The sequence below is a fragment of the Rattus rattus genome, chromosome 6 (assembly GCF_011064425.1).
Source record: "Rattus rattus isolate New Zealand chromosome 6, Rrattus_CSIRO_v1, whole genome shotgun sequence".
In the NCBI taxonomy this organism is placed as follows: Eukaryota; Metazoa; Chordata; class Mammalia; order Rodentia; family Muridae; genus Rattus; species Rattus rattus.
This window is the reverse complement of record NC_046159.1, coordinates 41776203-41838169: the sequence shown is the minus strand read 5'-3', so window position 1 is coordinate 41838169 and position 61967 is coordinate 41776203. Positions and strand designations below refer to the sequence as shown.

The window sequence follows — 61967 nt, the reverse complement described above, 5'->3', positions numbered from 1 at the left end:
AGTGCACGTCCCCTTCCGTGACAGAATGCTGCTTTTTCCATTCTTCAATCTAAAACTCGATTACACTTTACCTTTCCAATGATTCACATACCCATTCTTGCTCTTGTTTCCTAATGGAATATTATTTTAATCTGACCTATCTTTCTCTCAGCCACACCTCAAATACCAACTTACATGATGCACTAATTCAAATATAAGCTGAAAATAAATGAAATCAGTTTGCCTAAAATAAACATGTTCAACCAGAAGACTGGAACCACAGTTCCAGAGATATTACTGCTGTTCAAAGCCCAGAAATAGAAGGCACTACACTGCGGTTTTTCATGAACTCTCTCCAACAATCACCAACGCACAGATCTCTGATAGAAGTGTGGGAAGGAGAAGCCCCTATGATAATTCCTATAATTAGATGGATATGACATGGCCATGAGAGAAAACCTAGCAGCACCTGAACAGAGACACCTTGTATACCTGGAACAATTTTGAAAAGGAAATGTATACCTTAGTGATAAGATGGTGTATGCATTCCATCTCAGTCACCTCAGGATGCTGTGATGAAAAGGTTGGAAACAGAAAAGACTCTACAGCACACACTGCAATCTCATAGTCCTAGAGGCACTAGAAGTTCTGGGGAAGAATAGTTTTCTTAGTTATGTAATATACTCTCAAGTTGTGTATCATGTCCATCAGCTACCTCTGATGTCTTCTTTCTTTGTAAATAAGCTGATAACCAACATAAGAACACAAGCTCTCAAGTTCATTTAAAACTGGATTTCCAGCCAAGGCTCCATTTTGTAGAGTCATCTAGCCTAGTGTTAAGAATTCAGTATATAAATCTCAAGGAAACATAGCTATATTGTCTATAAGAAATATATCAGGAAAAGGGAGAAGAAGGTCTGTAGACCTCATGTCTCAATGTTTGTATCTCATAATTTATGTCATTTGAAGAAAGATGCTTTGACTTCTTAATAATGCACTATACTGCACCTTAGGTGAACCCAAGGGTCATTAGCCTTACATTCAAGACTTTAATATTTAATCACAGCAAACCTTTTTAGTCTTGTTTCTGAAGTTTTTTTCTGAAAAGCTTTGTTTTATTTTTTAAATTATTAATCAAAGTAACAAGCTTCCTTATGTCATCTGCCCATCTCCCTGCCCCAAGCTTCCCCCTTAAACACTTCTTTATCTTTCCTTTCTAATTTATATATAGTCTACCCTACCTTAAAGATGCTTTCTGATATACTTTTCATTTGATTTATTGATTCTTTCATTTCCAGAGTTTTGATTTTTTTTGGTTCTTTTTTAAGGTTTAGATTTTTGCAGAATGTTTCCATCATGTTTTAAATTTTCCCTCCAAGTTTCTATCCTCTGGCCATTAATCATTTTCAGAAGTAAAACTCTGATTCTTTTAGCATTTCAACTATCTCATCAACTTTATTTTCCAATATTGAGAACTCAACAGTTTGTGACACTGTCATTCTTCAATTCTGCCTCACAAAGTCTTTCTTAAATTTTAGACATCCCTCAGAGTATATGTTTACTCCAGTTTGCATTTTACCACCTTATCCCTTTATTTTTTACTTTTTTTATTTCATGTGAGTTATCTGCACTTGGATTTATGTTCAAGAAAAGCTAACTATAGAAATTGCAGTAGTTAGATAGCAATCCCAATGCCAGCCTCAAGAAAAAATAGTTGAAAAATTCACTCATTGTGAATTCAAAAGTTTGGACACTGGGACACTAAAGTGAACTTTAGAGAAAAATATTGTTTATAGATTTTTGTTTTATTATGATTGTTGGTTTTGATTTTTGCCATTGTTAGAATAATGTCCAAAGGTATTAATATTTAAATATGGAGTTGAATGGGAAATGTAATAAGAGAATGTGAGAAAGAAAGTATGTGTTAGAAATTGGAAAAGCACTAGATAAAATATTATATATTACATTTCAAAAATAGAACATACTTAAAAGCCTTTTCAATAAGATATGTTACAACATATCAAGTGATTAAGCATTTAAAATTCAAATACACGGAGCTAGAGAGATGACTTAAAGGCTAAGACTCTGGCTGTTGTTCCAGAGGTCCTAAGGTCAATTCCCAGCAACCACATGGTGCCTCACAACCATCTGTAATGGGATATGATTACTTCTTCTGGATGTAAGTGAAGACAGATCATTCATATACATATAAATAAATGTTTTAAAAATACAAATACACATACATTATAAACAAATAAATGATAGGTGATAAATATTTATATGTATAACAAAAAGGAAAGTTAATATTAAAATAATACAAATATAAATGAATGATAAATTAAAGACAGGGAATTGTGTGGACAGTTAATGCTTCTTCCTTTGGGGAGCTGTGGATTACATTATTTCTATCTGTCAAATTATTACCTCAAGTTTGATAAACTTCTTAGTTGATTCAAGTCCTTCATATAGAATAGGGGTAATATTTACAACCATTTAGATACAACTTCCCAGAAAACCTCATGTCAGCTCTGGATATTTTCATAGTGAGTAAATAAGTCTATAAAATTTTTACATTTTTTTATTTGGGGTTTCATATTACTTATTTTACTCAATATCCTAAATATGCTAATGGGTACTGCTTCTCATATTTCAGGTTTAGGTCAGTGAGTTATCAATAACCATAAATCATTACTCTATTGGATATTATTCTTGTATTTCAAAAAAAATCTTTCCTTTTTCTCTATCTGATATTAATTCATTTAACTAAATATAAATTGCTGGCCATTTATATCTTGGGTGTCCATACTCATTGAATGAACCAATTTGCTGAAAGTCTGTGGGGGATTGGGTCTGTTTTATAAACATGCAGACTTATCTCTCTTATCATTAGTCCTAAATAGTACATTTATTCACTTGCTCAAGAAATGCTTATCAAGAGCTGATGGTGTTCTTTTTTTCTGACAAATGCACACAAAATAACAGTGAAAAAGAAACAGAAAAAGCCTCATGCTAAGCATACACATGCTGCGTGGTACATAACAAAGTTAAAGGAACTAGATGCTGATCAACTCAAATAGTATAAGAAGAAACTACATTGATAAAGACATGGATGGCTGTGAAAACCTTTGTTTTTTATGTGATCAGATAAAATATCCACCCAATGACACTGTAGTTTAATACAAAAAATGCAAGGGGGAAAGTTGGAGATTCCCTGAAATATAGTTGCTAAAAATAAACCTCTTGCTTGTTCATGAGACAGTAAGATCTAGACAAGCATGAAAGCTATGTAGAAATTTTGAGAAAAATACAAAGATGGAATAGGGCAACAGTATAAGTGAAGTTTCTTAGGGAATCCTGCCCTGGGAGTGAGAATAGCTAGAAGCTTAGTACCATAAGAGGAATTGCCAAGAAGGGACACTCTACCAAAGAAAAATGGAGTTTGCAGCTCTAAACCATCTGAGCTAAATCTATTCATGCTTACCCAGTGGCTTCTGTTACTTACATCTTTTCTGTAGTTGTAGCACAGCAGAAGCAAGGAGAACCTGGAAAATTCCCTTTGCCTAGTACTGGACAAAACTGAAAATCAACGCATATTCTCCCAGCAATTCTTCTCTCCCAGCTATTCTGTGAAGAATCAAGCAGTGGGCTGCTGTTTCTGGTTATAGGAAAGTAATCAGAACATTGCCTGTTCCAGCATTTGATCTACCAGATGCTCAAGAATATTGAAAGTGTGGAGAAGCCTTGTAATAAGGAATTGAGTCTATTTAATGATGATCCTGAAATTATAGAGGGAAGCATCTTTCATATGGAAAGACCCAAGAAGTGAAGTATGCTATTTAAATACAGTTAATCTCTTTGGCAATAGTTTAAAATCTTTGTTAAGATTGAGATACTCTGCACAGGTTTAAACCAAAAATAATCCCCAAACTAAGAGAGGGCATAGACAAAATTACCATTCCTAATCAAGAAGGTGTCTCTAAATGGCATTTGCTTGTAAAGCAAAAAAACAAACAAATGAACAAACAAAAAACAACTAGGTCTTATAGGATAATTGAATTTTAATGATATATTTCTTTAGGGGGTATGCAAAAGTATATTAAGTCAGAAGATACAGATTTCAATAATTTAAAGAAGAGCTCGCTTTAGCACAGAAAGCATGTTTTACTTAAGAATTTAAGAAAAACTTTTAATTATGTCAAAATTTAGATGTACGAAGTTATAAAACTTACGTATATGCATATATGTTTTATATTTAATATATCTTCATGTATACTACAAAATAATATATATTTAATATAATAACCCAATTCTCATAATTTTAATACACCCAAATAATATATAATCTTTGTCTCTGATCAAAGTCCTGCAGTTTAATGTACAGGTGAAACACAACATAAACAACCAATATACTCTATTGAGCAAAACACAAAGCTAAATTATCATCAATTATTTCCCATTATTCTAAGAACAAATTGAGCCAACACAGTTATCTTACATGTACATAAGAAAAGTATCAGAAGAAAGCCTAAAAACTCATTTTCTTTTCTTTAATTCCTCATTCAAGTTAGAAGTTTGTTCCCCTTCTCCTGAAAATAGTAACTATCCTCAGGCTTGCAATGATCAAAAGAAAGTGTCAAAAAGACAGACTGTTTTTAATATAACATAGAATTCTCTTAAAAAAGGAACCAAATTTTAAATAAAAACAAAAAAAAAAAGGTCAAAAATTCCACCTCAAGTTATTTAGCCTGATTCTTTGTCCGTTAGAATTAAATTATATAAGAGATTAAAATCCTGTATATAAATATATTTATACTTACCTGATCTTGCATCATATACTGCCAGTCCTAAAGATCTGCTAAGAAGCCATCTGTTATCAAATGTAGCACAGGTATTAGCCAGATGGTGATACAAAGGAAAAAGATAATTAACTGCCCTTTAAGCTACAGTGAGACTTCTTCATTCTGTAAATTCTTTTTGGTTTGGTCTTTTGTTTCTTCTGTTATCACTGCCACCATGAGTTTAATTAGTTACTCTTTTGTCTATGTATGGATCAGAGAAATTATCAATGATGTGGTCACAGTTGGTAACCTTATAAACATTTCCTGATATAACTTAAGAGAAGAAAAGGGTACTTGGGCTCTGCTTCAAGGTGATTTGGTCTGAAATTACTTGCATTCATAAAATTGAATGGCAGGAACTTGTGACAAAGGAGATTCACCACTTTATGAAGAATGTGTATTTTTACTCTCTTCCTCTACCTCTTCTCCTACTTAATGAAGAACACCAACTGAGGATCGCCTCAACAAACAACACTATGGAGATTTATTTCATAGTAAAGACAAAACTCTCCAAACCCAACACTCCAAAGCTCATGGCCACCATATAATGCGAAAGGTATTGTCCAAGAATACTGCAGATCTTATATATGCCAATATCACTGTGAAACATAAAGGCAAAAACTCTGTAAAGGACAGTAAGGCGTATACTTGTCATAGTTAGGATTTCTATTGCTGCGAAGAGACATCAAGATCATGGTAACTCTTATAAATGAAATAATTTAATTGGGGCTGACTTAATGTTTCGGGTGTTTAGTCCATTATTGTCATTTATGGTGAAGCATTGTAGTGTGCAGGCAGATGTGGTGCTTGAGAAGGAGCTGAGAGTTTTGCATCTAAGTCTACAGGAAATAGGAAAAGAACTGTGACACACTTCTCACAAAGCCATAACTACTCAAATGAGGCCATACCTCCTAATAGTGCCACTCCCCGTGAACATATGGAAGGCATTTCTTTCAAACTACCACACATGTAATCTTAATGCATAGGTAGACAAGCCAATCTCTCAAAGGATTCCTGTAGGTATTAGGAACTTTGTAGGGAGCAGCACATATAGATAAAAATGGCGCTGACATCTGGTGGTCGTTTGTGGTTAACACCCACAAAGCACATGTCCTGGCATTTCTCCAGCAGCTATCAGGCTGGAGTGATATTCCTGCTAATGAGGTATTTCCTGCTCCACCAATCCCTAGAGGACAATATATAGCCATAGCCTGTTTTGTATATAAGGTTGGTGCCTTTGTTGCTCGGGGTCCCCGTATCAACAATGAGGTGTTCCTGCAATAAAGGCTGTTGAGAAGAATCCAACAGTGTTGCGTCTTCCTTGCTGGACGAGGTGGGCATTGCAGAACTTGTTTGGTTACTGGGATTCACAGGTTTTTCTTTTAAACCAGAGTATGAGTATCCATGGCATTGTCTCACTTTCACTCGGCATGTTTGTAAAACCACCATCAAATAAATGACCTCAAATTTTGCCTAAGTTTTAGCTGTTCTAGGATCAAGTAGATAACCTACAGTTTCTGGGAATCTGAATAGTTAAATATGATAAGAAAAGGCCCATTAATATCTAAAATTTTCCAGATGGATGTGATTCAGCCATATGCCTAGAAGCACCCTTTACCCAAAGGACATTTAGATTACCTTATACTTCCTGTCCTTGAACTTTTGATGGGTAACATATGGTCAATTCCCAAGACATACTACAGACATATTTTTTATTGTCTCATATAAATCACAAGGCTTCATTTGTCACATCTAACATTTGCTGGAGCCTGAACTTTCAAATTTTTCACAGACTTTCACAACTAAACTGTGAATGTCCAGTGCTTTCCACTTTGATATTCTCTTTTGACTTTAATTGAAAACCTGGCAAAAATTTGGCCTAATATTCCTGTCAAGGATTCAATTCTGGACTACTTCTATACCTTTTCATATTATAGAGATTATTTCTTGTGAATCCAGCTAGACACAAAGAATCAGGACATATGCCATTATCAAATGTGCTTTGCAGAGTAGAGGAAGCATGGCCTTTATTCCTTCTATAGACAAAGGGCTCATTATACTTTATAAGCCAAGCCTTCACTGTCCTTATTCCTATAGACAAAATGGATTTTCTGTGTGGTCAAATAATTTGTCCATTAATGAACCTTATAACATTCTACAGCTGCTATTGCTATCTTTTCTAAAATCTTTCAGAATCTTCCTGATGAGGTTTAATAACCACAGAAGCAGGTTTATCAAAACAAACCAATTTTGGAGCTTGAAATTTCTTTTATGTGAATGAAAATGGAGACATAGCAACAGGCACTGAAAAAAATCCAAAGAATTATTAGATCTCACTTCAAAAGCCTGTACTCTACAACACTAGAAAATCTAAATGAAATGGACAATTTTCCAGACAGATTCCACTTACCAAAGTCAAATCAAGGTCAGGTAAACAATTTAAATAGCCCTGTAACTCCTAAAAAGATATAACCGGTCATTAAAAGTTTCCCAACCAAAAATCCAACAACGATTCATGTTAAAAGTCTAGGAGAAATCAGGAATTCATGGCACATACCTAAATATAATAAAAGCAATGTACAGCAAACCAACAACCAACAGCCAACATCAAATTAAATGGAAAGAAACTTGAAGCAATCCCATCAGGGACAAAACAAGGCTGCCTACTCTTTCCCATCTTATTCAATATAGTTCTTGAAGTTCTAGGTAGAGCAATAAGACACCAAAAGGAGATCAAGGGACACAACTTGGAAAGGAAGATGTAAATGTATCATTCTTCGCAGATATATGATGTAATAAATAAGGGACACCCCCCCAAATTCTACTCCTACAGCTGATAAACAACTTCAGCAAAGTGGCTGGATATAAAATTAACACAAACAAATTTGTAGCCTTCCTTAATACAAATGATAAAGAAGCTGAGAAAGAAATTAGGGAAGCAACACCCTTCAAAATAGCCATAAATAATATAAAACATCTTGGTATAACTGCAACCAAGCAAGTAAAAGGCCTGTGTGATAAGAACTTCAAGTCCCAAAGAAAGAAATCAAAGACCTCAGAAGATGGAAAGATCTCCCATGCTCATGATTGGCCAGATTAACATAGTAAAAATGGCCATCTTACCAAGAGCAACCTTCATATTCAAGTATTCAAGGAAGTAAGTTTGAATCTCACTTAGAACGGCAAGTAAAATAGTCATAACAGGTAGATGGAAGGAGGGAACTAAGTGGGAGAAGGTATGGGGAGCAGAACAGGGGCAGAGCATCAGATGTAGGAAGAGCTGAGAAGAGAGGGTTGGGAGAGTGAAAGAAAATTGTTCCAGGGAGTCTATGAGGGTGAGTAGATGAGACTCCTAGCAGTGGGGAATATTGAGCCTGAAGTAGCTACCTCCTGAAGCCAAGCAGGACTCTCAATGGAGGGATAAGGATACCAACCAAGTCATAAAACCTTCACCCCTAAGTCTGTCCTTTCTACAGGAAATGAAGGAGCAAAGATGTAACACAGATGCAGGGGATGGCCAGCCAATTACTGGCCCACCTTGAGACCTATCCTTAGGGCAAGAACCAATCCCTAATACTATTAACAGTACTCTGTTATGCTTGCAAACAGGAGCTTAGCATAACTGTCCTCTGAGAGTTTTGGTCACTCAGAAGCTGACAAAAGCAAATGCAAACACTGACAGCTAACTATATGATGGAGCACAGGGAGCCTTGGAGAAGAGTTGAAGGAAGGATGGAGGGGCCTGAAGGGAATTGAGACGCCACTAGAAGACCAACAGTATCAACTAACACGGACCCTTGAGGGCTCTGAGACTGAACCACCCAGCAAAGAACATAACAAGGACTGGACCTAGGTACCCCTGCAAATATCAGATGTGCAGCTTGATATTCATGCAGGACCCAGAACAACCAGAGCTGGGGCTGTATCTGACTCGGTTGCCTGCCTATGTATCCTGTTCCCCTAACTGGGCTGCCATGTCTAGCCACAGTGGGAGAGAATGCACTTAGGCTTGCAGAGACTTGATGTGCCAGGTTGGATTTGTACCCAGGGAATCTTACCCTTCTCATAGATTAGGGTAGACAGAGGGGCTGTGTGAGAAGCCGACTGGAAAGAGGAGGGTACTGAGATCCAGATGGAAAGTGAATAAATAAATAAATTAATGGAATAAAATTCTTATATGTGAAAAAACTGCTCTGGGAAGAGGAAAAAATAAGAAGGCAGATTTATTTTGGCATTCATGTCAAGAAATTCAGACCATTCCTGCGTGTGGAATTTGATCTCTTGGTTGTGATCAGTTGCAATCAACTGATGCCCTAGACATAAGCATAGTAGCAATACAATGTGGTGATCATTGTCTACCTTTTAGAAAATAGAAATGAATAAAGAGCAAAGGACACTGGGCCTTAAAGTCATGCAGCAAACTGCCCATTTTCTCTAATTATGCATATTCATCTTATCCACCTTCCCCCACAGTAATTCTATAGCCTGCAGACCCAGTGATTTTTTCCCCATGATATTTCATACTCAAACAAAACAGATGATATTGAAATTGAGAACTCTAGAGCCAGTGCAAAGGATAAGAAAAAGGCTGAACAAACAAGTGAACACTCTACAAGGAAACAGTCATTTTCGGCCCTCTGAGTTGCATTCAATAGTGACAGTACCTGAAGTAGTGAGAGCAATGTCAAGAGTTCTCTGAAACTCCAAAGGGATAAGGTTGTTTATTTCACATGATATTCAAATATAGCCCAAACGGCTTCTGAAACCCAAAATGGTAAATATAACGATATTCCATACTGAGCCACAAGGTGACATTGTTTGCACTAGGTCAGGTCATCTTCAGTGAAACACCACGCATTGAGGAAAGAAGTTTCCAAGGTAGAAATTGTCGCAGGAACCCACCGCCTTCATCAGAGGATGGCCTCTTGTTTAGGTAGAAACTAAAGGGACTATGTCACCTGAAAGGCAATAATGGTTGGCTCATTACTTGTTAAAGGGTTCAAATGAGCAGTGGGTTCACAACAAAGAAATCAAATTCCATGAAGGAGCACAAGTAGGAGAAAATCAGTCTTTTCAACAAGGCCAATGAGCAGGTGCAGTGGCCATCCATTCAGTCCCCTACACTAGGGGACATTGGGGAGCACAGAACTTTAATCAGGAGGGAGAGAGGAGCAGGGGCGATGGTTATTATATTCACCAAGAAATTTGTCACCAAGGGACATGCCTACGTTCAATTTCTGTGGCAGGAACAAAATAATAGGTTTAGTCTGCTTGTGGGTGGTGACTAAGCAAAGACATTTGTGAGGACATCAGATTTTTCTGGATTCTGAACCAAAAATGCTTTGGTAACTAATATCATAGCAATCCAGATGGAGGTCTGCATCATCCAATAGCTTAGATAAGGGTAGAAAAACAGGAGGTTTGCAAAATGTTATTTTAAGTGCCTAGCAGATATGAAGACATTCTAAAGAAACATTCCAGTCTATCAATATATCCCATTTGCTGATACTATGAGCGCCAAAGCAAAATGACAGTTTCAGGAATTGCATACTGAGAGAAGGCAAAGGTGCCACCCCTGGGGGACCTGCCTTTTTTTTCCTTTCCTTTAGAAGGCCTTTGTTTCTTTTCGGTCACTTGACCATGGAGGCACCAGAGTTTAGACTGGGTGTAAATTCTTCGTTTGGGCTTCTTCCCTTCTTTGTTGGGATGGTCCTCTTAATGGGATTCTTCTCAGGAGAATGATGTCACTGAAGGGAGCTATTTGCAAGCCTAAGAAAGTGGGTGGCCATCAACAGTTCTCAAAAAATGACAACAGGTTGTCAACTTCATTCCTTGACCACTCTTATGATTACCAAATGGGTGCACAGCTCACTTTTCAGAGCCACTGGGCAGATGCCAGGCCAGGGCTAGTTTCTCACAACGAGCCCACATGACCTGATAGCACAGGGGAAATGTGAAATGTGACTCAGTAATTTGTCATTTTCTGTTAATCTCAGTCTTAAATGTATAAATAGCTCTAAGATTGCTCAAAATGCAGTGATCAGCAACTACTAGTTCTTTCAGTTCTCACTGGAACTGAGATGACAACCCAATGTTTTAGCTAAATTTAGGCTTTGGCTTTGAAACTTTCCTACAGACTTTAGAATGTTGCAGCATGAGGCTACTTGTCTATTTTCTCAGTTGTCCCTGAGAAACCTTTAGCATTCAAATCCCAGCTCCCTGCTGCCTGTTTTCAATTTGACCTTTACCTCCACACTTCCTTTAGCCTCTACATGGTGCCTTGACATCCAGATCCTCTGTTGTTTAGTGGTGTCTGGCCATTGAGCCTGGGAAAGCACAGCAGCAGGAGTCCCAAGTTGGGCATTCATCTTCTTTGACTGAAAACATCTCCTTAGTGAAAGAAAAACACCAACACTGAAATGCTTCTTTGCTTGGACTTTGTGACATAGGGGTTTGTGCGATTTTCCTATCCTAAAGTAGCTCTGACAGGATGGGTTTTTCAATCATAGGCAGCCCAGGGGGGATAAACATAAAATGTGAATGAAGGTCAGACTGGGAGCTGCTAACAAACATCAGCTATTGGCTCTCTTAAATTTAGGATGTGTCAGCCTGAAGGGTAGCTAAGGTCCTGGCATTAAAGAATGTGTCCTTTACTGCATATCTGTAATACGTGGTTGCTTACCCTAAGTAATAGAAGTAAACACTAATGTGTAATAAATTGTGTTACACTGCAATAGTGCTGAGCCATGTTTCCAGTGGGTACAGCCTAGCCTGTCACAGCTATGGGCTCAGTTCTTCTATTTCTATTCCTTCCATGTCTTTGTATTCTACGTAGGTCAAGAGACTCATTCCCCTGAGGTCCTACAAATTCATACTCCCCAAAGTGGAAGATTAAGACTATTAAGATTAAGGTTACTCATATGGACTAGAACTGAAATTTAATAATGCACCAATGAAAAGACCTCTAACAGCACCAATAGAGGTATAAAATCCGAAGAACTGGGGCAAAATGCAGCCTAATTCTCTGACTCCTGTTGACTTGAAAGAAGTTCAGGAAGCATCTTGGCTTGATCACTGTCCGTAATCTAAGCTGTTTCTTGGCTGAATTCCTGTACTCGTGGTCTGGATGCCTGATAAGACTTTTGTTCAATGCTCAGAAGCCCACAGTTCCAGGGAATCTGACTGGTTTTGTGTCACTCTTCTCCAGGCCTAGTGAAGGCAGAAATGCGGATAACTAATCCGTGTTTATCGTCAGGCCACTCCAACTCTAAATGCTGGCCTCCTCGGCATTGGGCAGAGGGTAAGACTAAGAACTGAGTCCAGTGCAGGCCACTGTTAGCCACTGCTCACAGCAGAAGTTCAGCCTCCGAGGAAGACACACCCAAATAGAGCCCCAAGCTCCCTAGAAGAAACGTAATAAAGAGCTTCCACAGAGCCAGCAAGGGGCCCTGAGATCCTGGAAATAAAAACAGCCCCTGGTGACCAAGTGAGCACTTGTTTATTGACCACACCTCAGATTCTAGAAAACCTGTGACAACTGCACACAATTCCCTGACAGATTTGCTGGAACAAGATGTAGGCAAAGCCCAGGGCAGGGACCATGCTAGGATGAGTCTTATGTGATTCTTCCAAGAAAAGTTGCAAACCTCTTTTGAAAGAATAATACCACTGTAGGGAGAGGTTTAGAGTTCTGTGGCAATTATGAGTTAAGAATTCTTCTAAGGGACCCAACCAAGGCATTCAAAAACCTCAGCTAGCCTACCAGTGAAGGTCTGAGGGGTGGTGTCTTCTCATCATTATTGCTTTCCAAGGAGGAGGGTGGGATCCGGACATCAAAGTGGGAGCTATCAACTCTCTCAAAACAAAATGTGTGGAAACTTGCAAAGACATGTGGCTGCTATACTGACATGCAGGCTGCTGCTTGGAGAACACTGGTTTCCTGCCCACCACCCCTCATCCTTAAACTGTTTCCATGGTACCTGAGAGGCTGAATATCTCAGTGCAGCTTCTGAAGCTGTGACATATCACTGTCCAAATCCTCCAAATGTATTCCGTAGCATCACCAATAGGCATGGGAGTTCTGGCCTTCCCTCGTGCCCGTGGAGAAAAGGATGGCTGTGACACCAATGATGTTGATCTCAGTTATATCCCTGCGGATATCAGAGAGCTCTAGCCAGGGGTGATTTTTCTTGTTCCAAGCCCACAGCATTTCTTGAGCCACAAAAAGGGGCTGACTTTCCCTGGTCATAGAGAAAAAAAAATCTTTCAATGAGTTCATGTTGTGTGGGAATCTGATCCGTGGAGGGGCATGGGAGGGTATTTTCATGGCTGACAGTCCAAGCCTGGGATGGCAGAGAGGGCCTGGCTCGGCAAGAAGATCATAGCTTCTGTCTGAGATCTCTGAGATAAATGTGGGCAGTCATGGGCATCAATCAGCACCTGACAGTAAGCATAAGTTTTGCCTTCCACCTCTTTAAAGATGGCCAGCAAGCAGTGCTCTCTGCTTGTCCCAGAGCTGCAGAAGCCACATCCCAGTCATATAGGCTGGCAGGCCAGGGCAACAGGACAATCCCTCTGTGGCCAAGAACAATATGAAGAAATAGCTGTGCAGTCTCATATTTTCCTTATTTGGGGTTGGGGGGAACACCTTGAACACACTCTCTCCAGCACCTTGTTCTCTGCATGGTTTTGGGACAACAAAGGCCTGCCTGTCATTGCTGTGGCCACCAACAGAAGGGCCCCTGTTCCACTGACCACACACAGCAACCTTGACCCTCTGGCAGTGGCCAGCAACTGAACCTACCAGTGCCTGCCCATGACCAGGACCTACTGGGTCACAGCACAGCCTATCGTGTCTTGTCCACTTACCCATCCATTGCTATCACCAATGCGCTTTTATTTTCTCTCATACTATAGGTCTTGATTGCAGTTTCCCCTCCCTCCCTCCTCTCCTCCCCACTCACCTCCACCTCTCCCACTCCTCACCCCTTCCTGCCTCTCCTCTCCCACAGATTTACTCCTCTATCGTTTCCCTTCATAAAAAAACAGCCTCCCAGGGATATCAATTGAACACAGTCTATAGGGTTACAATAAAATCAGGCACAGTTCCTTCTATACAGGGTGACTGAGGCAACACAGTAGGAGAAAATTTCCCAAGAGCAGGAATTACCCACCAATCCCATTGTTAAAAGTCTCACAAGAACTCCAAGTTACACAAACATAACATATATGCAAACGACCTAGAGCAGGTCCATGAAGGCTCTATGATTTTTCTCTTCAGTCTCTATGAACTGTTATGAACCCTGCTTAGTTGATTCTGTGGGCTATATTCTCCTGGTATCCCAGACCCTCTTACTTCGAAAATCTTTCTCCCATTCTTCTTACTATCCCAAGTTATGTCTAATGTTTGGCTCTGTGTCTCTGCATCTGTTCCCATCAGTTTACTGGATGAAACTTCTAAAAGGATAACTATGCTACCCAATGATCTATGAGTATAGCAGAATATCATTAAAATTCATGTCATTGATTTTTTCCCTTAAGACAGACAAGTTTGGTTCTATCTCAGGCCCCCCGGGGTTTCCAGACTCCAGTTCCTGGCCATCTACAGTATTCAACAGAGGCTTCATTTCATGATATGAACCTCAAGTTAGACTAGCCATTGGTTGGTCACTCCCAAACAATGCCACTATTTCCCCTATTCTGTGCTACTATTGCCCCAGCACATCTTGCAGGCAGGACAGATTATGAGTCAAAGATTCTGTGGCTGGATTGTTGTCCAATTCTCCCACCAGAATCCTTTTCAGGTTAGAGAAGATGGCCAGTTCAGGCTCTATATCCCCTTTTACACACACACACACACACACACACACACACACACACACACACACACACACTTGGTAAATGAAACAAGACTCCAAAGATCTCTAACAACTTTTTTTCTTCTTCCACAGCTTATATATCCAAGCAAAATCTTTCAAGAAATATAAAAATTACAATGTGGTTACATTGTATTTTTTTAAGTGAATAGTTATAATAAGTATATGTAAAATAGAAAAAGACCCAGCGCATTCCTCAGTGCCCTTACTTGATTAAACATCTTATGTATTACAGGTGAAAACAAATTATTTCCAAGAACCCACATTCATTCGTGTCTAAGAAACTTGTTATAGATTAACAAAGTGTAAGCAAGCAAGCAAGATATTTTCCTCATCCAGTTTCTCTTACTGACAGGCTGCAATTTGTGATTACAAAGAAAGAGTCAATTATTTTATTATTTATCTTTAACATTTATTAAAATATGATTTAAAAAGAATATATATACACACAAACATTTCTATCTTCAATTTTCAGGATGCCCACCTAATTATTAAGTTTTCCATTAAATTGTATCAGGAAGATGATGGCAAAAATGGGTAAAAAAATTAATCATTACCTTGGACATCAGACAGCTTTAGCAAGAAAGTTACATCAGCTAATCCTTGTTGGTCTACCATTGTTCTTGTTACTTGACCTCAAAAAGTCCTTGCTCTATTATTAAAAGTGTGCCTTTCTGACCTTTAAATTTTTCCCTCAATGTTCTCAATGTCAAAGCAACTAAAAAAAACTTACCCTAACTTTACTAATAATCTATATATCTTAATTCCTTCTAAGGGTTGTGGTTGAGTCATTAATCTGTTTCAGCAGCAATGTTTAAAAAAGATCAATCATTATTATTATAAGTGCCAATGACACTGCCCAGTGAGGGGCTGAAAACCGCCTTTGAGTTTTCATACAACTCATAAACTGGTAGGGAAGAGATGACCATGACCACAACTTAAAATAATTTTCATAGTTCATATGGGGGTTGCTATGTGCTTCTCCCTGCTGGCTTGGAAACTTCAACTACTGTATTTAAATACCAGAAGGAATGGATCATAGAGGTTAATTACATTCTTAATAGTTATAGGAAACCTTGGTGGTAGATATATAATTTACAAACAGTTTTGAACTTTCAAAGTAAAATAAAAATCTTCTTTGCAAGTACTTGGTGATTCAGTGGGTGAATCAAAATCCTAAATGCACTGATACATCTATGCTAAAAATAACTAGAATAAAGAAAGACAAGGGAAAGAAAACATAGTTTAGTGGGATCCATCCCATCTGCTGACACCAAACCCAGACACTATTGCTGATGCCAAGAAGTGCTTACTGACAGGAGCCTGATATAGCTGTCCCCTGAGAGACTCTGCCAGAGCCAGACCAATACAGATGAGGATGTACACAGCCAAATATTGTACTGAGTGAGGGGACCCCAATGGGCAAGTTAGGGCAAGGATTGTAGAAGCTGAAGGTGTTTGCAACTTCATAGAAGAAGAACAATATCAACCAACCAGACCCCCAAAGCTTTTGATTGGACTAAACCACCAATCAAAGAGTACACAGAGGGTACCGATGGCTCCAGCTGGATATGTAGCAGAGGATGTCCTTATCTGGCATCACTGGGAGGGAAGGCCCTTGGTCCTGTGGAAGCTTGATGGCCCAGAATGGGGAAACGCTAGGTCGCTGAGGCAGGCGTGGGTTGGTGGGTAGGGGAGCACCCTCAAAGAGGTAGGGGGAGGAAAGAGGGGATGGGGGCTTCTGGGGGGGAACCTGGGAAGGGGGACAACATTTAAAATGTAAATAAATAAAATAACCAATAAAAATAATAAAGATGACCCTGGACTCTGACCTCATAGGTAGCAATGAATATCCTAGTAAGAGCACCAGTGGAAGGGGAAGCCCTGGGTCCTGCTAAGACTGAACCCCCAGTGAACTAGATTGTTGGGGGGAGGGCGGCAATGGGGGGAGGATGGGGAGAGGAACACCCATAAGGAAGGGGAAGGGGGAGAGGGATGTTTGCCCAGAAACCAGGAAAGGGAATAACACTCAAAATGTATATAAGAAATACTCAAGTTAATAAAAAAAAATCAAGTGAAAAAAAATAATAATAATAAAGATGAATACAAATTGTATCAGATAACTAAATCTTTCAACCATTTGCATGTTTTAGGTAATACGATAAATTTAAAAGATGAATTTTAAGGAAAGATAACTGAGTCAGCAACTGTCCGCATGATGACAGGGTGAAAGAGCTTTCAATCAAGATTTCAAAATGGATCATAAACTGTGGGACTCATATGGTAGACAGATAGAGACAACATTCGATAAGTGTTCTTTTTTTTCTGAACTCCTTAGAAAAACTATACTACAAACAGATACACATATCCCTGACACATAGACATACATGGAGCATTTAAATAACATTGCTTTTTAAATTTACATTCTCTTAACAATGATATAAAATGGGCTGAAGATAGAATAGAATATATTTTAAAACAATAGATGTTTATTTTACTGAATAGTAGGACACAGTCTTCACTTGTTAAAACGACTGTGCAAATTTATTATGGAAGACTAATTTTGAGACAAGTCTTCTTATGCTAAATATACAGAATTCTCCCCAAGTTGCTCTCCATGCTGTTGCTGCTGCCGCTGCCACTACTGATGATGATCTTGTTGGCAGCTATACCTGTCTGAAACATTCTGTTCCTTACCAGGTTTCCTTGAATGGTGGCATTGGCCACAGGTGTGTTGATTACTCCTCAGTGTGCAGAGGGTACTGTCTGCAGTTCATTGCTATAAATGGTAAGGAAACAGTACTCAAATTCCTGTGCTCTAAGGCCCATCTGTCCTCTCTAGTACCAGGCAGCCAGGGAATTTGTGAATCTGTACTCTAAGGACACACCCTACAGACTCCTGTATCTTTCACGGTGGTGAAAGGTCACAATTCTACCTTACATTTGTAGCCCTTATAGGATTAGATGCTTTAAGGATATCTTATCTGTGTTTTCAAGTTCTGATCGTCTAGTTTGGGGGAGAAGAAGTTCAAATGAGATCCACAGAAATGCTTTTCTGTTGATACAGGAGAATGTAGGTTTTCTTTGGAGAAAATGCCTTTAAAGGAAATGAACACTTCATTGATGCCTCATCACCCCAAGTACAATGAGCACACAGAGGATGATATCATGTTGACTAAACTGAAATCACCTGACACCTTCAACTCTCGTGTCCATTATCTCTCTGCCCAGATCCTGTACATCTACCTGTGTCTTGTGTCTGCCTAAGGAAATACTGTGAGCCTTGGTGGTAAGTGTCAGGGAATATAAGTTCCAAGTCCAAAAATAGCAGAAATGAAAGGCATCTGCGTAGACAATGGTCCAAATTCTTACTCAGTGTTAAACCCCTCCAGAAGACAGTTTTACAATTAGGCAGTCCTGGAATACACTTAATTGGAGTCAAGAAAACTTTTCCTGAAGCCATGTGGCAAACACAAGAATAATGAGCTATTATCATGGTGAAAATGATTTAAGTGTGTGACCTGTGGTGCAAAAGAAACCAAAACTCAGGTGGCAAATAGAATTGATGGTTAGACGTTTGGAGGTGCCTGAAGTGTTCATCTGGTGGAGTAAGCGTTGTTCTATATTTGAGATTCTAGACCACAAGCCATACTGTCATAGAACGAAAGTTCATTAGTTACAACTACTGAGAAACTCTTCCTAACAACTGTACATCTAAATTGTAAATGTTTGACAAATTGGAAGTCTGGACATGCTGAGAACTCTAGAGTAGAGAGATTTAAAACTTTCTGGGACAGTACTGAGAGATCTTCTATTTTCACTCTCAACGAGCAAATACCCAGCATGCCTTCAGTGTCTGGGATACTCTTTCTTCTCTGCCAGTGCTTGCAGAAATTTCTACCCAGGCAAGATTACCAGCATCATGTCTGTCTTGGCTTGTCCAGCAAGCCAAGACAGAGTGGGAGGAGCTCTTGTCATGTGTTCTCTCTCTCTCTCTCTCTCTCTCTCTCTCTCTCTCTCTCTCTCTCTCTCTCCCTCCACTTTCATATAATTCTTCTGGCTAAGAAACCCTGTACATTTGTCTGAAGTTTTCACATGCGATGAGAAAGGCCTATGAAAAAAAAAACATGTTTTCTCATTGTAATCCCAATGGATTTATCATTCTGATAATGATGGATAGACTCAAGTGTAAAATACATACAGAAGACGATGTGAAAAAGGGGACATAAAAGCAAACTCCTTTGAAACTGGTTTATGGGTTTATGTACTCAGGAAGGACAGTAAGAAGAACAAGAAGTACCGTGGCCCTCACTTTTCCTGATTTTATGTGCCAACTAAGGGAACACAAGGAAAAAATAAACAAATATGTAATTAGTTACAATTAGATAAGCAGAGAGTAGGTATTACTCCTCAGATTGTCAGTATCTGTTACACTGGCTCCATGATAGCAGGGAAATATGGTGGAATCCATTCTGTCACTTCAACATATAAAATATTATAATCGTCTCTTCCTTCTGACCAGGCTGACTCTGGTGGCCATGTTACCTGCAATGGAGATCCAGGGCATTGTCTCCTGGGGTTCAGGATCAGAAATGAGAGTGTAATCTCATTGTACATACCAAGGTTTGCACATACCTGAGCTGGATTGAAAAGACCTTGACTGTCAACTGACTCCTTTTACCTTCTATAAATCATGTTGTCTTGATCCATTTTTCTTTGTTCCTATGCCTGAAATAAGCTTTAAATAAAAAAAAATTCTGCACTTTCATATTTGTGCAAGAGTGGTTCTTAATTAATACTTGGGAACATTCTATGAATATTTGATGAATATATCTAAGAACCGGATCAGAGAGTAAAAATTGTACTGGGCCATTGAAAGTATTTTATCATTCATCTTTCTTTAAAAAAAACCTACGGATCTCCTTCTGTGCTGTGTTAGTTACAGAGGATGCAATTGTAACTGTGAGTAAAATTATCATTGTAATTTTGAAAAATAATTATTAATTATGCATTAGTAGATAAGATACATTTTGTATAAGATATGTCTGCCACACATGGTTGGTTGTACACTCATAACTTATGGCAGAACACATGAAACATAGAAAATCTCTATGGATCTTAGAGACTGAAAACTATCAATGAGGGCTTTTAAAAGAAATTTTTATTATTTTAATTACTAATATCTTTCTCTGTGGAGGTTTATTCACATGAGGAAAGTTCATGCATAGACTAGAGGTACCTGATGCCCTTGTGTTTCAGTTACTAGGTTGTGTGTCTCCTGACATGGGTGCTGGGGAAAAGTTCTAGTCCTGGACAAGAACAGCAAGTACTCGAAGCATCTAAGCCATGTTACTGACCTTGAAGAATTATTTTTAAATACAGCTTTTGTTTCTTCCAATGTTTTGGCCTCTGTGTCAATTTCCCCAATCAGACACAAAATCAGAAGCTTGTACATAAATACAAAAAATGAGAAAAGACTATATCATGCAAGTTTTTTGAATGTAGGTGAACTCTATTGTCATATTCCAGTGGGTACAGAGAAGGCATTTGTTTTGTTTTGTTTTGTTTTGTTTTGTTTTGTTTTGTGAGCTCAAAACAGGAGACAAATCCCTGTTTCCTTAACTGCTTTCTACTTCCCACTATTTGGTGATGGATAACTAATCTAAACACGTGTTATAGAAGATCCTACAGACATTTTACGGACCTGATTTAGAATGACCAATGGCAATTAAAGACATAATGGAATTCAGTCAAAGTGCAGCAGAATAAATGAAGAGCTTTGAAAAGAAAAGCTGTATCCTCAGAGATTTAAAAAAAAAAAACGGGGGGAAGCATATTGTTTTAAGATGCTCAGGATGGCTCAACAATAATTTAATAGACCCCAGCTTCAAACTATGTATCAATTTTTCATAGTTCTCTAGTTTAATATATGAACAGTTCTGTGTGATCAAAAGTCAGGGTAAAATCACCCCTTAGTCACAAAGCAAGCACAGCTGCAGATGAAGTCCCTGGAAATTCACAAAATTACGTACTTCCAAAGCACAATGTCACAAACTAAAAAGTTACTAAAGGGAATCCTGAAGCAAAAAGGAAAGAGTGAAGTAGAGATACAACGTAACTTTGAAGAGTAAGCATTGAATCATGAGACATTTTGTGTCCGGAGCACATTGTTAGCATCCTTTGAACTCTGTGAGACTTGGACAGCAAGCACCACCATGAGGCCTTGCCACACACAGTCCATACTCTCCCCCACTTCTCTTTCTCTCCCCACCCAGGGAGTCATAAATTAAACTTACCAGTCTTTCTCAGCAGATACCCCATATTCCTGGCACCTCTGAGTCAGTAATTCTTCACTGTAACTTCATCTTCATACTACATTATCAAGCAAAGCCTACTCAAGTTTGCTGAAGGGAAATTGATCTTTCTACCCATTGCATGAAAGGCCAGACTTTTTCTAATAATCAAGATGCAAACTCCCAGGACTCTATTACACTTGAATCCTTCATGCCACTAGTGACACCAAAGTTCTTCATGAAACTTAGATATGAATTTTTTACTTCGGTAATAGAAATCATAAATACTTCCCAAGAATAACATTTTTAGAAAAGCAACAGGAGACTCTGTTTTTACATACTTTTTTTCTCAAGGACTCTTTCAAATGAGTGTACTTCTATAGACTTTGACAGATGCAGTGTTTTGCTTTGAACACCTTCTTTATGACCCACCGCATAGTGATGAGCTTCATTGTAAGGATTCCAATCTCTTTATACTATAGCTGGTGGTGCACATTTACTCTGTCCACAATCTTACAGAGGCTATTTGGTACATCTGTCTTACATTATCCTACCCTGCCTTTACCTCAAAATTCTCACTAAAACACCGTGCAAACAGTAAACAATAACCAGGCCACAAAGCATTTTTCAACTAAATTTTCTCTCAAAAGTCTTCCCACAAGCACTCACATTTTAGAGGTAAATAAAAGAATTCTTTGTTCCACAAGACATAAGTCATTTGTCAACTAAGAAATAATATTCCTATCTACTTGACTTTTGGGAGCAGAAACAGAAGGAATGGCCAGTCAATGACAGGCTGAAATTGAGAACCAATCCCTTACAGTATTAACGATACTCTGTTATGCTCCAGACAACCTAGCATAACTAGTGTAACTGTCCTCTGAGAGGCTTCAGCCAAAACAGCTGACCAACACAGATGCAGAGACCCTGAGCCAAAAATTAGATGGAGCTCAGGGAGTCTTGTTGGAAAGTCTGAGTTGGAAAGATTGAAGAACCCGAAGGAGATAGGAACTTCACAGGAAGACCAATGGCATCAGCTCACCTGGACTCTAGAGGCTCTCAGAGCCTGAACCATCAACCAAAGAGCATATATGGGCTGATCCTAGGCCTCCATTCTCGTATGCAGCTGATGCATTGCTTGGTTTTATGTGGGTCTCAAACAATTGGAGCAGAGGCTATCCCAAAAGTTGTTGCCTATATGTAAAATGGGTTCTTCTAACTGGACTGCCTTGTCTGTCCTCCGTGGGAGAGGATGCACCTAACTTCCCAGAGACATGATAAGTCAGGGTAGTAATATTAAAGGGGATCTTTCCCTTCATTAATGATAAAGTGAGAGGGAAATGGGAAGGGGGTGGCGTGAGAAGGAACTAGCAGGAGGAAAGTCTGTGACTGAGATGTAAGGTGAGTAAATAAATAAATTAATGGAAAAAAAACCTTTAAATCCTAGATATCTCTCATCAACTATGGAGACATGGTACAGTAGTTAAAGTGTTATCCAAAGAGCTTGTGTATGGATCAGTTAAATCATAAATGATGTGATAGATATATATTGTAATTCTATGAACATGATATTACAACTTCAAGTTACCTGGGCTCTTGTTTTAAGAGGACTGAGACTAACATTACTTGTCTTCATACAGTTGGGAAAACCTTGGTGACAGACATAGTGCCAGAAAATCTTCTCCACCATCACATGGCAACATTGAGAAAATAAAGACTGAGGAGATATTAACATTAGATATAGAATACAAAGTCAAGACCCCATTAGCCACTATATCTACCACATATCTTCCTCCCATAATAGCACTACATATTGAGTATCATTGGTTCAAACATGAGATGATGGGGGTATATTTCATAGCTGAGTCACAAATTTACAAAACTGACATGCAGAAGCTCATGACCGTCTCATAATTCAAAATGTATTTTGTCCATTTCCCATAAGCTCCAATGTCTTATCCGTGGAAACATCCATGTGAAGTACAAATGCAAAGTCTCCGTAAAGGAGACTATAGTGTGTAGTTGTAATGTCAGTACTTGGGAGAAGAAATGGAGAAAGGAGGGTCAGCAGTTCAAGGCTAGCCTCAGAAACACTGACATGAGGCCTTTCTAGGCCACTGGGTATTCAATCTCAAAGAAAGGAAGAGCAATGTCTGCTGAGACTCAAGGAAGCTTTTTCATTGTGAGTTCACACAAACTTAAATCATGTTACATACTTCCAGAAACAAATGCATACACCAGCATTGCATAAGAAAAATGAATGAAAACAAATCAAGGAGGAAGCAGAACAACGTAGGACCAATGTTTAACATTAAAAATAGTAACTGTGGCAGATGCATGTCTAGTTTTTATGGCTTGTGCTACCTTAATAGGAGTTAATAGAATGAGCCATTGTTAGCCCAAAAGCAAAGGTGTCTGTCTTGTCTAGGTACACACAGCCTTCACATTTTCTCTCTATACATCCTGTGTTCTTGGCATCTCTGAGGTATTGTTGTTTTTGTTTTACTTCTGAAATGTAACAGTTTTTATTTCCACAGGTGGACAAGCCATTTTCTCAAGGGATTCCTACAGGTGTAACAAACTCTATGCTTGTTGACCGTCTCATGTTTTCCTTTGAAGTCTGGGTTTAAGCTCCCCATTACATTGCTTCATTTGCATTCTTCATGTTTGCAAAGCCACGGTTAAGTGATTAACAACAAAATTTGCCCCCACCTTCAGCCATGTCTAAGCTCAAATGAATGATGTCCACAAGTTCTGAGATCTGGAAAATTAAATATGATGAAAGCCCACTGATTGCTGTAATTTCTTAGGTGACTATGACTGAAGCACATGTGTAAAAAAAGCACTGTTTACCCAAGGGATATTCAAGTAAGTTTACCACTTCCTGTCCTTGAACTTTTGATGGTTGACATATGGTTAATTCCCAAGACATACTACAGACATATTTTTGTTGTCTCATATAAATCATGGCTACTTTTTTATTTAAATCTAACATTTGCTGGAAGCTTATCTTTCTAAACCCAAATTCTACAATCTTCTCCAACCCAACTGCAAATATCCAATATTTTGTTTTGAAATTCTCTCTTGACTTCAACTGTAAACAAAATGTCTAGACATGGATCATGATAGAAATGTGCTTTGCAGAATAAAGGCTGTAAGATAATTACTTTTTGGATAGATGGAGAGTGTTCCTTACTCTTTATATATGCAACCTTCATTTTCCTTATTCTTATTGGCAAAATGGACCTCTGAGCTCTCAAATGAGTTGTCCATTAACCAAGTTTATACCATATTGGAGTTTATATTGCTATCTTCTCTAAAATTTCCAGATTCTTCTTGCTAAAGTTTAATAACCATAACCACAGGGGTTGGTTTATCACAATAATGAATGGTCCTCTCTGGAACCTATTTTGAGGTCAAATTTTTATGTCTGTAAAAAAAGATTCCTGGAGGAGCAAATTTTAAAAGGTAAGTCTTATTTTAGCATTCATGTCAGAGAATGTATCCCAAACTTGCTTGACCTTATGCCTCCTGGATGAGAACCTCGTTCGAATAGTGTGGTGGCCATTGTCTACTTTATAGAAGGTAAGAAAAAAAAAGATCAAAGGACTTTGGACTTTAAATCCATGGACCTAATCAGCCATTTCCTCCTATTATGCTTTTCCAAATATCTGCCTTTTCCCATTATAATTAGAGACCAAATTGTTCTACACCTGACCATGATATTTTATGTGCTAACACAATAAAAACCTCCAGAAATATTATTAAGGGTAAGAGAGACTAAATATATGAACCTTCTCCAAGGAAACAAACATTCCAGGTCCTGTGGCTAGCATTCAATAACAATACATACATAAAAATAGTGGAAGCAGTGCCAAGAATTCTCTGAATCTCTAAAAGTCTAAGACTGCTTATCACACATGGGTATCTAAAAAATGATCCAAACAAGGTCCAAATGGCTTCTGAAACCCAAAATTGTAAATATAAATATTTTTTACACTGAACTTTAAGGTGACTTTCCCATGAAAGGCCATGTCAAGCCATTTGAAATTAAACATGATTTTCTCCAATCACTAAAGTATTTGTGGGCAATCAACACAAAATGCATGCAAGATGAATAGAAATTGTAGCAGGAAGCCAAACCACGCATCAATTGATTTTCCCTCATCTGGGTAGAAACTTAAAGGACTGTGTCACCTGAAAAGCAAACGGTTAAACTTGTTTTTTTTTTGTTTTTTTTTGTTTTTTGTTTGTTTGTTTTTTTTAACTTGAGACTTATATACATTTAGTGTCACCTCTCCCTCCCCCCCCTTCCCTTCCTTATAAAGTTCCTCCCCACCTTCCCCCATTGCCGCCCTCCCCCCCGACAGTCTAATGGTTCCTCCACTGGTGCTTTATTATTCTTGTTAAAGTCCAGGTTCAAATAGTCTTTAGCTTAGTCCTGGAAGCTGCATTGTTGTACATATGGGGTCAAGCCCCTTCAAGCTCTTCCAGTTCTTTCTCTGATTCCTTCAACATGGTTTGCTGCTGGCATTAGCCTCTGTATTTGCTGTATTTCCAGGAGCAAGCTACATCCGAAAACTTCTTTGTTCATCCATCTTGTCTAATTGGGTGCTGTATATGTATGGGCCACATGTGGGCAGGCTCTGAATGGGTGTTCCTTCAGTCTCTGTTTTAATCTTTGCCTCTCTCTTCCTTGTTAAAGGGTTCAAATGAGCAGTGGATCTACAACAAAGACATCAATTTCCATGAAAAACTGTGTGAGGGAGGAAATGAGTCTTTAAAACAAGGCCCCTGAGCACATGCAGTGGCCAGCTATTCAGCCTCGTTCACTTGGAAAGACAGGGGAGCCTAGGATTTTAATCAGTAGGGAAAGAGGAGCAGGAAAGGATAGTTATTACATTTACTAAGATATTTGTCACCAAGTCCATGCCTACCTTTAATTCCTGTGATGAAAACAAAGTAATAGGTTTAGTCACCTTATGGTTGGTGACTAAGGAATGATATATGTAAGCACATCAGATTGTCTGGGTTCTGAACCGAGAATGAACCAATATTAGGGAGCATTGTCTGAAAACTTGGTACAAAATGAAAACATAGTTAGAGAACTGAACCACTGTACTAAGATCATTGTAAAGACTTCATCATTCATTTACCTTAATAAATACCTTCAGATCTCCTTCTGTGCTGCATGAGTTATTGAGCAGACAATGGTGAATGCAAGTACAATCATCAGGGACATTGTGTATAATGATTATTAATGCTTTATTGACAGGTAGGATACATTTTGGTGAAGATATGTCTGTCATACACACATATTCAGACTGGCTTCGTGGTAGATTGTACACCTATAAGTCATGGTAGGACACATGAAATTGCATGGGTTGTCACTCACCAACTTCTACAAGTGTTACCTTCTAAAGCATTAACTAAAGTAATTCAGCACGAGATGTCTTGACTCATGTTTTCCCCTCCTTTAGTGCTCAGAACATGAACTTTTCATAGGGATGAGTGACTGAAAGCTCTCAGTGAAGAATATTTTAGGAATTATTTTTGCTTTTAATTACTTACATGCGCGTGCCTGTATGGAGGTTTATGCACATGAGGAAGGTGATTGCAGACACTACAGATGTCTGATACACTTGTTTTGCAGTTAGGGTGTACTGTGAACTGCCTGACATGGAGTGCTATGAATCAAGTTCTGATTCTCTGCAAAAGCAGCACGTGCTCTAAACACCTGAACCACAACGCTGGCCCTTGAAGAATAGTTTTGTAAACACACATTTTACGTTTGTTTTCCCCAGTGTTTTGGCTTCTGAGTCACTTCCCCTAACCAGCCCCATAATCAACACAGAATTGTATAGAAATCTGAGTTATAGTAAAAAAAGACTATATCATGGAAGTTTTCAGAATATAGTTGTACTCTACTGTTGTCATTATCTGCTGACCACACAGCAGTCACTCTTTTCTCAGCCCAAAGAGTGAGACAAAACCATGATTCCCTAGCTGCTTTCTACTGCCCACCATTTGGTTATAGATAAGCAAACTAAACATTTGTTATAGAAGATCCTACAAACACTTTCTCATATTGTCTGGACTGACCAATGACCACTAGGTTTAAAATGGATTGTCTCAAACATAATAGAGTAAATGGAAGAGTCTTAAAAATGAAAACTATCCTCAGATAAGAAAGAAAGTGCTATTGTTTGAGGAAGCTCAGGATACCATGGCAATAATGCAGTGGACTCCAACTTAAAATGTGAGGTAATCTCTTATAGTTCTCCAGTCATTACTATCTTAACAGTCTCAAGTGATCAAAAGCCCAAGACTAAATTCCTCTTTGAACCACAAAGCAAGCACAGCTGGCAGTGAACCTGAGAAACTGACAAAAAGTTACACAGTTCCAAAGCACAATAGCACAAAATAAACATTCCTGTTACCAAAGGAAAGAATGTATACAAAGGAAGCAATGAACCAAAGCAACAAGATACAACTCTGAAGAATAAGCATTGAATGATAAAGCTTTTTGTGAAGTATCTGGGACAAGTGGTGGTATCATCTGTGCTCCAAGAGACTTAGACAGCACCACCCTGTGACCTTGACAGACACAGTCCACATTCTTTGTCTTTCTTTCTCCCAAGGAGACACAACTTAAAGTTATCAGCTGCTCTGAGCTGATGACTCCACTGCTAGCCTAGTAATTCTTCCTTGCAATTAGGGCTTCACACTACATTCACAGGCAGAGCAGGCTCCCATATTTCCTGAATAGAAGATGTTCTATCTTCACATTGACTGAAATCACAGGCTTTTAGTAATTATTGAGATACAAGCTCTCATAACACTTGGATCCTTCTTGCCACTAATGTCACCATCTCCTAGACAACAAGATTTTTATCAAGCTTATGTATGAACTTTGCTCTGTGACTGCATGACTTCTGACCATGAAAATCACAAACACTTCCCAAGAGTTCCCTTTCTAGAAAAGCAACGGGAGGGTTCATTTTGCACACCTTCTACCTCAAGGAAGTTCATTCAAGCAAGTATATGTCTAGAAAGTTTGATGCAGTATTTCACATCAGGTACCTTCCTGATAGTCTCACTGCCTACTGATGAATTTCATTGTGAGAATGATAATCGCTTTAAAAACTGCATCAGATAGGAAGGCCTACTCTGTCCATAATCTTACAGTGGTTCTTTGTTGTATCCAGCTTACACTATTCTATTCCCCATTTACTAAACAATATTCACTCTGAACCTTGTGTAAGCAGTAAGTAATAACCAGGACACACATGCCTATTCCAACTAAATTTTCACTCAAACTTCTCCTCAAAGCAATGAAGTTTATAGGGAGATAATCGTATTCTTTCCACCTAGAGACACTAGACTAGTTATTGGTCTGTTAGAAAGTATTAATTCAAGGACTTGCTAGCTTGTACAAAAAATATATCTATACTTACATGATCTAACATTTAAAACTTTTAGTCTTAACGTCTGTCATATCTGTTAAGTAGTTTTATTTTCATCAAATGTAGCACAACTATCAGTCATATGGTAAAACGGAAGAACATTATTTTGGGGTACCATGTTGTGGTGGTTAAGTCACTGTTGAAAGGGTTCATGTATGGATCAAAGAAATCATAAATGATGCAGGAGTCAGATATTGTAATTCTGTAAACATGACTTAACATTACCACGTAAAGTTATTTGGGCCCTTAGTTTGAGAGTATTAAGTCTAATATTATGCTGCATCAGATATTTGGGTAGTAAATCTCAGTATCAGAAATTGGTGCCAGTGGAGAATTACCACATGAAGACATTCAGAAAATAAAGAGAGAGGAGTTATTAATACTAGATATAGAATACAATTAATAGCCCAGCTAACCACTACTTTTCAACTCAGCCCCCAATTCAACTAACTGCATAAACTGTTCAACATGTGGGCCAGGAAGTCCATTTCAGCAATGAGCCACAGCTTCCCAAAACTGTCATGCAAAAGCTTGTGATCATCTCATAATTGAAATGCATTTTGTCCGATTCCAAAAATTCCCAAAGTTTTAATCATGTTACAGACTTCTAACAACAAATGCACAAATCTGTTTACAGACAAAATGAATAAGCTCTAATCAAGGAGGAAACAAAGCAAAGTGAGGCCAATACTTAACATGGAAAACAGTAAGTCATGTAGTAGCAAGTTTAGATTCTATAGTACATGCTACCTTAATATGGATTAGTAAGAATACAATCTTGCCATCTTTCGCTAGATAAACAGGGTGTCTCTTGGTCTGGGTACATGCACAACCTTGAACTTTTTTTTCTATATGTTCTGTGTTGCTGACATCTCCCAATTTTCATCTCCACTGTGTAGTAGTTTTCACCATCACAGGTGGGCAAGCCATTCTCTCAAGGAATTCCTGCAAGTATTATGAATCTGTATGCTTGGCAAGACTCCCAAGGTTTTTTTTTTTGTTTTTGTTTTTTTTGTTTGTTTTTTGTTTTTTGGAATCGGGATGTAAGTGCCCATAGCTTTGCCTTACTTGTATTCTCGTTGCAAAACATCGAGTGAATGACATCAAATGTTGCCAACAACTTCAGATATGTCTAGGTTCAAATGTAGGATTCTGTAACTTCTAAGAATCTGGGTGGTTACTTATTGTGAAAAGCCCAGTGTTGAGGTTTGGTCTTATGCCATGCATTGTAATGCTAAACACTGGTCCCCCAAGGCTTGGTTGCCTCCCAGGGATGAGAGAATCTGCATGTAGACCCAAGTGGCACTATGTAACTTTGCCCCCCAAATTATCACTGATTGTTGAATAAAGATGCATACAGGCTATAACTGGGTAGAAGAAAGTTAAGGCAGTTTGGGTTCCTGAACTTGGGCTCAGAGGCAAGACCACAAGGGGAAAGTGGTAGTAGATAGAGAGAAGAGAAGATGCCATGGTGGTGGTAAATCATGAAAACATGGACATGAAGGCTGACCAATTGAAATGAAGAGCAGTCCAGATGGGACACAGCGGGTCATAACACGGGTTATTGGCAGGGAAGTAGACATAATAGCTTAGGGGAATATATCTACCCAGCTTTAGTACTTATTAAGGCTTATTATAAATATAAAAGTTCTGTGTCTTTTATCTTGTAACTGACTGATCAAAGGCATAGTGGAAAACCCCAAATGAGATTAAATAGTTACTACCACAGCCCCCTGATGTATATAATTTTTTTGCTTGTCTGTGACTGAGCCATATGCCTAGAAGCACTCTTTGCTCAAGGGACATTCAGATAAATTTACCAGTTCCAGTCCTTGAACTTTTGCTGGTAGCATATGGCCAATTCCCAAGACATACTACAGACATATTTCTTTTTGTCGCATAAAAATCATACGGCATCTTTTTGTTAAATCTAACATTTACCAGAATCTGAACTGCAAATGCCCAATACATTTTGCTTTGGAATTCTGTCTTAACTTCAACTGTCAATTTAGCAAAAAAATAGGCATAATAATTTGCACTATAGACTCAATGCTAGACTCCCTTTTCATTTTCTATATTAGATAATTTATTTTATAAGCATTCACGGAGACAAAGTATCAGGACATTTACCACATTGACATGTGCTTTTTCAGAACAGAGCAAGTATGACTTTTATTCTGTCTAGATGAGATGCTAGTTACACTTTCTAAGCGTGGACTTCATTGTCTTTATTCCTATTGACAAAATGGATTTCTGAGCTCCCATATGATTTGTGCATTAACTGAGTTCTTAACATTCTGAGATTTCTATTGCTATCTTTTTTAAATCTTCCAAATTCTTCCTGCTAAAGATTAATAACTTCAGAGGCAGGTTTATCAAAATAAGAACCACATCTCTCTGGAACCAATTTTGATGTTAAAATTTTATGTATGGCAAAAAAAATAAATAAAAGAAAATAAAAACAATATCTGAAAGAAAAAATTAAAAATAAGGAAATTTTTTTGCTTTATTGACATTAATGTGGGGAATTCAGCCTGTCACTGCTTTTCCTAGTGCCTTGAACAATATCATACTAGCAATAAAGTTTCTTCATTATTTTCCACTTCAAAGAATATGGAAATGAAGAAACTATATTAACAAACCAAATAACCCTGTTAAAAATGGGGTGCAAATCTAAAGAGAGAATTCTCACCAGAGGAATCTCTAATGGCAGAGAAGCACTTAAAGAAATGCTCAACATCTTTAGTCATCAGGTAAATACACATCAAAACATCTATGAGATTCCATCCCACACCAGTCAGAATGGCCAAGATCAAAAACTCAAGTGACAGTGCATGCTGGCAAGGTCATAGAGTAAGTAGAACACTTTTGCATTGCTGGTTGGAGTGCAAAATTGTACAACCATGTTAGAAATCAAGTTGGTGATTTCTCAGAAACCACCTCAATACCCAGTTTTACCACTCCTGGGTATGTACCTGAAAGATGCTCCACCATACTGCAAGGACACCGCTCAACTGTGTTCATAGCAGCTTTATTTGTAATAGCCAGAAACTGGAACCAACCAAGATGTCCCTCAACCAAGGAATGTATAAAGAAAATGTGGTACGTTTCCACAATGAAGTAGTACTCAACTTTTAAAACCATTGACATCATGAAACTTTCCGACAAATGGAGGGAACTAGATAAGATCATCCTGAGTGAGGTAACCCAGACCCAGAAAGACAAGCATGGTATGTACTCACTCGTAAGTGGATAGTAGCCATAAAATGTAGGATAACAATGCTACAATCCAAAGAAGCTTAAGTAACAAGGATGGCCCAAGTGGGAGGGGACAATTGAATGTCACTGAGAAGGGGAACTAAAGTGGACATCATGGTGGAGGGAGTGGTTGGGGAGAGGAGCAGGTGGGATCAAGATGGGCAGGAAGGAGAGAACCTGAATTGGTGGGCAGAGGGATCTCTGGGACTAGCTAGAAATCCAGGACATTGGAAGTTCCCTGGGATCTATGAGAGTGACCCTGGCTGTGACTCCTAGCAGAGAATATAGAGCCTGAAATGGCCATCTCCTGTGGCCAGAAAAGATTTCCAATGAAAGAACTGGGAAACCAGCCCAGCCACAATACTTTTGACCCACAATTTCTCCTGCCAACAAGATGTGCTGCGGTGAAAATGGAGCACAGATTAAATGGATGGCCAACCAATGAACTGGCCAGGTGGTGTGGGCACGGGAAAGCTGGCTCTGAGAGTAGGAACAGGAGAGTTTGCCCCTCCCCCTAGCCACAGCAGTACTGAGGAGCTGGCCCTAGTGGCTCAGGGCACAGAAGAGCTGGCAGGCTGAAAAACATAGCCTCCAGCCAGATCTAGAGTTGTATGTTGGCCCACCCCAACATCTACCCCATATATGAACTGCAGGATCTCCATGACACAGGGCAACAACAGGTTATCTAATACAGGATGTCTGAGAGGAGCCCTGGTGAGGATCCAGGATTGATACTCTAGCAGAAGCCAGAGGCCTCTGACTAGACGAATGACTCAATGCAATAAACATTTGCAAGTAAAGCTGTTTGGACAAAAGGGTATACTGTGGGATGCACCACAGCCGCCACAGCAAAATGGTTTTTTTTTCTTTTTTCTTTCTCATTCTTTACATTTCTCATTACATGGGAAGGTCCAGCCGTTACACTATTTATGATATCCTGCTATACTTCCAGAAAGATACATGGGATGACAGGCATCTGGGAGGCTTCACCCAGCAATTCATGGAAAGAGATGTAGAAACCCACAGCCAAACATTGGACAGATTGAGGAACTCTATGGAAGAGGTAGACAAGAAAGCATACAGAATCAACTAACTTGGGTTCACAGTTATAACCACCAAACAGAGAATATACATTGGACACGCCTAGGAACTCAACATATATGTAACAGTTCTACAGCCCAGAGAATATGGAATGTGGCTGAATAAATAATTGAACATTTTTAAGGAAACAAAGGTGATACAATTTTAGGCCCTGAAACTTGCATTCAATAGCAAATGCATCTAAAAGTAATTTTAAAAATGATAATAATAGGGGTTGGGGATTTAGCTCAGTGGTAGAGCGCTTGCCTAGCAAGCGCAAGGCCCTGGGTTCGGTCCCCAGCCCCGAAAAAAAAAAAAAGAAATAAAAGATAATAATAATATGAACCTTCAGAAGACTAAGATTGCTTAACTCACAGGGCTATCCAAAAGGATCCAAATAAGATTCAAATGGCTTTTGAAACCTGAATGGTAAAAATGAAGATTTTTCATACTGAACCACAATGTGATTTTCTCTTGTTGCTCTTAGTCAGGCTATTAGCAATGAAACACGATTTCCTCCAACCACTACAATATCTGTAGGCAATCAAAATGCTATGAATGTGAGAAAAGAAACTCCTAAGATAGAAAGAAATCACAATAAGAATCCCACAGAGACCTCAATTGATTGTCCTTTATCTAGGTAAAAACTAAAAGGACCCTGTCACCTGAAGGGCCATAGTGATTCGCTCACTACTCATTAATAGCTTCAAATAATCAGTGTGTCTACAACAAAAATGTGTCTACAGTATAATTTCATGAAAGAGTGAGAGTAGGAAGAAATTAGTCTATTTCAAAGAAGGCACAGGAGCAGATGCATTAGCCAGCTACTCAGCTCCCATACACTTGGGGAAAGAAAGGGACATAGGAATTTGATCAGGAGGAAAAGAGGAGCAGGGAGGGACAGTTATTACACTCACCAAGAAATTTGAAACCAAGGCTCAGGTCTACCTTTCAACCTTTCTTGTTCTGACAGGAACAAGATAATAGGCTTAGTCCTCTTGTGGGTGGTAACTTAGCAAAGATATTTCAGAAGATACCAGACTCTCTGGATATTGAAACAAAAATATTTTGGCAACTAATATTTCAGCAATCCAGATGAAGGTCTTCTCCCTCCATTAGCTTACATAAGGGAAGAGAAACAGAATGGTTGCAAGACATTATTAGAAGTTCTCTGGAAAAATTAAGATAATCTAAAGAAACAATGTATCAGACTACTAAAACAATGACTGCCAAATCAAAGAGTATTTTCTGATTAATCATAAACTGGAAGAAAAAGAAGTGACATCACTGGGTTTTTGTTTGTTTTGTTTTGTTTTCTGTTTTTTTTTTTTTTTTACTTATGAAGCAGACAATTGCTCTTTTAAGGTCTCAAAATATTTGTGTTGGAATTGTTGATGGCAAATGCCATGAATCTGTAGATTGCTCTTTGTAAAATGGCCATTTTTAGCTGTGTTCATCCTGTCAATCCACAAGCATGGGAGAACTTTCCATCTTTTGATATCTTCTTCAGCTTCCTTCTTCAGAGACTTGAAGCCCATGCCATACAGGTCTTTGACTTCCTTAGTTAGTGTTACCCCAAGATATCTTATATTTTTGTGGCTATTGTAAAGAGTGTTGTTCCCCTAATTTCTTTCTCACACCACTTATTAACTGTATAAAGAAAGGCTACTGATTATATTTTAGTTAATTTTGTATTCAGCCACTTTGCTAAAGATGTTTATCAGGTGTAGCAATTCTCTGGTATAAGTTGGATTCATGTGTGTATACTATCATATCTGCAAATAGTGATAATTTTTCAATGTATTGTCTTCATTTCCTATAGTTGTCTTATTGCCATAGCTAGAACTTCATTACTATGTTGAATAGATATGGAGAGATTGGACAGCCTTGTCCTGTCCCTGATTGTAGTGGAATTGCTTTAAGATTGTAAGGTGACATTTGATGTCTTCTATAGACTTATTGTACATTGCCTTTATTGTATTTAGGTATGTGCCTTATATCCCTGATCAATCTCTCCAAGACTTTTATATGGGTGTTAGATATTGTCAAAGCCTTTTTTGGCATTTTGGCATTGGTCTGAAATTTCCTTTCATTGTTGAGTCTGTGTGGTTTAGATATCAGGATTATTGTGGCCTCGTAGAATGAGTTTGGCAATGTTCCTTGGGTTTCTATTTTGTGTAACAGTTTGAAGACTACTGGTGTTAACTAGTCTCCAGTAGAATTCTGCACTAAAACCATCTGTCCCTGGGCTGGCTGTCTTTCTTCCTTTCTTCCTTTCTTTCTTTCTTTCTCTCTTTCTTTCTTTCTTTCTTTCTTTCTTTCTTTCTTTCTTTCTTCCTTCCTTCCTTCCTTCCTTCCTTTTTTTCTTTCTTTCTTTCTTTATTTTTGGATGAAAGAATTTTGATGACTGTTTCTTTCTGTGGGGGATATAGGATTATTTATCTGGTTTACCTGATCTCGATTTAACTTTGGTAACCAGAGTCTATCAAGAGAACCAGCCATTTTATTTAAATTTTCCAATTTTGTGGAGTACAAGCCTTTGAAGTAAGACCTAAGGATTCTTTGACTTTCCTCACTCTCTGTTGCAACATTCATGGAACATTTCTAATTTTGTTAATGTGGATTCTTTCCCTCTGCCTTTTAGGTAACTTAGCTAAGGATTTGTCTATTTTGCTGAATTTCTCAAAGAACCAGCTCTTGGTTTTGTTAATTCTTTGTATCTTTGTCTTTGTTTCTAAATGACTGACTTCAGCCCTGAGTTTAACTACTTCCTGCCATCTACTCCTCTTGCCTGTGCTTGCTTCTTTTTGTTTTAAAGCTTTCAGGTGTGCTGTTAAATTGCTGGTATAGGATCTCTCCAATTTCTTTATAAAAGCACACAGTACTATAAATTTTCCTCTTAACACTGCTTTACTTTTGTCCCATAAGTTTGGGTATGTTGTACGTCCATTTTCATTGAATCCAAGAAAGTCTTTAATTTCTTTATTTCTTCTCTGAATTAAGGTCATTGAGTACAGAGTTCTCAGTTTCTATGAATTTGCAGTCTTTCTGTCATTTCTGTTGTTTTTTATGTCTAGCTTTAATCTATAATGATCTGATAAGATGCAAGATGTTACTACAATCTTTTTGAATCTGTTGAGGCTTGCTTTGTGACTGATTATATGGTCAGTTTTGAAGGTTCCTTGTGGTGCTAAGAAGAAGGTGTACTCTTGTGTTTAGGTGAACAGTTCAATAGATACCCGTTAAGTCCATTTGCTAGTTCCTATTATTTTGATGTTGGTGGTGGTTACATGTGTGTGTGTATGTGTGTGTGTTTCTCTTCTTTTGATTGTACTGATGTGAAATTATGTGTTTCTTGGGAATATTTTAATATCTTGATTTGGAGATTTTATTCTAGTATCTTCTATAAGGGTGGATTAGTGGAAATTTTGTTTAAATTTTATTTTGTCATGTAATATCTTGTTTTCTTCATCTATGATGATTAAACGTTTTGTTAGGTACAATAGTATGGGATGACATCTGTGGTCTCTTAGGGTCTGGAAGACATCTGCCCAGGTCCCTCTGGTTTTTAAAGTCTATTTTGGGAAGTCAGGTGTAATTCTGAAAGGTCTGCCTTTGTATGTTACGTGGCCTTTTTCTGTTGAAGGTTTTAATATTTTTTGTTCTGTACATTTATTCTTTTGATTATTATATGGTAAGAGGATTTTCTTTTCTGGACCAATCTATTTGGTATTCCATAAGCTCATACTTTTATACATATCTCTTTCTTTAGGTTATGAAAACTTCTTCTATAATTTTGTTAATATTTTCTGAGCCTTTGAGTTTGAAATGTTTTCCTTCTTCTATTCCCATTCTTCTTAGGTTTGGTCTCTTCATATGTCCCAAATTTCCTTTCTGTTTGTGTTAGAAACTTTTTGCTTCAGCATTTTTTTGACCAATGTACCCATTTCTTCTATTGTATCTTCCATACCTGAGATTTTTCTCTTCCATCTCTTGTATCTGTTGTTCCTGTTTTCTTTCCTGGGTTTTCCATCTTCAGGACTGTCTCAGTTGTGTTTTCGTTATTGCTTCTATTTCAATTTCCAGGTCTTAAACAGTTTCATTCATTTCTGTTTGGTTGTATTTTCCTATAGTTCTTTATATTTATTCATTTCTTCTTTAATGGATTCTATTTGATTGTGCTTTCCCATGCTTCTTAAGAGATTTATTCATTTCCTCTTTAAAGGCCTCTATCATCTTTATAAGATTAGATTTAAGGCCACTTTCTTGCAATCCTGGTGTGTTAGGATTTCTAGGGCTTGCTGTAGTGGCATAACTGGGTTCTGGTGGTACAGCATTGATCTAGCTTTTGTCAGTTGTGTTTTTACACTAGCCTTTGACCATCTGGTTTTTCCTAGTGTTGTCAGATCTATTAGTCCCTGATGAGGGAAGGCCCCTAGTGCTACAGTTATAGTTGTTAGTCTCTGATGTTAACAGGCCTCTGAGGATTGCAGATGTGGTTCACTGTCCCTGGTGATAACAGGTTTCTAAAGATGCAGCCAGAGACAGTAGTCCCAGATGACTTCAGTCCACCAGGAATGAGGTGTAATTGTGGTTCAGGAAAGGGAGTGCTGAGGGAGCAGGGTGGAACTCATACTTGCTGGGTTTGCCCCATTCCAGGAAGGCGGGGCATTGGGGTTGGGGTCTCAGCTGGTTGGTCCTGGTGGTGGAAGCCTCTGAGATTGCAGGTAGAGCTTTTGACCAGAAGATGGAGTGTTTCTAAAGAAATACCTTGTATCCATCAGTCTACTAGGCTACTAAAACAGTAGAGCCTAAACAATGAGAATTCCCCTAGATATCTCATACTGGGAAAAGAAAAAAGTGTTGGCCCTAGGATGCAAACTGTCTTCCTCAAAGAAATATCACACTGTTCTTGCAATTTTCCATACCACCTTAGATGATGAGACTGAAACCCAGACAATGTTGTGTCGATGGTAAGCAAAGTTATAATATTGGAAGTACTTTGACATATGCTATTTCGGCCCTCTAAATGAATTTCATTCTGATCTCAGGAACTAAGATGAATTAAGCTTTCCATAGATCTCATTGTCCCTCTTCCCAGTGTAGATGCATTGATAAATCTTTTTACTCTCTCTACTTTTAGCATGGTTCTTTTATTGGCTTACTGAGCATGGGTTACCATATCAGATATGGAGCACATACTATGATCCCTATATTCAATAACACTGGAGGCATCATCAAAAGAGCCATTTCCGTAGAAAAAATTAATTCATCATAACTGGATTTTTTTTTTCTTTTTCATTTTTTTTCGGAGCTGGGGACCGAACCCAGAGCCTTGTGCTTGCTAGGCAAGCGCTCTACCACTGAGCTAAATTCCCAACCCCCATAACTGGATTCTAACTGAGTGTTCAAAGCTACATTGAAGTATGGCAAAAAGATCATATCTCCTGTAGTTATATACTTGAATCAACTATGAACTGTGAATTTTATCCTAATATTCCTTATGACAAAATCTAATTCATCAATACACCACTTAACTCTTCTTATATAAAAAAACATATGTTCTCATCTGAAATACATGAGATATGTAACAGCTATTTCACTTCCACTGTGTGCTTATACACAGCATAGGACTCAATTTATTGATGAAAACTAATACATACTAACATATGCTAAAAATGAACTCAAATTAATAAACTTGCATAAACAGAACAAATACAAGATACTTAGAAATCTGACTTAATCCATTATATTGAATCCAAGCAATTGTTTTTTATGATAATTACCATTGTAAAGATTAAAGTCATTTAATGGCAGTTAGTATATTACTTTCAATTTATGATGGTAAGTTTTGTATGTCAACTTGGCAGGACCTATGATTAACTTGGAAATAAATTTCTGTGCATGTCTATAAAATATTTTCTAGCTCTTATTAATCGAAGTGGAAAGATTTACTTTAATTCTAAGCAGCACCATTTTATTGGTTGGGGCCTAGACTGTATAAGAAGAACAAAGCTACTGCCTTTGTCTTCATCTCTCCATATTTCCTGACTCTGGATACAATCATCGACCTCATGATTCTGGTAACATGCCTTCCTTACCACAATGGACAATAGTTTCAAACTACAAACAAAATAATTTTCATATTTTAAAGTTTCTTCAGTAAGCTATTATGTCAAAACAATGAAAAAGTAATTAATAGACACTGTTGGAAAGTAAAATTGAAAACGCCAAAGATTTGTTATATTTCCCTGGTAGAGAAATATAGTGTACATTTTTTTTATCTCAACCTATAGAGTAGGACACAACCACATTTCCTCACCCACTTTCCACCACTTGCTTGGGGTTAAGCACATTAAATATTTGTTATAGAAGATCCTACAAATGTTTCCTGTGATTAACTGGAATGATCAAGTGAAGTTAAGAACATGAAGGTCTTGAGTCGAAGCACACTGGAATACATAGAAGAGTTATGAAAAGGAAAAAGTGAATTCTCTCAGATAAGAAAAAGAATCATATTGTCTTAGGTAGTTCAGGTTGCCACAATTTAAAAAAAAATCACAGTTTCAAAACACAAGTACATTTCCCATTAGTCTTTACTATCATAACAGTTTTACTGTATCAAAACCACAAATCCAAAAGTCCCCTCTGAGACACAAAGCAGTGTCCTTTGATCTTTCCACACCGTTGTTTCCTGCTGTGGAAACATATTGCCACCACCTGGAGTTGTTCCTTTCATTCCCATAACCTTTAGGACACACTGGGGGAAATGGTGGTGTGGAAACTTGGTGCTGAATCATCTCCACCTATCACAGAACAGAATTCTAAATTTGGTTTTGTGTATATTCAATGAAATCACCTTTTTTTCCCTCTCACTGTGATCCTGGCTGTTGAAACCAAAACTCAAGGTATAAATAGCTGTAAAGGAAAGGCTTTTATCCTAGTGCCTACTGCAGACACACTGAAACACCATGAAGATCACCATCTTCTTTGCTTTTCTCGGAGCTGCTGGTGAGTCTTTCAAAGAATGTTTCATCAGATGTGTATCAGACATGAAGGTTTGTGTTTTTTTGACTGGGAAAACTGTAACAGAATCGAATAAGTATTCCATGTGCAAGAAGCTTAAAGTGGGAAGTCTACACTATTTACTACATTTATGTATTCTATAGGTTAGTATAGGAAAAGAACAAACCAGTACAAATGGCCCCAATGAACATCCTGCCATTTCTATGAAGAAGTAGTAAATAACTGGAACTATTTTCTGCTTCAAGAAGAGGGTGCAAACATTAAATTCTAACCAGGTAGAAGATCAAAGTCTGCTTATTTACATATAATTATCATAATTAGAAGAGATGGGCTATTACACATGGGTAAAAACCTTAGGTTCTATTTTACAAATATTTACTAATAAAATCAGTCTTATATTATAGTGTTGTTCAACACCGAACAACAGAAAAATGACTTTTTCTAGGTTAATACAACTAAAGTTAAAACTAAATTCTCACAATTAAAATGGGTTTTTATTTGTAAAGTCTCTTATGTTTGGAAACTTCAACCATTATTTTTAAATATTGGAATGTTCAGCTCATAAAGATTCATTCTGTTCTTTAGAATTGTATTAAATGTTGGGGGTAGTTATGGTCATTATAAATTATATACACATATTGAATTTAGTAATAATAAAAATATTATTGACAAACACTTGACGAATCAGTGTATGAAAATGCTAAATATATTAATATATGTCCAATAGATAACTGAAATAACAGGAAAGTTTAGGGAAGAAAAGCATAGAATTGAGATTAAATGATTTATACAAACTGTATCCAATAAATTAACTTATTCAATCACTTGTATGTGATAGGTACTTCAAATTTTTAAAGATAAATCCAAAACTGCATTAAATGTGCTGAAAAATGGTTCTTTAAATAAAAGTTTACCTCTAACCTCTGGAACCCAGGAAAAATACTGGGACCCTGCAGTGAACAGATAAAAACAACACTTGAAAGGTGTTTTGCCCTCCACAAGAACAATATGCTACACGCAATCACATGCACTCACATACAGAGAAAATAAGTAATTTTTAATTTTAGATTTGATTCACAGTAATATCAAGTATATGCTAAAATTAGAAAATGATACCATTCAAAACACTACAAGTATATTTTGCCCAACAAGAGAACATGTGTCTTTTCTGGTTAGTCTATAGAAATTTCATTTGGAAGACTAATTTTGAGACAAGTCTTTTTATGCTAAATATACAAAACTCTCCCCCAGTTGCTCTCCCTGTCAATGATGATGACAAGATTGTTGGAGGCTACACATGTCCGAAGCATTCGGTTCCTTACCAGGTGTCTTTGCATGATGGCATTAGCCACCAGTGTGGTGGCTCCCTTATCAGTGATCAGTGGGTACTGTCTGCTGCTCATTGCTACAAAAGGTAATGAAACAACACTCAAATTCCTGTGCTCTAAGGCCCTTCTGTCCTCTAATACTACCTTAAGGGTGTGGTCCTTTGTGAGTCTGTACTGGCAGGACACAATCGATAGAATCCTCTATCCAGGTCATTGGATGTAGGGCACAATACATCTTAAATGCATAGCCCTTATACTACTGGATGCTTTAAGAAGATAGAGTCTGTCTTTGTATGTTCAAAACTTTCAGCTTGGTAGAGACAAACCTCTACAGGGATACTTAGAAATCCTTTATCTTTTAATGCAGGAAACTCCAGGTTCGCCTTGGTGAACACAATATTCATGTTCTTGAGGGTGGTGAGCAATTCATTGATGCAGAAAAGATCATTCGACACCCCGAGTATAACAAGGACACTGTGGACAATGACATCATGCTGATTAAATTGAAGTCACCTGCCATCCTTAACTCCCAAGTATCTACGGTCTCTCTGCCAAGATCCTGTGCATCTACAGATGCTCAGTGCCTTGTGTCTGGCTGGGGAAATACTGTGAGCATTGGTGGTAAGTGTCAAATGGAACTTAAGTCCCATGTGTACAAATATGAGAGACAAAAGGTATATTGGTGGTCCACATGGCGAAATTCTCACTGTGAGAGATACTTCTAGAAGTTTTTAACGCAGGCAGTCTTGGATTGTATGATTTGTAGGCCAGAACATTGCTTCACTGAGACCAAGGGGGTAAAAGTCAAGAAAAATGAATGATTAGCAAGATGCTAAAGTATTTACATGGTGGGATCAGTTATATGAGGGAATGGAAACTCAAGTGACAAATAGAAGAGATACTCAGGATTTGTTGTTCCCTGAGGAATCTTTCTCATGGAGGAAATACTGTCCCCATATTTGAAATCTAAAAGCTAATGATGTTATGGTCATAAAAGAACAGCTTCTTAAAACTATTGGAAAAAATGTTCTAAAAGAAAAGTACTTCTAAATTATGATGTTTGACAAATAGAAAGAATTAGAAATTTTATGGAGGCTATTGAGTGATCTTGCCTTCTTTTTCTTTCAATAGGTAAATACCCAGCACTCCTTCAATGTCTGGAAGCCCCTGTCCTCTCTGCCAGTTCTTGCAAAAAATCCTACCCAGGCCAGATCACCAGCAACATGTTCTGCCTGGGCTTCCTGGAGGGTGGAAAGGACTCCTGTGATGTGAGTGTTCCTTGACTCTTTCTACAAATCTCTCCCTCTCTCCCTTTCTCTCCCTCTCCCTCTCCCCCTCTCTCTATCCCCCCTCTCTCCTCCCCTTCTGTCCCCTTCTGTCCCCTCCCCCTTTCCCCCTCTCCCCCTCCTCTCTCTCCCCCTCTTTTCCTCTCTCCCTCCCTCCCTCTCTCCATTTCCTTCTCCCTCTCCCTCTCCCTGCCCCTCTCTCTTCCTCCCTCCCTCACCCCCTTCAGGATCCTTTTCCTTGGCTGAGAACCATGTACACCTGTATCAAAGAATTTCCATGAGTAAAAACAGATTTTCTCTTTGTAACATTTATGGAGAAGCTCAAGGTTGAACTATGTACAGTAATAGTATGCAAACAGTACATAAAAGCAAACTTCTAAGATATTGGTTTATGGCATTTGACCACTCTTGAAAGACAGCCAAAAGAACAGAAAGAAATATACTTTTTACTAACCTTTGCCAACTAAGGAAACATGGGCTTATAGAGACAATATTTTAAAAAAAAAGAAAGAAAGAAAGAAAGGAAGGAAGGAAGGAAGGAAGGAAGAAAGAAAGAAAGAAAGAAAGAAAGAAAGAAAGAAAGAAAGAAAGAAAGAAAGAAAGAAAGAAAGAAAGGAAGGAAGGAAGGAAGGAAGGAAGGAAGAAAGAAAACGTTTCAATTAACTGTGCAAGGAGTCTGCATTGCTTTAGTGTCAGTATGCTCTCCTGGCTCCATGAAAATAGGAAAATATCTTGAAGTCTATTATCTCACCTCAACATAAGCATATTATAATTGTATTTTCTTTCTGACCAGGGTGACTCTGGTGGCCCTGTTGTCTGCAATGGAGAGATCCAGGGCATTGTCTCCTGGGGTTCAATCTGTGCAATGAGAGGGAAGCCTGGTGTTTACACCAAAGTCTGCAACTACCTGAACTGGATTCAGGAGACCATGGCGAACAACTGAGTTCTTTTACCTTTCATAAATCACCGGTTCACTATCCATTTCTCTTTCTTCCTATGCCTGAAATAGGGTTAAAATAAATAATTTTCTCCTGCTTTATATCTGACAACATTTTGCTCTTGTGGTCTATTATTTAACATTCTCTTAAAATTTGTTACTAAATGAGAACATAATCTGAGAGTTGAAAAATTCTAAATGATTCAACATTCATTTAACAATAAGAATTTTCTCATATTGTTCTATGATCTGTGACATAGAAAAAAACCTATTACAATAGTAAAGTGCTTACACTAACACTATATTTTTACAGAATAATTATAATGTTTTGTAAATAGGTAGGATACATTTTGTTTTAAGATACAGCTATCATACATATGTGTTGAACTTCTTTCATGGTACATTGCATATTTATCACTTAAAATAGAGAGCATGAAGCTGCTATCTGTTTTACCAATCACCAAGTATTTCCTTGAAAAACTGGAATTCAGTGTGAATAGTCCTATTGCCTGGTATCTTGCATGCCCTAAAACACAATGTTGTCTTCCTTATGTTTTTTTAATTTTATTGTTAATCTTTTAAAATCTGAGAATCTTTATGGTTAAGCTTAGTGAGTAAAAACTCCAAGTGAAGTATTATTAAGATGTAATTTTTCAATCACACATATGCCTGTATCTATGGGGAGGTATATACAGTTAAGCAAGGCACCTGTAAAGAGCTGCTAGAGACCTTTGTTCTGAAGGTACAGAGATTTCAGAGCTGCCTGATGACTTCTGGGAACTAAACTCCAGTCTTCTACAAGAATCGTATATGTTCTTTACCTCTGAGCCATCTCTAAAGCCCTTGAGGAATTATTTTTAAATACATATTTTTCTTCTAAGTTTTGGCCACTGAATTACCTCTCCTCACTTAAACCCCAAATAAAGACCAGGTCATATACAAATTAAAGCTATATGCAAACAAAAATGAATCATTTAAGTTTTCACAATGTAGGTTCAGCCCTCTACTGTCATATTCCTCTGGATACAGAACTGTCATCTGTGTTTTAGCACAGACTGCAGAGTGAGAAACAACCACATTTCCACACATGCTTTCTACCAATCACTATTTAGTCATGGATCACTAAACCAAATATGTGTTGTAGAAGATGCTTCAAATGCTCCCTGTGATTAACCAGAATTATCAAGGAAAATTAAAGACATAATAAACTTGAGTCAATGCAGAGTGGAATAAATGGAAGAGTGGAAAAGTTTAGGAACAAAAACTATATCCTTGAAGACAAGAAAAAGAAACATATTGTATTAGGCAGCTCAGGCTGCCATGATTAAAAAGAAATTCAGATCCAAGCTTCAAAGCACAAGGACACTTCTCATTTTCCTTCACTATCATAAAATTTTCAATGGGGAGAGGGAATGCTAATGGATCAAAAGCACAAGTGAAAAAAATCCCCTCAGTGACAAAAAGCAAGTTCAGCTGTCTATGAAGCTTCTGAAAGAGATCATGAAGGATTACATACTTCCTGTTTACTATATATTACTTTTACTAGGTATAGATATAAGTCTTGAATTCTTGATAGTTCCAAGACTTTTGTCATGAAGGGGTGTTGAATTTTGCCAAATGCTTTCTCAGCATCTAATGAAATGATCATGTGGTTTTTTTCTTTGAGTTAGTTTATATAGTGCATGACATTGATGGGTTTCCATATATAGTAGAACCACCCCTGGGATGAAGCCTACTTGATCATGATGGATGATTGTTTTGATGTGTTCTTGTGTTTGTGAGAATTTTACTGAGTATGTTTGCATTGATATTCATAAGTGAAATTGGTCTGAAGTTTGCTTTCTTTGTTGGGTTTTTGTGCGATTTTGGTATGAGCATAATTGTGGCTTCATAGAACCAATTGGGTACTGTTCCTTTTGTTTCTGTTTCGTATGATAGTTTGAGGAGTATTGGTATTAAGTCTTCTTTGAAGGCCTGATACAATTCTGCACTAAACCCATCTGGTCCTGGAATTTTTTGGTTGGGAGACTTCTAATGAGTGCCTCTATTTCTTTAGAGGTTATGGGAATGTTCAGATGGTTTATTTGATCCTGATTTAACTTTGGTACCTGGTATCTGTCTCAAAAATTATCCATTTTACCCAGATTTTCCAGTTTTGTATAGGCTTTTGTAGTAGAATCTAATGATTTTTTTGGAATTCCTCAGTTTCTGTTGTTATGTGTCCCTTTTCATTTCTGATTTTGTTAATTTCAATACTGTCTCTGTGCCCTCAGGTTAGTCTGGTTAAGGATTTATCTATGTTGTTGATTTTCTCAAAGAGCCAGCTTGTGATTTTGTTGATTCTTTGTATCAGGGTCTAAATAAACCTGCCCATTCTCTTTCTACCTATTCAATATAGTACTCAAAATCCTAGCCAGGGCAATTGAACAGAAGAAGGTCAAAGGGATAAAAATTGGAAAGGAAGAAATCAAAATATCCCTATTTGCAGATGATATGATAATATACTTGAGTGACCCTAAAATATTCACCAGAGAACTCCTATACTTGATAAACAACTTCAGCAAATTGGCTGGATATAAAATAAACTCAAACAAATCAGTAGCCTTCCTCTACTCGAAGGATAAATAGGCTGAGAAAGAAATTAGGGAAATGACACCCTACACAATAGTCCCAAATAACATAAAATATCTTGGTGTGACTCTAACCAAGCAAGTGAAATATCTGTATTCAAATCTTTAAAGAAAGAAATTGAAGAAGATCTCAGAAGATGGGAAGACCTCCCATGCTCATGCATTGGCAAGATTAATATAGTAAAAATGTTCATCTTGCTGAAAGCAATCTACAGATTCAATGAAATCCCCATCAAAATTCCACTCACTTCTACATAGAGGTAGAAAGATCAGTTTGCAAATTTATTTGGAATAGCAAAAAACCTAGGATAGCAAAAACTATTCTCAATAACAAAAGAACTTCTAGGAGAATCACCATCCCTTGTCTGAAGCTGTATTTACAGAGCAATAGTGATTTAAGAAAAAGTACATGATATTAATACAGAGACAGGCAGGTAGATCAATGCAATAGAACTGAAGACCCAGAAATAAACCCACACACCTATGGTCACTTGATCTTTGACAAAGGAGTTAAAACCATCCAGTGGAAAAAAGGTAGCATTTTCACCAAATGGTACTGGTTCAAATGGCAGTCAGCTAGTAGAAAAATGCAAATCAATCCATTCTTATCACCTCGTACAAAGCTCAAGTCCAAGTAGATCAAGGACCTCCACATAAAAACAGATACAATGAAACTAAGAGAAGAGAAAGTGGGGAAAAGTCTCAAACACGTGGGCATAGGGAAATTTTTCCTGAACAGAACACCAATGGCTCTGCTCTAAGATCAAGAATCAACAATTGGGACCTCATAAAATTGCAAAGCTTCTGTAAGGCAAAGGACACTGTCACTAGGACAACATGGCATCAATAGATTGGGAAAAGATCTTTCCCAATCCTACATCTGATGAAGGGCTAATATCCAAAATATACAAAGAACTCAAGAAGTTAGACTCCAGGAAACCAAATAACCCTATTTAAAATGGGATATGGAGCTAAACAAAGAATTTTCAACTGAGGAATACTGAATGGCTGAGAAGCACCCAAAGAAATGTTTAACATCCTTAGTCATCAGGGAAATGCAAATCAAAACAACCCTGAGATTCCAGCTCACACCAGTCAGAATGGCTAAGATCAAAAACTCAGGTGACAGCAGATGCAAATGAGGATGTGGAGAAAGAGGAACACTCCTTCATTGTTGGTGGGATTGTAAGCTGGTACAACCACTCTGGAAATCAATCTGGCAGTTCCTCAGAAAATTGTATGTAGTACTACCTGAGGAGCCAGCGATACCACTCCTGGACATATAACCAAAACTCCAACATATAACAAGGACACAGCTCCACTATGTTCATATCAGTATTATTTATAATAGCCAGAGGCTGGAAAGAACCCAGATGTCCTTCAAAAGAAGAATGGATACAGACAATATGGTATATTTACACAATGGAGTACTACTCAGTTATTAAAAACAGTAACTTCATGAAATTCTAATGAAAATGGATGGAATTAGAAAATATCATCCTGAGTAAGGTAATCCAGTCACAAAAGAAGACACATGGTATGTACTCACTGATAAGTAGATATTAGACCAAAAGCTAAGAATATTCAAAATACAATTCACAGACAACATGAAGCTCAAGAAGAACGAAGACCAAAGCCTGGATGCTTCAGTCCTTCTTAGAAGGGGGAACAAAATACTTAAGGGAAGAAATACAAAGAGAATGTGTGGAGCAGACTGAAGGAAAAGCCATCCAAAGACTGACCCACCTGTGGGATCCATTCCATACACAGACACCAAACCCATACAATAATGTGGATGCCAAGAAATGTTTTAACAGGAGCCTAATAAAGCTGTCTCCTGAGAGCCTATGCCTGAGCCTTATAAATACAAAGGAGAATGCTCTCAGCCAACCATTGGACTGACTATGGGGTCCCCAATGGAAGAATTAGAGAAAGGATTGAAGAAACTGAAGGGGTTTACAACCCCATAGTAAGAACAACAATATCAATGCACCAGATTCCCCAGAGCTTGCAGGGAGTAAACCACCAACAAAGAGTACACATGGAGTGACCCATGGCTCCAGGGGCATATGTATCAGAAGATGACCTTGTTGGACATCGATGGGAGGAGAGGCCCTTGGTCCTGTGAAGGTTTGATGTCTTTGTAGGGAATGCCAGGACAGCGAGGCAGGAGTGAGTAGGTGGATGGGGAGCACCTTCCTAGAAGCGGGGGAGGGGGGGATTGGTATAGGGTGTTCCGGAGGGGAAACTGGGAAAGGGGATAACACTTGAAATGTAAATAATTAAATATTCAATAAAATGATAAAAATATTTAAAAAACAAAAATATATACCTACATGTGCTTAAGATCAATTTAACTCAGTAAAGTTACCTAAAATACTCCAAACACTAGATACTTTTATTCCTAGAAATCTTTTTTAATCATTTATTTCAAATTCAAGAAATTAACTCTTCTAAAGACAAATGATTGTTTTAATGACTGAAAACATTTAATGACAGTTACTTCACTCCCAATATGTAACCGTTTTATTGATATTGAAGTTGACAGGATCTTGGATCAAGTTGGAAATAAATCTCTGTGTAATTCTACAAAGTATTTTCTAACTTTGGTTAATTAAGGAGTGGAAGCAAATCTGAGCAAAGCCATTTAATTTGAGCAAAAGCTATTAATTGGATTTGGGCCAAGAATGTATGCAAAGGACACAGCTAGCTGTATAAGTTTGTATCTCTCTCTGGTACCTGACTCTAGATACAATGTGACCATCAACCTCATGATCTGACAGGATGCTTTCTTACCATGATTCACTATTTTCTCAAAATACATGTGAAAATACATACCTTCCATAAATTGTTTCATTTAGGTGTTTTGTCAAAACAATGATAAAAGTAATTGATGAACAATCTTGAAAAATAAAGACATCTGTCTTTTGCCATATTCCCCTAGTTGTTTTATTTCAGTCTGCAGAAGTGAGAAAAGTCACATTTCTTCATCTGATTTCCTTTACCCACAATCTTGTCATTCATCACCAAATTAAATATTTCTTGTAGAATATTCTATAAAAATTGTGGGATTATCTGGAATAATCAAGGGAAATTAAGGATGTAATGGGATTGAGGCATAACACATTGATATAAACTATATCTCATATCCTTAGGGATAAGAAGGAAGTCTATGTTCTTAGCTCTAGCTGCCATAAAAAATTCTATACTACATGGCTTCAAAACCCAGGCCAATTTCTCATATTTCTGTAGTTTTCACTAATTTAACAGTTCCAAAAGCCCCAGTTCTAAATCCTTCTGAGATTCAAGATAAGCATAGCTTCTAAGCTCCTACAAATTCACAAAAAGTTACATTTCCAATATAAAATGGCTCAAAGTACACATTTCCATTACTAAAGGGAACAATAAACCAGAGTAACAACACAACTCTAAAGAATAAACATTAAATCACAAGGCTTTTTTGAAGTGTCTGGCGCACATGCTGATATCATCTGAGCTCGGGGAGACTTAGACAACCCCACCCTGTGACCTTGCCACACACAGTCCATATTCTCAGGCAGATGCAACTCAAAGCTACCAGCTTTTCTGAGCAGAGAATCTAATCCTTGCTCCTCTAAGGTCTTTATTGTAACTTGGATTTTCTACCTCATCTTTATGCGTAGCCCATTCACAAGCTTCCTGAATGGAATCTGATACTGCTCCATGTTCTGTGAAATGCTAGTCTTTTCCTAAAGATCTCAGCGCAGTCTCTACTATCTCCATTTCTGTCAACATTCTGGTGTTTTAGACCTAACACTAGAACCTCCCATAGGGCTCTGCTTCCAATGTTCAGAATGTACTCTACTGTTCATCTCTAAATTAACCTACATTTGTCCTACAAACCAGTTCCAAAAGTCCGAGAACAGTGTGCTTATTTTTCTACTGAAACCACTCAAATATTAAATATTTAAAATGTCCTCATTATGACCAACCACTTAACAAAAATATCTTAATTGAGAAATTAACATGACTGACAGTTTCAGGGAGCTTTTCTTTTGTCAAGGCAGGAACAACACGATGGAATTCATGATAAGCATGTGAAATTGTGGTTTCTTATATTCTCGTGCGCCAAGAAACAGTTGGTCCAGGAATGTCTGTTAGGATTTTGTGTGTGTGTGTGTGTGTGTGTGTGTGTGTGTGTGCGCGCGCGCGCACACACAACATCATTCCATAGACTAGAGGCAGTAGGTAGATGATATCAATGGTCTTACCTTGTGTAGTACCTTACATGCTACAATACCAGTCTCCTAGGCAAAAGGTACCAACTACTGTAATAGTGGTACAACTGTTCTTATGGGTAACAATAGCATTCTCATTGGATTTTAGCCCTGCTCCAAAGTGGGGAGATTTTTCATTCCTGACTTGGTAATTTGTAGGTTTATAAGTGACCCCATTTGTAGGGTTTTTGGGGTCCTGAGGCCCCTCTGTCACAGGGCTCAGGCTGAGCTCGGAGAACCAGGCCGTACTAGACTGTGGGGATCTGTGGGATACCGCTCCGGGGTCGGGAAACGCAGTTTGTGGTGCGCAACACAGCCTGAGCTGGCTCGGGGTCCCCGGGCCTGTAAGGAGGCCTTGCCATCTGGTTCTCAGGTTCTTGGCATCTAGGCACCACTGGGATGCTGCGGAATTGCTGAGAACAGAATGGGGGCCTGCAGGGCTGGATCTTGCCCAAGGCTGAGAGGGAAAAAAGAGGATGCTCTGGCTGGTCCCTCAGGGAAGAGTCTTTGGCTAGTCTGCGGCTTCAGGCTGCAGGCTTGGTGGCAACCGCAGCTTGGAGTGCAAGGAGGCTTTCTTCAGGAGATTAGAAGGCGGCTCTGTAGGCAAAGGCCTTCTCTGTAGTTCCCCACAGCACATCCTGATGAAAAGAGAGGCAAATCCTGATGAAAAGACAGTTTATGGTTTTAAGGCGTTTATTGTCATGGTAGAAAGTGGATGAGTAAATCCGTACCCCACTTCTCAGAGTGAGCCTGAGATTAAATACCTTTTGCGGAGAAGAATGTCTGAGAAGGAAAGGTGATAGCTAAACACACAAGGCCTTTAGGTTCCTCGTTATAAGAGAGATTTGTCTGGAGCCTATGTGACCTGTGATCACATCCTCTACCTGTGGAGGGGATGGGGGGTGGCCCTTATGTGACTGATGGCCACAAATCTATGAAGGGCGGCAGGCTAGTGACAGGCCTCCTTTCCTGGGAGTCAGCAAAAACTCCTACCATCCCTTGGAGGTCACTGGGGTTTCAAGACTTAGCTCAACTGGGAACCAGGATGCCTTTCATAGTCCCACAGCAATTCTAGTCAAATGTTCATGGATGGCTAGGAATAGAACCCAGAACAGAGCCTTCTAGTACATTTTGCTAAATTGTCATGTCAAATAGCTTTTGGAGTATTAGTTTATGCCCAGAGATATGCCATTCTCAGAATTTGGTCATAGAAGTTTCTTTTTTTATTGGGAGCAGTCAGTAAAGAGACTGAGTGCTGAGACTAAGAGGTATCTTTCATATCACTACAACCACCATCACACCACACCACACCACACCACCACCACCACCATCACCACCACCACCACCACCACCACCACAAACACCACCACTACCACCACCACAGCTCAGGAAGAAGAAACAGAAATATAAGAGCTGGATCATGGGGAAAAGTGCCATGAAGTGTATTATGGACATAACCCAGCTGTCATACTCATCAACCCACAATACCTTCATAAGATCAAGCAAGCAAAATTCAAGGCAAAAATTGAGAAGCCAATCTCCAAGCCCTATTCCTTACTATGGAGACTATTAGAGGAAAATTCTTTTATTTTTTTATTGTGTGGTCACTAGTAGAGTTCTCATGCTCCCGTGACTGGTCTCATAAACACATGGGGATCACTTACTGGACCTAGTGGGCTAAGTGGAGAGATGGTTCAGTGAATAAGTGTGCATATTAATACTCTTTCCAAAACATTAGGTTCAGTTTCTGGCCCCCTCATAGAGTGGCTCACAACCACCTGCTAACTCCATCTCCAGGGCATCAAATGCTTTCTTCTGCCTCTGTAAGTATGAGGCTGCATGTGGTGCTCAAATATGCCTCCTTTCTCTCTCTCTCTCTCTCTCTCTCTCTCTCTCTCTCTCTCTCTCTCTCTCACACACACACACACACACACACACACACACACACACACACACATGTAAAATAAGTACATTTAAAAGCAAGAAGAAATCAAGTTGGGAGGGGGCCAATTTGAAGGAGATTTAGAAGGAGCTGAAGGGGAGAAATCATGAATGTATATGATCATGTTTCATTTTATATGTATGAAAGTCTCAGGCACTCAGGCATTAAAACAACAGAAACAACAGTAGACTTATTGGTTTGGACAAAATGACTTCGTGTGAAACTCATGCATTGAATTTCATCCATGGTAGAGACAGAGATTCTATATCAGTGCTTTTTCCAGACTGACTCTACCAGTGCTTACTATGTGCTGTTAGTACAACCCCCTAAGGCTTTGGTATTTTATGTGTCTATCTTTAATTTAATGAGTTTAATAGGATTCTTATATAGCTATCAGGAGAATAATTCAGGGAACTTATAATGCACTCATAGCTTTACCCATGAAGGATATATTTCAGGACCTTCACTAAATGCATGACAAGGCAAATAAAAAAAAAGCCTCACATAGAATTTAATTTATATATATATATATGTTTATAGATTATTAAATAAAAAACCAACAGTAGTAACTTTCAATAAAATAATAATACTGGAATTTATTGTAGCTATGTTTTGTTTGTTTAATTTTATTTTTTTTACACTCTAGTCCTTAACCCCCTCCAGGTCTACCCTCCCACAGTTCCTCATTCCATTCCTCCTCCCCCGTGTCTCCAAGACGATGTACCCACCCTACCCCACCCCTTCCAGGCCTCCCCACTCCCTAGGGCCTAAACTCTCTAGAGGCTTAGGTGTGTCTTCTTTCAGTGAGGCCAGACTAGGCAGTCCTCTGCTGCGTATGTGTCAGGGGCCTTGGACCAGCTAGCATATGTGCCTGGCTAATGGCTCAGTTTCTGAGAGATCTCAGGGGTCCCGGTCAGTTGAGACTGCTGGTTTTCCAATAGGGTTGCCCTCCTCCTCAGCTTCTTCTAGTCTTTTTCTAATTCAGCCACACATGTCCCCAACTTCAGTCCATTCTTTGGGTGTATCTGTGTCTGACTCTTTCAGCTGCTTGGGCCTCTCAGAGGTCAGCCATGCTAGGCTCTTGTCTGTAAGCACACCATAGCATAAGTGATAGTGTCAGGTATTGGATCCTCCCCTTGAGATGGATCTCAAGTTGGGTCTGTCATTGGATATCCTTTCCCTTAATCTCTTTGTCATTCTTTGTCCCTGCAGTTCTTTTAGACAGGAACAATTCTGGGTCAGAGTTTTGGACTGTCGGATGGCAATCTATCCCTTCACTTGATGCCCTGTCTTTCTACTAGAGGTAGACTCTACAGGTTCCCTCTCCCCTGTTTGGCCCTTCATCTAAGCTATCTCACTTCCCAGGTCTCTAACACATTCTAGAGGGTCCCTCCACCTAATAATGTTGTTTTGAAAGAAGGTCATGCTACAAGTTGGCCTTGAACTTGTGATGACTCAAATTTTTTATCCCACCCCCCCACCTCTACCTCATACTCAAGAACTAATGGCATGTCCAAGTATGAATGGACCTTATTATTTCAAACTTAAGAATTATTCACTTCTAGAATTTTCCACTCACTATTTTTTTTCTTGTTTACTTGTCTTAAAATCACTACATCACTGATTTCAGGAATAGTAAAACTCCATGTTAATGTGATTTCTACATCCCTTTCAGATGGTTAGGTTTAGATAATTGAAACTTGGCATCATTACTTTGAGTAACTTCTTAACCTACTATGTTTTAAATCTAAAACTATGACTTGCAGCAGGAGAACAATTTGTCATATTAATAATGGCAATTGTCATGTATGTGTACTACTCTAAGACAAAACAACCAATATACCAAGAATTGGGTCTTTATGAGAGACCCTTGGAAAATCGTTCACTTGTTAGAAAAAAACTGTCAAGATATTTGGCTGAGAATCTGGAAACTTGTAGCTGTAATCTGTGACCTCATACTAACATATTTTCCTTTTAGGAGGAACAATTCCCACCAGGTGGGTTTGAAACTTCCATTCTCATAACTTTCAGGGAAAATGTTATGTCTTGAATATTACTTCACCTTTCACAAAATAGAACTCTAAATTTAGATGTGTTACTTTCCAGTGAAATCACTTTTTGGCACCTAAGAACATGGATGTCATGGACAGATGAAGAGGTATAACAACCCAAGAGAAATGCCTTTTTCTTATTGCCTGGTACAGACCCAAGGAGCAACCATGAAGATTTGCATTTTCTTTACACTCCTAGGAACTGTCGGTGAGTCTTTCAAATTAATGAATCTGCAAGTGTCTTTATACTTAGGCATTTTTGTTGGGAAAATCAACAAGTCTTATTGCTTATGAGGGATGCAAGCAAGGAACTTAAAGAGTAGAGATGTGAGTATATAGTTCCCATGTTTGTTAATGATTAAATCTCACTTGTTGGAGGAAACTCATAGTGTTGAGAATTAATTCAGAGATCTCATAATAAAGCAAGGTGTTTTGAACGTTTTTGTAAATTCCAGGAATTTGGAAGAAAAGGAAAAGGTAGTACACACACACACACACACACACACACACACACGAGAGAGAGAGAGAGAGAGAGAGAGAGAGAGAGAGAGAGAGAGAGAGATCACAAAGACATATCTCTCCCATATAAACACAAATGCTTATACTAACTTGTAAGAATTCATAACTAATAACTGAAACTAATCTAATCTGTACTCCTTGAAAGGGCAGTGATAGCAAAAGTCTGAGTGTGCTGAACACTGGGTGTGTAGTTATCTATCCTAGAAATTGCAATAAATGAAATATTTTATTTCTGATTGATAAAAGTCCTGGACTGTGTTTTAAGACAATTTTAAGTGAAATCTCTCTAATATAAATTCACAAGTTATGCAGCTGTGATAAAAAATAAACATTCAATACTACTAATTAAATTTTAATAATACTAAAATGGTTTAAATTATCGGAATAAATTTTATAATTTAATGAAATTCATATGGGGCTATGAGAAATCTCAACAGACAGTAAATATGAAAATGCTGAATGAATCATTTGATGTTAGAAGGATAGCCAGATAATAATGAAAAGGGTTCAAATAGATTTTTATCATTTGTCTCTGGGTACATGAGGGTGTTGTTTTGATGAAATGCATACCTTACCATATAGTTTACATTGTCCTAAAACTCAGATCCCTGTTAGGCTAGAATTCATATTTAGGGAAATGGTATGAAAAGTTCATGTTAGATTCCAAGAACGAAGTAGATTGAATATTCAAAGCTGTCATTTCTTTATAGCTATGCCTTTAATTTTTCCCTTTCTAATAACTTAGAGATAGCTTTTTTCATTCTAACAAGTTATCAACTACCATATAATACACCAGGACAACTATTACAAAGTTTCCCCTTGTGTTGTGTGTGTGTGTGTGTGTGTGTGTGTGTGTGTGTGTGTGTTAGTGGGCTCACCTGTGAATGTGAAGACAAGATGTCAATGTCATATCTCTTTCTCTGTTGTCCTCTACATTATATTTTTGACACAGGAACTCTCACTGAACTTAATTTTTCTATTTTCTGCTTAAGTGACTGTCCAATAAGCTCAGTTATCCCTTTCTCCAGTTGCTCTCCTCCCAACCCAGCATTGGGACTACAGAACATGTTACCATATCTTTTATGAGGATGCTAAAAGAGCTAACTCAGATCTTCATGCTTGCACAACGGACTGTGCCCAATGAGCATACCACAAAGCACTCTATGCTTTTAAGTGATTAGATCTTGAGTGGTGGTAGGAAGACATTTATTTTCCAAAGTTCCTCTGATCTGTATAAATCTGTGGGTAAGTATATGAATTATATGTATGTGCTCATGAATGTATACATGAATAAATATAAATGCATATAATATACATGAATTTATATGAACAGGCCAGATTAATCAAAGAATGCATATATTTTAAAAGTACATGTTTATTCACCATTATATAAGAAGGATCAATATTCAAGGTGCAGAATAATGAATAATCAAAAAGATTATCTAAAGCTAGTTATATTGGCTACTCAGTATTGTTACAAAAACCAAATACCACTTAAAGATAGAAATATTTTGTCTGAGGTTGAAGAGGATATAGTCAAGTTTGTTAAGGAAGTGGTCCTGGGGATGACTCCTAATAGTGGTGGTAGATGGCCAGGCACTCTACGATACTGGCAGTCAGGAAACAGAGAAACTGACAGAGCTGGTGCTGTCATGCTCCCTCCTTCCCATGTTGTTCACTCTGGATCCATACCCCACGGAAGGGTGCAACCTAGGTTTCGAGTAAGTCTTCCTTCTGCAATTAGACCTCTATGGAGATAACTTCGCAAAGACAGAGGCTTGACTTCCAGGTAATTCCAAAACCATTTGAGCTGTCAATCAAATGTACCCATCACATTGACATGTCTTGATCGTATGGTATAGATCGTATGGCATTGTCATCTCTTTTGTCCTTAGTTTGAAATAAACTTCAGGTTGCATGAAATAACATGATAGAGCCATGTGATGGAGTGTTCATAATTTTCTCTCACAGCTGCTTTCCCCACTGAGGATAATGATGACAGAATTGTTGGGGGCTACACTTGTGAGGAGCATTCTGTCCCCTACCAGGTGTCACTGAATGCTGGATCTCACATATGTGGGGGCTCTCTCATCACTAACCAATGGGTACTGTCTGCTGCTCATTGCTATCATCCGTAAGTAACCGATATCCACATTTTATGCTCTAAAAACCACTTTAGCTTCTAGGCTTACCGAATTCAATTTGGCAAAAGAGTGATGCTTGATAAAGTGTTCTGGTCCTGTGGAACTCATCAGTCATCTCGCAGATTTATGTGTAATATTAATTTATTATGAAAAATTTATTATAAAAGATGTTTACATAGGTTGGTAACCTTAAAGTTCACTGCTGTCTTAATTATAATACTAAATATGTAGGAGGATGGTTGATGATAGATCCTTAAAAGAGTTTTAGAAACTGAATTGACCCAAGCCCTAATAATTTTAGCTCAATCATAACAAAATAGCATGCTGGGTTAACAAAGAACATATTTCCAGTATGATAGTACAAATAAGTAATTTGATCTCTTCCTTACATTTATTTCTATCCCCCTGAGTTTTGCCTTTGGGATCGTAACAACAGGAGAAGAGGAAATGCCAGTCAACCCATCAAACTTTACACCTGAAAATTATTTATAGAGTATATTTGGTTTCTATTCCTATGCCTCTGAATTATAAGCTGATGATGGACTATGAGTCTTGACTAGCAGAGACACTTATGAAGGAATCCTATAACCTGTGCCAGGAATAGTAATGTGTACTTACTTCAGTGATCCAGTGCTTAAATAGAATGTATTGTTTTTGCTCATGATTAAAGGGGCTGGAGAAGAGGATATTCATTTTGGATAGTTAAACCTTTTAAATTGTTTCTTATATTTTTAATATTATAATTACATGGTTTCCCCCTTTCCTCCCTTGAAACCCTCCACCCATATATTAGTTTCTTTCAAATTCATAGACTCTTTTTTTAGTGTGTGTGTGTGTGTGTGTACAACCTTAGTTTGTATAATGCTACTTGTATGCTTTCTATGTGTCTGTGTGTATGTGTGTGTCTGTGTGATGTGAGTATGTGTATATGTATAGTATGTTACTATAATATTTTCAGAGCTGATAATTTGGTATTGGTTAACCAATTGATGGGCTCGTCCCTTAGTTGCTTGTAGTTCTTTGTGTAGTGTTGAGGCTTTGGGGCCTTTTTCCAGTCAACCTTAGTGTGTCTATTAGTGTCATTCCTGTTCAGAGCTATACTCACAAAGTCTCACCAATATGACTGCCTAAACACAAGCTGAACAATGACACTTAAACTTTTAACTCTTAAACCCAGCCAACTACAGGTGCGTCTTGGAGAACATAACATTTATGAAATTGAGGGTGCTGAGCAATTCATTGATGCAGCCAAGATGATTCTTCATCCTGACTATGATAAGTGGACTGTTGATAATGACCTCATGCTGATTAAGTTGAAGTCACCAGCCACCCTCAACTCTAAAGTATCTACGGTCCCTCTGCCACAGTACTGTCCGACAGCTGGTACTGAGTGCCTGGTGTCTGGCTGGGGTGTTCTGAAATTTGGCTGTAAGTGTCTCTGTGATATATAAGTAGTAAATATGAGTACTAGGAGTGAATGGCACCTTAATGACAATGCAAATTCTCATTCAAATATGGTAATCAGAGGACAGCTTTGAACTGACCATTTGAGAAATGCTCCTGAAGTTACAAAACTTCTGACGAATCAGCCCATGGAAACAGAAAATAAAATGAACTTAGGAAGATGTCAAGGAGTTTAACTATATCTTGATTATTTGAGCTAAAAACTATAGATACAGAAGATATCTAGAAGAGAGGTCATGGGACACAGTTTAATGGGAGCCTCTAGACTTGAGAATAGTAGCATTAGAGGAAGAGTAACTGAAGATAAAACTATCAGAAACTATGGGAAAACTTACCTTTAAAACCTTCTAAGCCAGAGCATGACAAATACAGAAGAAAATGCTAGCAGCAAACCATTGAACTAAGAATGGGGTTCCCATTGGAGGAGTTAGAAAAAGCTTTGAAGGAGCTGAAGGGGCTTGCAACTTCATAAGAATTACAATACTAACTAACCAGAACTCCCAGGGACTAAACCACTACCCAAAGAGTAAACATGGACAGACCCATGGCTCCAGCAACGTATGTAGCAGAGGATAGCCTTGTTGGGCACCAATGGGAGGAGAAACCCTTGGTCCTGCCAAGGCTGGACCTCCCTGCAAGTGTAGGAGAATGTCAGGGGAGGGGGGCTTGAGCTTTGCATCATTCATAGAATCAGAAACAACTAAAAAGGAAAGATCACTCTTATTTTTCAAGTCATCCGCATATACTCACAGCGCAGGGCATCACAAGCCCCATTTGTACCATGGTACATCTTTGTACCTTTGTAAATAAAGATAATATTCATAGGTGCCATAAAAAGCTTTCTAAGCCAGACATGGTGACCCACACCTTTAAGCCCAGCATTTGGGAGGCAGAGGTAGGTAGATCTCTGTGAGTTTGAGGTCAGCCTGCTCTACAGAGCAAGACCAGGACAGCCAGAGCTGGTTATACAAAGAAACCTCATCTCACAAAAACCAAACTAAAACCTTCTAAATTATAAATTATTTTTAAATTATATCATTTTCTGTATACATTCTTTTTCTGCGTGTGTGTGTGTGTGTGTGTGTGTGTGTGTGTGTGTATGCGTGCGTGCGTGTGCGCACGTGTGTACACCATTCATGCCTGGTACCCTCAGAACCAGTTAAAGCTTTGATAACAAGAGACATGCTCATAAAATTTAATAGATAAAAGAGGAAGTAAATCTTCAGAGTCAGTATGAATAATTTGACTTTCACCCGTATACTCTACAGTTGAGAGTCCTTCTGTTCTTCAGTGTCTGGATGCTCCAGTCCTGTCTGATTCTGTTTGTCACAAGGCCTACCCACGTCAGATCACTAACAACATGTTCTGTCTCGGCTTCCTGGAAGGTGGAAAGGACTCTTGCCAGGTGAGTTCTTGTTGCCTATCTCTATCTCTATGTCTATCACGCGATGGTCTACCTCTCTTACCCATCATATTTCTCATATAAAAAAAGAAAATGGTAAATCTCTATCTGTGTCTCTGGGAGGGGAAGAAGAGGTTTGAGAAAATGTATGTGTTTTCTCTTTTTGATATGATGATAAATATTAAGGGTCAAGGGACCAAAGAGCTGATGCTGTGTAAACTAAACCCAAGAACCCTTGAATTGTAGGGTGGAGTCTCTATGAAAGAGGCAAAGCTTGTGAGTCACATTTGACCTCTGCAGTCTTATTTTTTGTGCACCCCTCCCACAATGACTGCAGAAAAAAGAGGTGGAGTCATAGAAAGAACAAAGTAATATAGATAGAGATACTGGATAAACTGAACACTAGATTTTTTAAAGAGATAATCAATGCTTTGTGGAGGATCAGTAGCCTGGAAAAATAGCCCCAGAAACATCAATGAACATCTTGAATCCCATTTCTCTGGGCATAACCAACTCTATCTTACCTTTGTTACTCAGTATGACTCTGGCGGCCCCGTGGTCTGCAATGGAGAAGTCCAGGGTATTGTTTCCTGGGGTGATGGCTGTGCTTTGGAAGGGAAGCCTGGTGTCTACACCAAGGTCTGCAACTACCTGAACTGGATTCATCAGACCATTGCTGAAAACTAAGTGCCTTTATCTCATAAGGAGTCACTCTGTGATGACCTTTTTCTATGTCTAAAATCTGTATGGAAATAAAATATTTTTCTTTGCTCTAAATGTTTTGAATCTTAATGCTAAATAAGAAATTTGAACAACATTGAGCATTAAAGAGAATTTAGATAATATTCAGTCTTCCATGTGACCTAATCAGACAATTTCACTCATCATCTGCTATAATCCAGACTCTATAATAGAAATCATGATGGAGGTAAGGTTTCCTTTAATAAAATTATTAAAATAAATAAAATTAGTTTCTCAGACTATCCGTGGTGTAAAATGTTCTTCCCCTACACATTGAATCAATCTATGTAGTATACCTTGTGCACATGACATCCCACGAAGTACAGAGACTTAAAATCGGTTACTGAAACTCATTCCAACTGTTATTAGAAAAAGTATGATAACACACAGGCTGTTCTTATCCCTGATGCATGGCTCCTTGTATAATACGCTGTTCTCTTTGTCTTTCATCTTCAAACCACACATGGACATAGTAGAAAACTCAGCATTTGAAAATGTTTGGATTCACAAGTTTCTTACATTTTCCAGTTTTACCTACTCTCCTGTTTCAGTTCTCCATGATCATCTTGTATTCCTGTAACGTCAGGAGAGCCTTTTAAACCCATTTACAGAGTCATCTATGCAAACCCAACCCAGAACAAAAATATAAGCCCAGTTGAGAGTGCATCACAGAGGATAAGTCTACAAAATGCAGATGTATTACTTTGGGGACAAACGTTGTTAGGTTATGGACGGGTTGCCTAAAATTTTCATATCTTGCTGAGACACATCACTCTTTGCTTTGGGTCCTTGGAAGCTCTCCTCTAATTTCTCAATTTTTCTCATGGATTACTATGACAAGGTTTTTTGTTTTGTTTTGTTTTGTTTTGTTTTCTGGTGAATAAAAATTACTTTCATTTTTGTGTCAGCATATGGTGTGATCAAGAGAATTCAAAAATTAAAATTGTAAGTCAACATTTACTTTAAATATGAATTCATTACATTAAATAGAAAATGAACCAGTGCCCTGAGCAGACCTTAGGTACTGACTCCACATCCAATCCCACAACACCCAGAGGGAGCCCAAATTTCAGGGGCTCTAACACGCCCAAGGATCACAGGAGAGGCCACAACATCTGCCTCAACACCCAGAGTAACTGGGTCCCCCAGGATCCAGGGATGCAGAAACCTATGTCCAGCTAGTGTTGTGTCCCTTCAAGTCTGAACCAGTGCCCTGAGCAGACCTTGAGTGCTAGCTCTGTGCCCAGTACCACAAGACCCAGTAGAAGCTAGACTCCCAGGTGCTCTAACACATCCAGGATCAGAATTTGAACCTGAACCCGGAGCAGACCTGGGGCGCTGACTCTACACCCGCTCCTATGACACCCAGAGGGAGCCCTACTCCTAGCTGCTCTGAAACGCCCAGGATCACAGGATCATAGAGGAAGCTCAATTGCCAGGAGTTCAGACACA

General features: G+C 38.3%; 2 protein-coding genes and 1 pseudogene across 2 annotated transcripts; 2 read left to right on the top strand and 1 right to left on the bottom strand.

Moving 5' to 3' along the window:
• Positions 1–12570: 12570 nt before the first annotated feature.
• Positions 12571–14253, bottom strand: LOC116904273 (annotated as a pseudogene).
• Positions 14254–39754: 25501 nt separating this feature from the next.
• On the top strand, positions 39755–43465 carry LOC116902698 (trypsin-4). Its single transcript, XM_032905054.1, has 5 exons — positions 39755–39800; positions 41067–41229; positions 41511–41764; positions 42275–42411; positions 43223–43465. The coding sequence occupies exons 1-5, from the start codon at positions 39761–39763 to the stop codon at positions 43370–43372; spliced, it is 744 nt and encodes a 247-aa protein (XP_032760945.1). The 5' UTR covers positions 39755–39760; the 3' UTR covers positions 43373–43465.
• Positions 43466–54388: 10923 nt separating this feature from the next.
• Positions 54389–60551, top strand: LOC116902697 (trypsin V-A). The gene is made up of 5 exons (XM_032905053.1): positions 54389–54453; positions 56736–56898; positions 58086–58336; positions 59641–59777; positions 60312–60551. The coding sequence occupies exons 1-5, from the start codon at positions 54414–54416 to the stop codon at positions 60459–60461; spliced, it is 741 nt and encodes a 246-aa protein (XP_032760944.1). The 5' UTR covers positions 54389–54413; the 3' UTR covers positions 60462–60551.
• Positions 60552–61967: the final 1416 nt, after the last annotated feature.

Coding starts and splice junctions, on each gene's coding strand:
- LOC116902698 (XM_032905054.1), top strand. CDS start 39,761: ATGAAGATCACCATCTTCTTTGCTTTTCTCGGAGCTGCTG. Junction 39,801..41,066: donor TGCTTTTCTCGGAGCTGCTG/GTGAGTCTTTCA, acceptor ACTCTCCCCCAG/TTGCTCTCCCTGTCAATGAT. Junction 41,230..41,510: donor GCTGCTCATTGCTACAAAAG/GTAATGAAACAA, acceptor CTTTTAATGCAG/GAAACTCCAGGTTCGCCTTG.
- LOC116902697 (XM_032905053.1), top strand. CDS start 54,414: ATGAAGATTTGCATTTTCTTTACACTCCTAGGAACTGTCG. Junction 56,899..58,085: donor GCTGCTCATTGCTATCATCC/GTAAGTAACCGA, acceptor TCTTAAACCCAG/CCAACTACAGGTGCGTCTTG. Junction 58,337..59,640: donor GGGTGTTCTGAAATTTGGCT/GTAAGTGTCTCT, acceptor TATACTCTACAG/TTGAGAGTCCTTCTGTTCTT.